This window comes from Magnolia sinica, chromosome 7, assembly GCF_029962835.1.
Source record: "Magnolia sinica isolate HGM2019 chromosome 7, MsV1, whole genome shotgun sequence".
In the NCBI taxonomy this organism is placed as follows: domain Eukaryota; kingdom Viridiplantae; phylum Streptophyta; class Magnoliopsida; order Magnoliales; family Magnoliaceae; genus Magnolia; species Magnolia sinica.
The window spans coordinates 12,694,430-12,766,518 of NC_080579.1; the positions used below are offsets into that span (position 1 = coordinate 12,694,430).

General features: G+C 41.6%; 1 protein-coding gene across 1 annotated transcript; it reads left to right on the forward strand.

The window, feature by feature from the left end:
* The first annotated feature begins 12,733 nt into the window (after window positions 1–12,733).
* Window positions 12,734–53,384, forward strand: LOC131250556 (metacaspase-9-like). Its single transcript, XM_058250844.1, has 3 exons — window positions 12,734–12,848; window positions 49,751–50,131; window positions 52,405–53,384. Exons 1-3 carry the CDS (start codon window positions 12,734–12,736, stop codon window positions 53,004–53,006), a joined length of 1,098 nt encoding a protein of 365 aa, XP_058106827.1. The 3' UTR covers window positions 53,007–53,384.
* The last annotated feature ends 18,705 nt before the right edge of the window (window positions 53,385–72,089 follow it).

A 72,089-nucleotide genomic window follows, 5' to 3' on the forward strand; every position in this document is an offset into this window, starting at 1 on the left:
TGCAGCTTAGCCCAAGTAGCCCAACCCTAAAGAGCTAGGGTTTATGTCCTAAACTTGGCCCATTTGGGCAGATCCAAGCTTGGGCCAATGATCAATGGTCTAGGATGGCCCATTCACCTAGTCCAAGCATAAAGTGGGCCACCATTATTTTTAAAAAATGTAATGCCCCAAAAATTGGCACCCGAGTACAGAGACCCAGATCCCGAGTTCTTGGGTGTTAACCCAATGAGAATGCACGTGTAACCTCATTTAGATTCACATTCATTCCACACACGGATAATCAGAGTAACACAATTTACTTAGCAGATCCAAAGAAAGGTAGAGATAATGAAAGCTTTAAAAATATAAGGCTAATAGTCAAAAATACAATTCCAATAGTGGTGATTGCCTAAGATGGGGATTATACAAGTCATAATAAACATACAACAAAGTTTACAAAAAAAGCATGCCTGATCGTAGACTTTAACATATGCATGCGCAAAAGTAAAATGGAAGTAAGGTTTTTCAATTTCGCCCGATGCTCCCAAGGTATCACGGCAAAAGTGTAAGCCGATACAAGCCTACCCACCGGAGGCTTCGATAGAACCTGCATCAATAATGATGCCTGGTTGGTGTTTTAAAATACCGTCCTAGGTGGGAGTGAGTAGCTAACTCAGTGGTTTCATTAGTTCTAAGTTATACATGTTATTAACCCAATTAGAGCAAGTAATGATAAAATAAGAAAACAAACATTTTCTAAATAATCTTGTTAAATGCATGAATGAGATTATGTAATGATGCATGCATCTTTCAATCCAACACTCTCTCACACGCGACTTCAACGCATATTTCGCAAATGCCAATACTCTCTCATTATGTGACTCCAACGCCAAATTGCCATATCTTATCTAATACAATGCGATTGATGCGTATGTTAGCCGAGTAATTATTAAGTTTCATTTATCTCGCATATTATTGAAGCTAGGATACCGACATTATATCATGAGTCATTATCCAGATCACGTGGCTCGTTGCTGCACGTAGCGGCTCCTTACCAATGTCCCTTGATCCAACTTTATGTATCACCCGTTTATTTCACCAATCAACAATTTCAAAGGTACGACATAATACCCAAAGGTATGAGGATCAACCCGGTATGAGTCGTCACCCAATACCAGGTATGATCACTCAGTTCCGAGGTGTAGGCTTGTCACATAAAACTAAAACACATAAAGGAAAGGGCTCGTCACCCAATTCCATTCACGCCCGAGTCGTTCGAACATTAATCTGGCACGAAACCATCAACTAGGTATTTGACAAGGGCTGTTTGAACAACGATCACCTCCATTAGTGCTCACTGGTCACTACGGTGAGGTTCGTTACCCCAGCATAGGCTGACAGCTTGGACATGGTGTCCCATACCACCATACCCAACTCATGAGTCTTAGTGGGATTATATCGCACTAACGGTTATGAATGGACTCATCCATTAGGAATGAGGTATCCTAGATTCTATTTGGTCATGTCACATATTTTGAACATACATAAGCAGTTGGTTAGTGGACTAATTTGATGGATATAAGAGAACCCCGGTGCAACCAGCATTAGGTGTAAGCATCTTGTGTAGTCCAGCTACTATCAGTTGTCTGTGTTCAACCTAGGTCGATCGAACAAGCCTAGGGTGCCAACTTAACTCGGGCCACCCCTTGGTTTGGGCAATTTACTGACTGACTCAACACCATAAGTAATTATAATATCACTATGAACCTAACAACTCATCATACGATCATTGCAAGGTTTCATAAGAATTATAAATTCAATAACGCAAACACTCGGGTATTTCATCAAACATGTGAGCCTCAATAGAGTAATACATTCATTGGAGCATTTAATCAAATATGTGATCGTAAACAAATCAACACATTCAATCAAGCGTTCAATTAAACATATGAGCATTACTAGAATAACACATTTAGTCACTTAGGCATTTTATCAAACATGTGAGCATGCATAGACAAGTAATGACACATATTACAATCAAACACGAAATATGAACATGCTAGTTATTTACAAATCATCCACAATAAGAAATCATAAACTGAGACCCTCAAGGGTCGATAAATGGAAACCTAGGCATAATGGTCCCAACCTTTGCAATGATTCGCCTGACTCAAAGCGCTCCTAAGATTAGGGATCTTGGGAAAATCACAGATTCGTATACAAGCACCAATAACTATATGAGATTCATGCAATTCATCTTAGAAAAACCTAAGTTGAGAAGTAGGATTTGTTTCTTACCTCCCAATCACAAGTGGGGTGGATTCGACGGAGGAAAACGATCGATATTAGGGCTTCGATTGAAGAAAACCAATGAAGGGAGGCACCAAAACCTCTCCACTCCTACTCTCACTATTCTTCTCTTCTTCTTTTTCTTTCTCTTTCTCTCTTCCTCCATTTTTCTCTTGTTGAAATTCATATGGGATGAGGGGGTGCCCAAATAAAGGCTTTATATAGTGCCAGAAGCTGTGCAAATGGCCCTTTATTCATTATATTAACCCTAATAGAGGTTGTTTCCCATTAATGGGACCCGAGGGCAGGCATATGGGTCAACCTAAGCTATGGAATAGGTGTCCAACAACGCGATCTCTGTTTGGACACAATTATATGATGATCGGGCATACTGATCAATCGGGAAGGCCTTAACTTAGATCGACAGTCACCGATGATCAATTGGGGCCGTGGCTATATGGATATGTGTGAAGAAATATCTTTAGTCGATACCCCGAATTTGGCCATGAACTGACAGTCTGAAAGTTATAACTTCGCGAAAGAGCAATGGGCTAGTTTCACTTAAATTTCAAATTTTCACTTAAGGCATTCGCACATCTCATGCAATTGGCTTGTGGGTCTAAGTTAAGCAATTCGAAATACAACCTCGGCTTGATGTCTCGCGATAGACGTTAAGCCCACTAAGATAAATATCTTTCTATAGTCTCAGGTTTAATGGCCCACTAACGAGCAGTTTAGTGTTTGTTTAGATAATCAGGGTATTTCTGAAATGAATTTGGTATCTAAATTTCTTGTACACAATGATTATGGTTTGAATTGACTAAATTCATAATGTAGCCTATTTGCAACTAGCGGAAATGACGATTCGGTTATAATCATCATAAGCCATTGGTTCTTAAGCTAAAAGGATAAGTGGATCAATTTAGTTTGTTAATTAAGATCTGATCCCTACTTATCTTGGCTTTTGGTAGGTTTTTATTTAGATGCAGTTGTCTTGATTAATCAGTGATAGGTCGGGTAAATTTAGGTCAAATGTGACAAATCACAAGTCTTAAGCCCAATGTTTAAGTGAACGGGCGGATTCGTTGGCTCTTACAGTTGATTAATTGGATTTGTGTAGTTCTTTACTAGTACCACCCACGTATAGGCTCACCTCGAGCGTCAAAGGTCGGTAAGTGATAATGTAGGTTAGTTATATCGAAAAATTTGAAGAATTTTTAAAAATTCAAAATAGTGAAAAATTCAAAACGTTATAAAAAATTAATGGTTTAAAGACATTTATGAGTGTTTTTCATTTTCTACTTTCTACACACGTGTCATTTAAAGATAGTAATTGGATTTAAGTCATGTTTCAACTAATTTATTAAAAAAAAAAAAAGAAGTCTTAGATTATACTGTCTCAAACCTTTAATTATTAGAATCCTCTTCTCGTAGGGTTGGCATGTAAGCCGGGGTGTCAATGGGCTGAGCTTGGGCCTACGAAATTATAATTTTGAATAGTCTCGACCGGCCCAACAACCCAGCCCAAAACAGTTCAAAATCCAGGCCAATATCAACTCCAGGCCCAGCCTATTAACAGCCCTACATGTAGGGTTCCATCATCCATGAATCCCCAGCCTGCCACATGCATGTGTGTGCACCCTTACACGTGTGCATAAGCACATGTGTGTGAGACCTTGATGCTCTAGCACAATATAACCAATGATACTGAAGTGTTTAAAAGGGATATGAATCATATTTAATAAGGATTCACATGCGTCCTAATCGACAATGACATCTTGTTAATCCTAATTGGCAATGAAATCTTGTTAATGAAAAAGCATTGTACGCATGCATAGATGTGAGGCTCGGAATAAGTTATATTTTGAAGGGTAAATCTTTATTGGTCATCGTGAGCATATCTTAGACAAACATATATGTAATGCTTTTACATTGGCAACATGTCATTGTTATATGAGTTACGTGCTATCTCTTCCTATTTTATTCATTGAGAATCATATGACACATCCTATTTTATTCATTGAGAATCATATAACACATATCAATGCACATATATACTATGTGCATGAAAGATACTTATCCTGCATAGGATTTGAACCTTTCTAGGGTTTGTTTGAGAGCTTGTATTTTCTACCTTTGCTATTTGATATGTTCGATGTGAATTGGAATTGATGTGAATTGGAATTGATGTGAGTAGAAATTACTGGGTCTTGTATATTTTTAAAATAAGAGGATTTTGGCATATTCTTTGTGAATTGGATCCAATTCACTCCATTTGCCAAATGAAATAATTTTATTAATTCACAACAATCAGCATTGGATACATGCTCCCAAAATACCCTAAGCTCCCAAATTACCCTAAGTTCGTGCGGCCTGAAACATCGAAGTCTATGTGGCCCAACAAATGGGCGACCATGATCAAGTGTAACTCACTAGGATGAATCGAAGATATAAAAATTCATGCTGCTACAAAACTTAGTAATGACACTGTGAACCTAACAGTTTTGAGAGCAATTTTACATTTTTCTCATTGGTGTGGCCCATGTGAGTTGTTTATCGGACTCCTATTCTATATATATGGTCCAAAAATGGTTCCAATCTGGTGAATGGAGTGGATTTCACGTGGTGGACCCCACAGCGTGGGTGTTTTGTACGCTGCGTAAAACAGCTGTGTGAAGATGAATCCTGTCCTTTAGTTCTTAACTAATTTTACTGGATAAAACCCATTGTCAGACCCACCACCTAATACATAAATCTAATCGACCATCGCATTCCTCGCCCTTCAACCATCCGTATCATCAAGTGAATGGAAACCTTGATATGCACCTAGTTGCATTTGACCACGTGGATAATACATATCTTCAATCCGGACCATCCATTTGGCCCGAACCACTATTCATAGGCTTTGTTGTAAAAAAACATACTAATTGGACGGTTAAAACCATCCATTCAGTGGCCTTCAAAAATCGATGGAAAACATCAACCGTAGATAGGGCCAGTCATTGATGTTTAGGACGATCCAATTGCCCTAATTTTTTTAGTAGTGGAAGAAAAGTTGAGTAGACTTGATGGATGGTCCAGGTAAGTGCTTTAGATGGTGGTGGGTCCACATGCAACTGGGTGTTTGTGAAGGTTCCCATGCACTGGCCCACCAAATCGTTTATCTCCTCCATTGGTTTTTACCTACTTCTAATTTCCCACCTTCTTAAAGAGTATGGTTAGTCTTCAATGTGCTACACCACAGCAATTTCATGTGGGCCCCACTATAGTGGGTGTATGAATATGACATCCAAGACGTCCATCAGTGCCTGCACCCACGCCTCAAAATCAGTCCGATCCGATCATCATGTGACCCACCACATGAATCTGGAGGTTTGTGGATGGTTGTAATTGTTTTCTATGGTGAGGCTTACATAGCGTTGGACAGATCTGATTTTCCTGTCATCCAATAATCATGGACGGTATGATCTGTCATCTGGACCGTCTGCTAGGTTCGATGTGAAAATTAGAGAGATTGAATTATCTGATCCATCCATAAGTCGAACCCTTTTCTATCCATTACCAAGTGATGGATTGGAAGGGTGGGATTTTAGAATCATAAGAATCCATGATGGCCCCCGAGAAATAAACGTATCAAATTGTTGATTACGCCTAAGATTTTGCGAATGATCTTGACCGTAAAAAATTCATATGCATTGATGGGATGGTTAGAATGGTGTGATTGTTGTGATTTTTTAAATGAAAGCTTATGAAATGCGCTGTGAACCTGAGGTAAGAAATGTGCATGCATGCATGCATTCAAGAGAAAAGCCTACGTACTCTAGCATCAGGGACGTGGATTGCCTACTACAGGACGATACTCTGTGGTCCTCACCATGATGTATGTGTTTTATCCACGCTGTCCATCCATTTTTTCAAATCATTTCAGAGAATGAGCCCAAAAATAAGGTAAACCTAAATCTCATGTGAACCACACCACAGGAAACAGTGGTGATTGAATGCGGACCATTAAAAACTTATTATGGCCACAAAAGTTTTAGATAAAGATTATATTTGTTTTTTTTCCCTTCATCCTGGTCCTTTTGACTTAATCAACAGGTCGGATGGCAAATAAACATTACAGCAGACCCTAATATTTTTTTTAATAGTGGACATTAAATCACTAATGTTTTCTTGTGACGTGGTCTACTTGGTATTTTGATCTGCTTCATTTCGCTGATGCCATGTAAAGATATATGAACAGCGTGGACAAAACATATACGTTATGTCCAGTAGCCACCTTAATCCGTCTCCCTATCATAGTGGACGTGGATTGCGTCCTACCCCCGCCCGGACGGTAATCCGGGCAGGGGTAGGATATGTGGGGCCCACCGTGATGTAAGTGTTTTATCCATACCGTTAATTGCTTTTATAAGATTATTTTATAATACAAAACAAAAATTGAAGCACATTCACACCTCCTGTGGACCACATCAAAGGAAGATGTAGTGATGTGATACTCTCGGTTGAAACCTTTCTAAGGGCTACCGTGATGTTTTTTTACTATCCAACCTATTAATAACGTCACGAAGACGTGGATGAAGTGGAAACACAAATATCAGCTTGATCCAAAACTTCTCCAGCTCCCAAGAAGATTTTAATGGTGAACGGTAAATCCCCACTTTGTGGTCCACTTAAGATCTAGACCTGCATCATTTTTTGGATCATATATTAAAATGATCTGAGAAAACTGATGAACAGTGTGGATAAAACACTTAAATCACGGTGGGCCCCACAGATCCCTGCCCAGACCACAGATTACTGGCCGGGCGGGGTCGGACGCAATCCGTGTCCTAGCATCGTGGGATTAATGAGACTGAGATTGCCTACCGGCGCTGTCACCAGCGGGAAGCTATTGGACGGTGCTATGTACGCCCCGTCATGATGTATATGTCTTATCCATGATGTCCATCTATTTTTTTTTTTTTTTTTTTAATTTTTATTTAAAGGCATGAGTCAAAAAAGTGAGGCAGATCCTTATCTCCTGTGACTACCCCCACAAGAAATAATGGTGATTGGAGGCTCACAATTAAAATTTCCTGAGGTCATCAAATTTTTGAATGAAGCAGATATTTGTGACATCACTTTGTCTGCGTTCGTAATGCCTTGTAAAATTTTATATGATAAATTCTATTACGCATACCAGTAGAACCATTGGAGGGTCGTGCTAGCCTAGATAAATGTCATAATTACACTAAAATTAACAAATTTTTCTTCTAATCGCAAATAGTTAGCTTTCTGAACTTAGCTAATTCCAACACTAACTGTTACCCACGAAAAATCTCAAGGTTTGACTTAATCTAAAAATATTCCAATTAACTAAAATAGCTTTAAACTGTCCGTTTATGGTATGCTAGACTCGAAACTATAGGGAAACGTCCGTATTGTCAAGCTTATCATCCATCATAGATATTGAGCCAAGATAGCGTTTAGGATCGCTTAACTTAGGTTAGTAAGTCGAGTGCATGGAATATGCGAGTGCCTTAGGTGATAGCCTAAACTTAAGTGAAATGTTCATCATTCGCTCTTTATTAAAGTTGTGAATTTCAGACCATTAGATGGTGATCAAATTTAGGACACTAGTCTAGATTATTACCCTATACACATTTGTATAGTTGTAACCCCAATCGATGCTCGGTGACCATCAAACTGAATTAGAACAATCCCCATTGATTGGCACATCTGATCGTCGGATGGTTGAATCCAATCATAGACCTCCCAGTGGGACACATATCCCATAAATAAAATAAGCTCGTATACTTCTTTGTGGGTCCCAGTTGTTGGAAACGACCTCCCATAGGGTTATCATACTTACCATATGGCCTTTGGGGCCATTTGCAACACATCTAGTGCTATAAAAAGGCCCAAAATATTGGGCAGCCCTCTTTCCCATACAAAATTATGCCCTAATTTGTTAAGAGAGAGAGAGATAGAGGAGGGAGAGAATGTGGATTAATACTTGAGGGTTTGTGTTCCTTTAGCCCTCATTCCCTTTCAATCGAAGCCCTAGCCGCACCCGGATCCTTCGTCGGATCTTTTCCATTGGCAATTGGAGGTGAGGATTAAAGCACACTTCCTAATTTAGATAATTTAGGTTGAATTTTCCTAAATCTTAGGAAAGTTTGCATAATTGTTTAGGTTTCGGCGATCTTTCCCCAAAACATTATCCCTGGAATTGCTCTAAGTCAGATAAACTATCACAAGGTGCGGACCATTACTCATAGGTTTCCTTTTATTAATCATTAATGACCTCAGTTAATGAATCATTGGTGTGAGTAGGTTTTCGTAGGGTATAATTGCTAGGTTTCATTTAACATTGCCAATCTTATCATTATTTGCTTCTCTCTATTAAATGTTTGATGGAATGCCTTAATGAATGAAATTTCTGACGTAAGGGTTATGTGTAACTTTGACAAGATTGTTTAGTGATTACCTAGAACCTTTGTTGATTTGTAGAACTAGTTTATTGTGAGGTCAGCCTGCAAATGCACAAGTTAGGGGTGGACCGCATTGGGTCGGCCACTCTAGGTTTTTCAATTGAACGGGAATGAACACAGATGACCGACAATAACTGGACTACACGTGATGATTTACATCTAATGCCAGTTATGTCGGAGTTCTCCCATGTCAATCAGATTAGCCTAATACATGACTGATCATGTTGTACTCACGATGTTCAATAATGCTCGATTGAATCTAGGGTACCATTGCTCCCCTTGAATGAGTCTACTTGTTATAACCGTTAGTGCTACGATCCTACAAGACTCATGAGCCGAGCATGGTGGTATGTGATACCGTGTTCAAGTTGTCAGCCTACGTGAGAGTGACGAGTCTCCCGATAGTGACCGTTGAGCAATGATGAAGACAACCTGCCTAGCATGTGTGATTGAATGGGATGATGAACCTAAAAATGGATAAATGGACACGGGTGAGTAGTCACTACAGCTGTTATGAGCCTTGTAATCTAGATGAGACCCGTGATATAATAGTGGTGTCTTAACTTCCCTAATATGTTGAATGAATGAGACCTAATAACAACCTCGCTAATCATGCATATCATTCGCACTTATTGGTAATGCTAGTGACGAGCCACATTACGTTAGGATAGGTAGTTAGCGGATGAAGTTAGAGTTGCTTGATGATGGAGTGTGGGCATATCTGAAATAAACATTGAAGTTTCTCATTGAGGGAGTATTGGACTGTAAGGCTTATGCATCATTTCATTACAATATTCATGCACTTAACAAAATCAGATAGAAAGTGTTTGTTTACTTATTCTATCATTACCTGCGCTGATTAAATTGATAACATGTGTAACTTAGAATTAATGGAACAACTGAGTTGCCGATGACTCACTCCTACTTTGGGACAGTGCTTTAAAACACCAACCATACATTGTTGTACATGCATGGATTATTAAGGTGAACACATTGGACGGCGTATACATAAATCTAGAGGAGGAGTTCTCTTACGTCCAGTTATCTGCTGGATAGTTGTAGCCGGCTTGCCACTCGGCTGGATTGGGCGGATATTCTTTTTGTTGTATAGATTGTAGACTTGACATATTTCTATTTCCTTTGGAATTGTATATTGGGCCACAGCCGTGGATCTCATGTTCTGGATGATTATACATTGTATATTTTTATAATGCCCCGAAAATCGGCACCTGAGTACAAAGACTTCGGTCCCGAGTTTTCAGGAGTTAACTTAATAAAATGCACATGTGTCCTCATTCAAATTCAAGTTCATTTTACACATAAATAATCAGAGTTGCGCAATTCAACTTAGCAGAACCAAAGCAAGGTAGAGATAACATAATATTCAGAAATATAGGACTAATAGTAAAAAATATAATTTCAATAGTGACGATCGCCTAAAATGGAGATTATACAAGCCATCACGAACATGCGACAAAATTTACATGTAAAACACAAAACTAAAATAAAAGCAAGGTCTTCCAGCTTAACCCGATGCTCCCAAGGCATCACAGCGAAAGTGCAAGTCATCTAAAGTTTACCCGCCAGAGGCCTTGGTAGAACCCATATAAACAACAATGTCTGGTTAGTGTTTTAAAACACCGTCCCAGGTGAGAGTGAATAGCTAACTCAGTGGTACCAATATTAGTTCTAAATTACACATGTTATTAACTTAATCATCACAGTTAATGATAAACAAGACATAAAACAATTCCTAAATACTCTTATTAAATACGCATATGAAGATATGACATGATGCATGCTCTTTCCAAACAACACTCCCTCCCAAGCGACTTTAACGCCTATTTCGCAAATGTCAACACTCACTCATCACGTGACTCCAACGCCAAATCGTCACATCCTATCTAATGCAATGCGATTGATGTGTATGTTAGCCGAGTAATTATTAAGTTCCATTCATCCAGCATATTAGCGAAGCTAGGATACCGATGTTATATCATGATTCTTTATCTGGATCACGTGGCTCGTTGCTACATGTAGCAGTTCTTTACCAGTGTCCCTTGATCCAACTTTAGGTATCACCCGTTTATCTCACCAATCAAACTTTAGGTATCACCCGTTTATCTCACCAATCAACAATTTCAAAGATATGACATGATACCCAAAGGTATGAAGCTCAACTCGGTATGGGTCGTCACTCAAACACCGAGTATGATCACTCAGTTTTGAGGTGTGAGCTTGTCACATAAAATCAAACTACCACAAAGGAAAGGGCTCGTCACCCAATTTCATTCATGCCTGAGTCGTTTGAATGGTACTCTAGCACGCACCCATCAGCTGAGTAATTTGACGGGGGTCATTCGAATAATGGTCTATCACTTCTATTAGTGCTCATTGGTAACTATGGGGAGACTCGTCACCCCAGCATAGGTTGACAATTCAGACATAGTGTCTCACGCCACCATGCCCGGCTCATGAGTCTTAATGGATTGTATCGCACTAACGGTTATGAATAGACTATTCATTGAGAACGGGGTATCCTATATTCAATTTAGTCTTGTCATACGTTGTGAACTTACATGATCAGTTGGCTAATAGACTAATTTGATTGACTTGGGAGAACCCCGGTGCAACCAATGTTGGGTGCAAGCATCCCATGTAGTCCAGCTACTGTTGGTCGTCCATGTTCAATATAGGTCGATCGAACAAGCCTAGGGTGGCCACCCTAACTTAAGCCACCCCTTTAGTTCGGGCGGTTAGCCAACCAACCCAAAATCGTAGCAATCCTAAGTATCGCTATGTATTAAACAATTCGTCATGCCGTCAGCATAGATTCAACGACAAAACCACTTAAGCGTTTCATCAAACACATGATCATTAATAGATCAACACACCTACTTAGGCATTTTATAAAACATAAGATCATCCATAGAGCATCCATCTAATCACATAGGTATTTTATCAAGATGTGATCCTCTATAGAATAATACATTCACTAGAGCATTTAATCAAACATGCATGCATCAATGTTTGAGAAAATATCGTTAGTCGGTATCCCGACTTTGGCCATAAATCTATGGTCTAAAAGTTATATCTTCATAAAAGAACAAAGTAGTTAGTTTTACTTAAGTTACAGATTTTTATATAAAGTATTCGTACAACCCAAGCACTCACTTTGTGAGTTCAAGTTGAGCGATTCGAGGCATGATCTCGGTTTTGATATCCCACGATAGACGTCAAGCCCATTAAGATAAATGTCTTTCTATAATCTCGGATTTAGTGGCCCATTAACAAGTGGTCTAGAGATTGTTTGGATAATTAAGGCCTTTTCAGAATGAATTAGGTATCGAGATTTCTTATGAGAAATTGTTAGGATTTGGATTAGCTAATTTTATAGTGTAGACTTTTTGCAACTATGAGAATGATGATTCGATCATAATCACCCTAATCAAGAACCCTAATTCAACTATACTTGAAACTATCTGATTTAGTAAAATATATTAAAATATAAAATTTAAATTTAATCATATAAGATGATTCCTAGTATGATTAGAAGCAATTTCTAAGAAGACGCCAAATATAAAAATTCTAAGATGAAAAAGATATGCGCATCCCATTGACAATGTGTAGTTGTAGAAATTTTTTAGTTTCAATAACTCTATTTCATATAATGCTTTTGGCACTTTTAGTTAGTATATTATTTTAATTATTTTTTAATATTTTATCATCAAGTCTACTTTATCTTCACCAAATTTTATTCAATTTCGTATTCTAGAAAAATTCTAAAAATTCTGGAAGTACCAGCTGTCCGAAATTAATAATTTTTGGATAGTTATCACATCATCCTAGATTTATTATATTAAAAATTTTATTTTATTTTTTATTTATTTTTATATAAAACTAGACTTATCAAGCTTCAATCTGACTTCTGAATCACCTGAATTAGAGTTATATTAAGGGAGATATGACTTTTTGAAGTCGGCCTAAAAATGCTGAGAATTTCGGCGGTGGTCTGCCGAAATTTGGTGCACTGGCGGTGCGCCGCCGTCATGGCGGTTCTGCCACGCTCCTTTGGAGCTGGCGGCAGCGCCGCCATCCTCTGTGGTGTCTCGTGGTGGTTCTGCCACTTGATATTTGAAACTGATATATCTTACAAACTGGAATGAGTTATTCGACGTGCAATATATGATTTTGGGGTAGGAGAAGCTACTCTATCCAAATAACCCATTTATTTCCCAAGATCTCTTCAGGTTAATTGTCTAAAGTCCATTTTATTTGTATTTTTACTATTTATAGTAAAATTTAGTTTAATTATAGTTCTTCATCCATTGAGCTTTAGGATTTGTGTCTAATATGAAAGTACTTAGAAATATTTAAAAAATAAGGTGGTGAAAGGTGAGATTTTTGAAGGAGATGGGTTGAAAGGGGGATTTGAGACTTAGGGATTGAGTTTTGAAAGCTTGGAAAGAAAATGGGGTGATGACTTAAGAGTGAAAAGGGTAACTGACTAGAAATGGGGTATAAATGAAGTAAAAATGACCCTAGATGAAGCCCCTGGGGCTTCTATGTGATTCATGAGAGCAAAGAGGGGTCCCTTCTATAGCTGAACCCTATGCTAAGACTTCAGTGTTTAGATTAGCCGGATGGCTTGGTCCTAGGGTCCTTTAACGTCGCTAAGTTCAATCGCTCCCTCCTAAGTTAATAAGGCATTATGATAGACCCATTGCCTAAGGACATCCAACTCTAAGTTGGCAAAAAAAATACAAAACGTTACAATTAGTCAGTGATAGTTCAGTTAGATTTGGGCCTCATGTGAACAAATTATGTGGCTAAACTCGGTGTTTAAGTGGTTGGCTGGATTCATTGGCTTCCTACGGTCAATTAATCAGATTTGTGCAATTCTTTATTGGTACCGCTCATGTATAGGCTAACATAGAGTGTTAATGGTCAGTAAGTGATAATATAGTTAATTATAATGAAAATTTTTAAGGGTTTTTAGAAATTCAAAATAGCGAAAATCCGGGATGTTATAATTTTGGATTGTTACTTACTTATATATATATATTCATTTCAGCGTATATTTTACTATTTAGTTTAGTCTTATGATTGTTCAGATATCAAGTTAAAAGTATAATAATTCACGCTTTCGCAAAGCATAAGTGACACTTGGATAATCAGAGATCAAGTTCGTACTCGACTCTTGAAATTTGGCGCATTACAGCGTCTGTATGACCTAATCAACTGTTTAGATGGAAAATAAACATTACAGTATGCCCTATAAAGTTTTTAATGGTGGGTGTTCAATCACCACTATTTTCTTGTGTTGTGGTCCACTTGAGATTGAATCTATCTCAATTTTGGGCTCATACCCTTACATTAAAATGATCTAGAAAAATAGATGGATGGTTGACGCAGGGAAGGACTTGAGGTTGAGCACTGTCTTCCTCAAGAGGATAACTATTCCAAATCCACAGAACTTCTTTGGACTCCTCACAAAGACTTCTCGAATCCACGAGAAAAGAAAGCAGAAAATAGAAATAAATTATAATAAATTCGAAATTGATTAATAAATGAATAAAAATGAGTTTACAACCCTTTAAATAGGGGTACCAAGCAATGTGAAAGAAATTAGAATCAAGCTACAACTAAAACTCCTAGAATTCGCGACTTACATAAATAGTAAACTTACTATTTATAGACGGTCGTGATGTCTATTAGTGCGTAAGGTTTTTGGCCAAAAATAGTAAGTGTCCTATTTGGTTTTACCAAGCTGTTCTCCTAATTTTCCTAAGATATTTTCACGCCACTCCTAAAGCCCAACGGATGAAGAGTTATAATCAAACTAAAACTTACTATTTATAGTAAAAATGAAATTAAAATAGGGAAATGACTGTCAATCTAGCGGTATTTCGCAAATCCGGCTTGGGTAACCTAGCATAGCAGGGTTGGTTGGCTAAAGTAGCTCGTTCTACTCCAAAATCATATATTTTATGTCAGATAACTAATTTCGGATTGTGAGATACGCCCGATTTAAGGTCCGATGGTTTGGATCACTTCTGTCTTCAACTGGGCCTTTTCTAATCCATCTTGGCCATGTAACTGTCCGCGACCAGCTCTATATCAATGGCATGGATAAAACACATATCATGGTAGGGTCCAAGGAGCACAGATCCCGCTACTGATAGTGTCGTCATCCAATCCGCCTCCCGATGAATGACACTGAATAAATTAAAAATGGGTATTGATCATGTCTAATATGATGTAACATCCTGGATTTTCACTGTTTTGGATTTCCAAAAATTCTTAAATTTTTTTGTGTAATTAGCTTATAATGTCACTTACTGACCATTAACACTCAATGTTAGTTTAAACATGAGTGGAACTAGTAAAAGAACCAACAAGTCCGTTTAATCAACCGTAGGAAGCTAATGAATCCGCCCGATCATTTGAACATCAAATTTAGCCCCATGATTTACTCACGTAGGGCCCAAATCTAACCGACCCATCGCTAACTAATCAAGACGAGCATAACTAAATTAAAGATCTAATCGAAGCCGAGTCAGATAAGGCCCGAATCTTAACTAATAGACCAAATCAACCCCGTAACTCTTTTGGCTCAAAACCAATAGTTTAGAGTAATCATGACCAAATCTCCACTTTTACTAGTTATAAATATGCCACACTATGAACATAGTTAATTTAAACCCTAATCATTGCCCACGAGAAATCTCACCACCAAATTCATTTTAGAAATGCCCCGATTTTCCAAACAATCTCTAGACCGCTCGTTAATGGGCAACTAGTTCCAAAACTATAGAATAATGTCCGTCTTACTGGGCTTGACATCCATCGCGAGACATCCAATCGAGATCGTGACTCGGATCGCTCAACTTGGACTTACAAGATCGGTGCATGAGTTGTGCGAATATTCTTGGAACTAACCAAGAACTTAAGTCACTCATTTGCGTTCGGTCTTTGCCCAAGTTGTGGCTTTCAACCGTTAGATCATCACCAAATTTGGGGCAACAACCTAGAGTAATGTCCTATACAAATTCGTATAGTCGCGGGTCCGATCGATAGTCGGTGACCGTTGAACTGAATTCTAATCATATCCGTTGATTGACACATCCAAATGGCGGGCCGATCATATCCATACGTAGTTCATCATTAGGGCTAACTATCCTACGATGTATATCGACTTGTACATCCTATAGTGGGCCCTAGAGGCTAGAAAAACCCTCCCATAGGGCTAGTATAGTAAAAACCCAATACTTGGGGCCATTTGCACCGAATTTGGCATTATAAAATGGGCTTCTTTTAGGCACCCCTCTCCCCATACGAATTTGCCCTAGGAGGAAAGGGGAAAATGGGGAAGAGAAAGAGGAGAAAGAAGGAGAAAGAAGAAAGGAAGAAGAGAGGAAGGGAGAGTGAAGAAGAGGGAAGGTGGGCCATAGCTCTAGTGGGGCCCAAAGGAGACCAATTCTTGCAACTCCTCACCTCTTCCTCAACTAATCCTTCACCCATAATCGGAAGAACCCCTCTCCACCGATTGAGTAGGTAAATCCCTCATCCATTTCTTGAAACCCTTGTGTTGAGAAGGGATTGGCATGGAATTTTAACATGCAAGTGCTTGCATTAGGAATTCCAGCCGATCGACCCCAAATCCGCGCTCCTAGGTCTTTTTCCAAGTCTTCAACGATCCATAGGTGCAAACTATTTTTCTTATGTGGCCTAACACCAATTGTAATATGAATTTCATGATTTTGAATGTTTGGGTGAAGTATTTACATAACCTAGAGAGAAGCTAGACAAAACCTTACATAATAGATCCCCTAATGACATGAAATGATTATGCATTACTTGTTGTTCCTTAACGTGATTGGGCATGAATTTAATGAATGCATGTTCATTTAATGCTTGATTCTTGTGTGATGATTCCTTATAGCTTGCAGGTTATATTAATCCTTGTTGTATATGTGCGCTTGCATAAGTCCTCGATGTATGTTATGCTAACATTAATCCTTGATGCATGTTTGTGTTATGAATGAATTATAGCTCTTGATCTCACCGCTAACCACTCACAACACACATGCTCATTCATTCTGTATTATTGTTAGTACTTGCATTTATAGGAAAATCTGAATTCCTATATTGGTATAAGATTGCATGACAATATTTGAGTTTAGATGATAAACCATAAATTTTGAAGTGTTATCGAATACCATTAAATTCCTGGGTTGGTCAGGAAACTGAGGAGAGTGAAGGTGGCCCTATTGGTAGGACTATCCCAAGGCTAAACTCGAGAATTTGGGCGGGTGTGAATAGGCGACAGTAGTTGGACTACATGGGTCACTTGTACTCGATGTCGTCCGTCACGTACTCGCCTGGACTCGTATGGTTTAGTCCACTTACTGACCAACCATATTTGTTAATCATGTCTGCTCACACCTGAATGGAACCTGAAATACCCTTCACCCATTAAAACCTATTGATAACCTTTGAAAATTGATCCACCGTCTCGAGAGCCAGGCATGGTGGAATGAGACACTGTGTCCGAGCTGTCGGCCTACGCTGGGGTGACGAGCCTCCCCATAGTGACTGCGAGCGATCCCTTTCCCAGCACTCCCCATGTGCTTAAAATCGGGGATGTGGAACCCAATGGGATCAAGGATTGCGGGGTCTTAGCCTCGCGCGTTGAGGGGCCTTGACCTCGCAACTAGTTAAGGGCATTGATATCGTGGGGTGTACCAGTTTCTCCAATCTGCTGAATGAGCAGAATTAACTAAATACTCGGTTAACATTATTCATGCATTGCATTAGCTAGGTTTTAGTGACTCAGCAGTTGAGGTCGCAATGAGGGAATGCTGGTCATGTGCGATCGTTAGACGGAGTCGCTCGAGGGAATGTTGTGGCAAAGTCATGCGTCATATCATTTATCATGCATATGCATTAACAAGATTAGTTAAGGTTTTACGAAAGTTTGCCTTTCATTAAATTCATGATATAATTAATGCCTGTTGTAACTTAGGATTAATAGCACCTACTGAGTTGATCACTCACTCCCACTCTGGGACGGTGCTTTAAAACACCAACCAGACTCTTCAGTAGTTGTAGGTGACACAGGGTACGAAGAGCCTTGCGGCGCGAGCCTGGATGAGGAGGACGAGCTGTCTTATTTTCAGTTGATGGGCGATTCTCCATAGGTCTAGTAAACGGACTTTGGACCGTTGGGTGTTGGACTCGGCGCATCATTCTTTTGGACATAACCTTTGTTGTATTTTGTTGGGCAACGCCTTGCACGACCCACTGATATTATTTTGGACTTGTATATATTTAGCCACTTTCAATTCAGTAGACTTGTTGTGATTGTGATTTATGTTTTCAGTAATTCCATACTGCGCATTTAAACTTGATTAAACGCAAAACAGTGAAAAATTAGTTATAAGTGATGTCTGGGAACTTGGGAGTTGAGTATATGCACGACTCCCAATTTTCAGGGTGTTACATATGATTTATTACACATCTTGTCCAGTAATAATGTGTTGTCAATGAAAAAAGAAAGGAAAGGAAAAAACGTAACGTGCGTGTATTAGATATTGGGATTACATTGAGTTGTTATTTCATGCTGAAAAGCTTTACTTTTCACTTAGTACCCCACACTTCATACAATTATCTAGTAATTCTATGTTAGTGGCATGTCATCGAAGTATATACTATTTTTCATTGGAGGCAATCCACATCCCTTGAAAATTACACATCTTACATGCAAGTAAATAAATTCACACGCCACTGTCTATCTCTGCCATAAACAATTATTACACTTATTTAATTATTTAAGTATTAGTGGACATTTATCAGACGGTTAAAAATGAAAATATTTATCGGCCAGATTTTAATAAACAAGTGTCTACGAATCAAAGGATAGGATTATTCAAACAATAGATTTAATTGCCTTAGTGTATGCCACATGTATAATTTATGAGTGAAGCGTATCAAGTGTTGTACATTGCCAGAGCATCATATAACTCGAGGTATATTCTGTTGGGGACAAAAAATACAAGTCCGCAGACTCGGACTTAATGCCTCGGGTCACCAAAGGATGTGTCAAATCCGAAGCATGATTCGCTAAACCGAGACAAAGGTTGAGTCGGTTCGGACGACTCATCAGCATTCCGGGCATGCGTCGGGCGGACCACCTTACCAGATCGACCATCGCAAGATCAAGCCTCATTCCGGATATCTTGGGATAAGATCTCCGACCCCGAAGCTCACGGGATCGGATGAAGGCTCGAGATGGGCACGATCCTATCTCCGTGATACCAGGAGAAGATCCCGCGCACAATATCAGGAAGAGAATCCTCGTGCGATTAAATGCCCCAGCAGCTATAAAAGAGGGACCCCTGTCACCTTGAGAGGTACGAAAAGAATTCTCTCTAAAAACTCCTCAATATACTTAGACCCAGAATCCAGGCCTGACTTTGGCATCGGAGGGTCCCCTGCTCAAGCCAGGGTCTCCTTTGTCCTCTCTCTGTGCAGGTATACGAAGGTCTAAGAGGACGAACCGGATATTTTCATCAACAGCTTGGCGCCGTCTGTGGGAACCGTACAAAAAAGCCATCTCATATCTCTATATTGATTTCAATGGTAATGACTAGAAGGACAGTCGCAGAGAAAGATTTGAATGAGATTGAAGGGCCGGTGGGTCCAGTCGCGGTCCCCGCAGCCCAGAACCCACCTAACAACCGCCAACGAGGAGCGACCAGGACAAGCAACAATCAGCGGGGTCGCGACGATGGACGGTTGGATAAGGAGGTTCAAGAAATCCGGTCTGATATGAATATGATGAAGCAGATGCTGGAACGAATGTATCAGCAACAAATGCAGCCGCTCCCGCATCCTCAAGGGGAGACAGCGCACGTACCAACTACGGCGGTTGATCCTCAACCTTCCGCGCCGCGGTCTCTCCGGCCGAGCCAACCCCAAGGCGGATCAGAACCATCTCCAGCGCAGTCAGCCAACGCTTCCCTACCCCCGACTGATCTTCGGCACGAGATAGAGCGAAGAAGGCGCAATCGCCCATCCATGGAAGGCACGGCAGAGAGCAGTGAACCTTGGAAAGCCGATATTCAAAATTTTAAAAGAGAAGTGCGGGAAGAGATGGCGAAAGAGATGGCGGACATGAAGCACGGCCGGAATGTATATTCAACCGGGTCCGAAGCGAAGGCGTCCCCCTTTGTGGACTCGGTACTGAAGGCCCGGTTGCCCGAGAGGTTTCGATTACCTCAAATCACCCCTTTCACCGGCAAGACCGACCCGACCGAGCATATTGAATGCTTCAGAACCTATATGGAGCTCCACGATGCCTCGGATGCAGTAATGTGTCGGGCCTTTTCTCTTACATTGACCGATGTAGCTCGACTGTGGTTCAAACAGTTGAAACCAAAGTCCATCAGTTCATTCGCTGAGCTGAGCGACGCCTTCCTCACCAACTTCATCGGCGGAAAGAAGAAATTGAAGCTCCCTGCACATCTGAACAACGTAGTTCAAAAGCAGGGAGAGCTACTGAAAGATTATATCAAGCGTTTTAATTTCGAATCCCTTCAGGTTCGAAAACATTCAGAAGAAACGGCTCTCAATGCGCTCATGTAAGGAGTAAGAGATAAGCCATTCCTGACATCTCTAGACAAAACTCCGCCCGATACTCTGGCAGAATTTATGGCACGGTCGGATAAGTATGCGAATGCCGAGGAAGCGCGAATCCTGCGTGAAACTAAAACTTTGGCCAAAGAGTCGACCAAAAGGAAGCCGACTCGGCCGGAGGAAGGAAACGCAAGGATGATCAAGCGCGTGATGAGCGAAGGTCAGGCAAACGGCCGGATCGAAGATTTTCCACATATACTCCCCTGAACAAGACTCAGGAAGAGGTATTGATGGAAATAAAAAACGAAGGCTTTGTTAACTGGCCCAGTAAGCTCAGGAGTAATCCTAATCGGCGGGACAAGGATAAATATTGCCATTATCACCGTGATCACGGGCATAACACAAGTGATTGCCGTCACCTAAAAGAAGAGATCGAACGACTCATAAAAGACGGCCGACTCAGAGAACATATGGTTAAAGCTGGGGCAGCTGAGGCACGCCCGACCGAGAGTCAGCCTATGGAAGAAATCCGGACGATTATCGGCGGTCCACAAGGTGGGGGCGACTCAAACATTGCTCGAAAGAATCACGCGAGGAAGCTCAGTCAGCCTAAGTCCGAGCTTATGATCATAGATCGGCCACCAAAGGAGAAGAAAAGGGAAAGATATTGCATCTCGTTCACAGAGGAAGATGCCCGAGGTATCCATCACCCCCACGATGACGCATTGATTGTCACCCTGACTATCGCTAACCGAAAAGTGTTCCGGATACTCGTCGATACGGGGTTATCTGCAGACGTGTTATTTACTCAGGCGTTCGACAAAATGGGGATCGAACGGTCCATGCTACGCCCAGTTCGGACCCCGTTGATCAGTTTTTTCGGAGGACAGGTGCTGCCCGAAGGGATTATCTCATTACCACTCACTGCTGGTAGTGCCCCACATCAGACGACGATGATGGTTGACTTCCTGGTCGTCGATCAACCCTCAGTATACAACGCAATACTCGGCCGACCTTCATTGAGTCTCCTCCAGGCCGTGGTATCCACATACCATCTTTCAATGAAATTCCCGACCGAGTCGGGAGTCGGAATTGTCAAAGGAGACCAGCAAGATGCGAGGCGATGTTACATGATAGCTGTAAAAGGAGCCGCCGACAAAAGTCCGACCAACATATTAACGATCGAATCATTGGACCCTCGGGGCGAGAATTATGAACGAGGACAGCCGGTCGAAGATCTTGTCTCGGTCCCCTTAGTCGAGACGGATGAATCCAAGACGGTACAAATTGGCTCGTCTCTGCAGTCCCCTTTGAAAGAAAAGCTGATAGCCTTACTCCGTAGGTACGCCGACGTATTTGCCTGGAGTTATGAAGATATGCCCGGGATCGACCCCTCTGTGGTGACTCACCGACTCAACGTCGATCCGTCGTATCGACCGATCCGACAGAAGCGACGACCGCTCGGCCCTGAACGATACGCCATCATTGAAAAAGAAGTCAACAAACTCCTCCAGGCTAATTTCATAGAAGAAATACACTATCCAGAGTGGGTCGCGAATGTCGTGCTTGTAAAGAAATCCAACGGGAAGTGGCGAGTCTGTATTGACTATACCGACTTAAATAAAGCCTGCCCCAAGGATAGCTTTCCGCTTCCGAGGATAGACCAGCTAGTAGACAGTACCGCCGGACATGAGCTCCTTAGCTTCATGGATGCATATTCAGGGTATAATCAAATTGTAATGCATCAAACAGATAAATCAAAAACTACCTTTGTCACCGACAAAGGCCTTTATTGTTACCGAGTGATGCCATTTGGTTTGAAGAATGCCGGCGCAACTTATCAAAGGTTAGTTAACAAAATCTTTGCTCGGCTTATAGGCCAAACCATGGAAGTATACATCGACGACATGCTCGTCAAAAGCATACACGCGGCAGATCATGTGAATGATTTGGAAGAAATGTTTCTAATCCTACGGAAGTTCCGGATGAAGCTAAATTCGAGTAAATGTGCTTTTGGAGTAGGCTCCGAAAAATTCCTCGGTTTCTTGGTCAACGAGGAATAGAGGCAAACCCTGAGAAGATAAAGGCTATGATTGATATGGAATCCCCCAAAACCATTAAGCACATCCAAAGGTTGACCGGACGAGTCTCAACACTAAATCGGTTCCTGTCCAGAGCCACGGATAAATGTCTCCCTTTCTTCAAACAATTGAAAGGAAGGCAAACGATGGGTTGGACGGAAGAATGTGAAGCGGCGTTCCAACAGTTAAAATCATATTTCGGTTCTCCACCTCTCTTAACAAAACCCGAGTCAGGGGAGTCCCTACTCCTTTACCTAGCAGTATCCGAGGCAGCGGTCAGCTCGGCTTTGATACGAGAATTCGGAGGAAAGCAACTGCCGGTGTATTACGTCAGCAAAGCGTTACTGCCAGCAGAAACGAGATACCCAAGCTTGGAAAAAGTAGCCTTGGCTTTAATAACTTCCTCTCGCCGACTCAGGCCGTATTTCCATGCCCATACCATCATCGTGATGACCGATCTTCCGCTTCGCCAGGTATTGCAGAAACCAGAGGCTTCCGGCCGACTCACTAAATGGGCTATCGAGCTGAGTGAGTTTGATATTCAATACAGACCAAAGGCAGCAATCAAAGGGCAAGCCGTAGCTGATTTTATCGCCGAGGGGACGCCTCCGACCGAACTCTCAGTAAACGATACGCCGAAGGACGGTGCAGTTCCGACATCAACCGTTCCCCCTTGCCCTATTCCATGGAAACTGTATGTCGACGGTTCTTCCAACTTGAAGGCCAGTGGGGCTGGGGTTGTGCTGGAAACTCCCGATAATACCTATATACAGTATGCCTTACGACTTGGATTCCAAGCGTCGAACAATACGGCAGAATACGAAGCATTGTTACTCGGCCTCCGACTCGCCGCTAGTATGGGGGTTACGCACCTAAGCGTTTTCAGCGACTCTCAGTTGGTTGTTAATCAAGTTACCGGTGTATACCAAACACGGAAAGACCAATTAAGAGCATATATGGAGAAAGCGAAAGAACTTGTCAATGGATTTCAGCTCTGTCATGTCACTCGGATCCCTCGTACAGAAAACAGCAAAGCCGATTTATTAGCAAAGCTCGCCTCCGCCGATGAAGATGATATACCCAGGTCCGTCCCTATCGAATTCGTCGACAAGCCGAGTGTAAATGAACCAATTGGCGAGGTCGTCAACACAATCGACTCGGGACCATCCTGGATCGATCCAATCCGCCACTACCTTGACAAGGGAGAGCTGCCTAAAGACCGTGTCGAGGCTCGACAGTTAAGATCCGAGCCTCTCGTTACACCATACTCAACGGAACCCTTTATAAGAAAGGCTACTACGCTCCGTTGCTGCGGTGCCTCAAACCCGGTGAGGCGAACTATGTATTACGTGAAATCCACGAAGGAATCTGCGGAAACCACTCTGGAGGGCGATCTCTCGCCTACAAGGTCCTACGACAGGGATACTACTGGCCCACTATCCAACATGACGCTCGCAAGCTCGTTCAAAAATGCGACAAATGTCAACGGTTCGCGGCAATTCCGAGGCAAGCACCCGAGGCACTGACACCGATGACTGGTCCCTGGCCTTTCGCACAGTGGGGCGTCGACATCATAGGACCGCTCCCTATGGGAAAAGGTCAGACCAAGTTTGCTGTGGTAGCAGTAGACTATTTCACGAAGTGGGCCGAGGCAGAACCATTAGCTAAAATAACCGAGCAGAAGATCACCGAGTTTGTATGGAAAAACATTATCTGCCGATTCGGAGTACCCCGTACCATTGTTACAGACAATGGAAGGCAATTTGATAATAGGAGCTTTCGCGAGATGTGCGACAACCTCGGAATCAGAAACGTTTATTCTTCACCTCATCATCCTCAAACCAACGGACAAGTTGAGGCGGTTAACAAGATTATCAAGCAACATCTTCGGACCAAGCTTGGCCGGGCCAAAGGAGCATGGGCCGAAGAGCTCCCAAAAATTCTTTGGGCTTACCGAACTACAGCTCGAACAGCCACATGAGAGACTCCGTTTTCACTAGCTTATGGCTCGGAAGCCGTCACTCCCGTTGAAATCGGATTACCTTCGGCTCGAATCACCTCATTCAATGCAGAAGAGAATGAAGAACTCCTTGCACTCGGACTCGACCTTCTGGACGAACAAAGGGAAGTGGCGCGGCTGCGCACGGAGGAGCGACAACGACAAGTGGCTCGGTTCTACAATACCCGAGTTAAGATTAGAAGGTTTCGAATGGGAGATATGGTTCTCCGGAAAGTATTTTTCAACACCAAGGAATTTGGGTCGGGTACGCTGGGACCCAATTGGGAAGGACCCTATATCGTCTCGGGCACCATCCGACCAGGAACGTATCGGCTAGAAGACCTAAACGGACAACCATTGCCTCACCCTCGGTACTCAATGTTTAAAGACTCTGAACTTAGAAAGATTAAAGACAAGTCAAATGAATAAAGCTAAGCATTTTTTTTTTCATTCATCAAAACACATGCTAATACAACGTGTGAATACATCAAAGCAAATAGAAAGAAAAAAAAAATCGAAGGGCCCTGGTAACTGTCCTCATGCACCGGCCTCGTCCCCAGCAGCAGTGTTTTCAGCAGCGGCGTCCGGGTTCTCGGATTCCGAGGCTGCTCCACCTTCGATTTCTGAAAGGTCAAGGTCAGGAAAAGATTTCTTTATATCCTTGACGCATTCCAGATATCCACTTTGGAACAAGCGGTCCCTCTCGTCCTCGAACTCCGCCGACTCAAGGAAGGCTTGGACGGCTTGGTCCCTAGCCTTCTCAGCCTCCCGAATCTTCTCGTCGGCCAGCTGAATATGCTCCGCCGCCTCAAGCTTAGCCCGAGCTAAGTTATCTGCGCACGAAGCATGAACTGCGAGAACTCGCCGGTTCTCTTCTTCAGCTTCGGAGAGAAGAGCCAGTACCCGAGCAACCTCTGCTTTCGCTTCATCCAAGGCTCTTCTGGAGGAAGCCGCCTCTGCTCCCGCATCTTCGGCAGCCTTCCGGGCAAGGGACGCCTCGCCTGTCAGGACGCCGACCTGGATTTCGGCCTCCTCGCGTCGCCCTTCGGCTTCCGACAGAAGAGTCTGCAGCCGATGAGTCGAGGATAGCTCCTTGCTGGCCTTAATCAAGCAGGGAGCGAGTTCAAAAAGCACCCTTGCTGCATGGCCGACGGTTTGCGATGACGGAGCGTTGTAGAGCCTCACGAACTCTCTTTCGCCCCCGTGGGCTAAGGCCCAGGGAACCATCCCCGATACCACCTGCTGCAGGACAGACGGCCCTTCCTGGTTCGTCTCCTCCCCTCTGGAGGATGCGGTCCTCGTCTCACCTTCCCCTCTGGAAGACGCGGCCCTGGTCTCTTCCTCCTGTCTCGGAACATCCGTCTCAACGTGTACCGAGTCGGGTGCCGCCTGAGGTTCCGAGGCAGCGACCGCCGTCTCTTCCGCCCTTTCTTCCGGGTCGGGAATTACGACGACGGAAGGGGCAGAAGAACTCGCTGGCTCTTTCTCCTTCCGCACCACCCTTTGCCTCTTCGGCGGCCGAGGCTCCGACAGAAGAACTGACCGCGGCGGAGCCTTCAACTTCGTGACTGCCCTAAGGGGAGGACGAGCTCCAGTCATCTCTGAGGGAGCCGGTTCGTGAACAATCCTGAGATTGGGACGGGCTTCGGGCAGATCTATAAAAAAAAAAACGAAGTAAGTCAGGGAAAATTCGAAAAATTCAGAAGATACATTTTCAATTACTTGTGACTTCCGAGTCTAGACCTGCAAGATGAAGGCGTTCTGGCTGTAAAAGCACCTTCCAAGACCTATCTGCCGGATCCAACGTCCTCAACTCTTTGATCCGATCCGTGGCACTGGAGCCGAGCTTCGGCCGCTTCTTCGGAATATCTGCCAGACACAAGCCCGTCAGACTCAGAATATTACAAAAAATGAAAAAGGGCGAGAGAGAGAAGACCCAAGTCACCTGCTCTCTAGAATGTCCGAGGAACACGAGCCTCGCAAGACCCGGACTTATCCGTCTCCCAGCGACCACATGCCCAAAACCAACGCTCTCTCCAATGTTTGTTGGAAGTGGGAGGGTCAGTTATCAGGGAACCGCCTCCGCCTCGCCAAGCAGCGAAGACGTAGAAGCCAGGGTAGTTCGGATTCACTCGCACTTGGTACAGGTGGAGAAATTCGTCGACTGTAAGCGGTGGCTGTTCCATCTCGGCCCACAACACCGCACACCCGAATAAGTTCCTCCACCCATTCGGGACTATCTGCCCCGGGGCAATCTGAATGCGAGACAAAACTCCCCGAACGATGGCCTGAAGGGGCAGACGCAAGCCGCATTGCATTGACACCTGGTAAATCGCGACCGCCCCAGCAGGAGGGTGATCCGGCAAGTCATTCGGACGGGGGAGATATGTGATGACCGACTCGGGGATGTGATACCCGATTCGGATTCTGTCTAAGTCCGCCTCAGTTAAAACTGAGGGAACCGGACCGCTTAAATCTTCCCCCGATCCTTCTCCTTCAGACTCGGCGTGCGCTGATTCATCGACAGGAACTGGATCAGAGGTTCCCTCGGCAATCAACATTTCATCTTCTTCTTCCTCATCTTCCTCCATGCCCCTTGGAAAGTTAGGCCTTCCCGGGCGGGTTAATAAAGACGACCCACCACGAGAAGGAACAACGGAAGCAGGGCGCTCCGCCGGAGCTTCAGTGACTCTCTCAGATAGAAAAGCAGCGTTGGCATCCACTGCTATCTCCGTCAGTAAGGAAGGCGATTCCGCAACATTCCAAAAACGTTGCGCTTCGCCTTCGTCTCCGGAAGCTCCCCCCTGGGGACTTCGAGAACCCCTATCCACCATTATTACCTAATAAAGAGGAAGGAGAAACTCACCGGAGGGAGAAAGGAAAACGGAAATGGCGGAAGGAAGCGCTGACGGTTAAGAGAGAGGAAAGGAAGAAGATGAAAGACTGAGAAGGCTCCAAAGGGAATGAAAAGTAGGAATGACAATAGAAGTTCAAAATGCGGGACCCCCACCAATTTATAAGATTGCCATACGGCGGAAGTAATTAATGGGGAAATGATTCGACGCCTGCATCGATTCCCCCACTCGACACGTGGCGCTCGTCGATCGACGACAATAATGCCCTTGCTACGTGTCCAACCCTCATTGGCGGGATGAGCGATTTGTGGTGACGGCGCATGCGATGTCGGAGAACCGAACCGCCTCCGTCAAAGGCGACACTAACGCATTAAATGACTATCTCATTGTCTCGGTGGGTTGTGAACCGACTCAAACTCGCTACTCCTAAGTGTCATATGAAACACACGGAGTAGGGGGCTTCTTGTTGGGGACAAAAATACAAGTCCGCAGACTCGGACTTAATGCCTCGGGTCACCAAAGGATGTGTCAAATCCGAGGCATGATTCGCTAAACCGAGACAAAGGTTGAGTCGGTTCGGACGACTCATCAGCATTCCGGGCATGCGTCGGGCGGACCACCTTACCAGATCGACCATCGCAAGATCAAGCCTCATTCCGGATATCTTGGGATAAGATCTCCGACCCCGAAGCTCACGGGATCGGATGAAGGCTCGAGATGGGCACGATCCTATCTCCGTGATACCAGGAGAAGATCCCGCGCACAATATCAGGAAGAGAATCCTCGTGCGATTAAATGCCCCAGCAGCTATAAAAGAGGGACCCCTGTCACCTTGAGAGGTACGAAAAGAATTCTCTCTAAAAACTCCTCAATATACTTAGACCCAGAATCCAGGCCTGACTTTGGCATCGGAGGGTCCCCTGCTCAAGCCAGGGTCTCCTTTGTCCTCTCTTTGTGCAGGTATACGAAGGTCTAAGAGGACGAACCGGATATTTTCATCAACATATTCTAATGCACATACTTGCGCTCACAAGTATGTTGTGAAAGAAATTTATTCCACGTAGGATTGGAATTATCTTAATGGGCCATTTTGAGAGTATGTATTTGATATATCCACCATTTGATATGTTCCATGCGAACAGTGATTGATGTAAATTGAAATCATATAAGTTCTGAATGTATTTTTAAAATAAAAGGCTTCTGATGTATTTGGTGTGAATTAGATTAGGGTGTGTAAAACATCCAAATTCATGTAACCCAATATATTATATATGTAAAATCCACTCCATGATTTATCAGGTTTGATCCTTTATGTTATGCTTGAAAGTTAAAAAATGAAAAAAAAAAAGTTAAATTTTTTTTTTTAAAAAAAATTCCAAATTCCCAGCTCTGATTGTTCAGATCAAATGGAACAATGGGAAATGGATGCCAACCGTTAGTTTGTTAGTGGGACACCGTGATGTGTATCTTTCATCAAATCCTTTAATCAGGTGTAACTTACTAGGATGAATAGAAGATATAAAAATCAACATAATATAAAACACAGTAGGGCTACATTGTGTTAACTTAGCCATTTCGGGAGCAAAGGCCCATATAAGTTGTTAATCGGGCTTTCGTTCTAAATGTACGGTCTAAAAAATGGTTCTGACCTGATGAACGGAGTGGATTTTACATTGTACACCCCAGAGTGCTTGGGTGTTTCATGCACTGCCTAAAACAGGTGTGTGTGGATGACTCCAGTCCCTGTAGTACTTATCTAATTTTAGTGGATAAAACCCACGTCAGGCCTACCGCCTTATACTTAAATCTAATCATCCATCGCCTTCTTCAACAACCATCATTTCACATTATAATATCTTATACTTCTTACTAAGAAAAATGAAAATAATAATAATAATAATAACAAACCTTTAATCCATATCATCAGGTGTGGGGAAACCTTCACATGTACCTTACTCTTACTCAGGTGGTAGACTCTCATGAGTTTCACATGTACGCATAGGTGGTGAAATTCTACTACGGTGAGTGGATTTGATGGATGGTCCAGATAAGTGCTTTATATGGTTGGGGGTCCACATGCAGCTGGGTGTGTGTGAAGGTTCCCTGCAAGTGGCCCACCAAATCCTTTCTCTTTTCCATTGGTTGTTACTTCTAATTTCCTGCCGTGTATGGTTACTCTTCAATGTCGTATACCACAGCATTATTCATGTGGGACCCACAGTAGTGGGTGTATGATTGTGACATCCCACACGTCCATCAGTGCCGCCCAAGCTACAAAATCAGTCCCATCCGATCATCATGCTACAAAATAAATCCGATCCATTCATCACGTGACCCACCACATGAATCTGGAGAGTTGTAGATGGTTGTGATTGTTTTCTATGGTGTGGCTTACCTGGCGATTGGACAGACCTGATTTTCGTGTCTTCCAATCATCGTGGACAGTATGATCGGTCCCATCGGAACCGTCTACTAGGTTCATCGAACATTTAATAGGCTAGGATGTGAAAATCAGATTGATTGAATGATCTGAACCATCCAATACATCGAACTTTCTTTTCATATCCATCCGTTGGCAAGAGATGGATTGGATGGGCAGGATTTTCTGATGAGATTTCCGTTCTGTAGAAGCATAAGAGAACCATGATGGACTTCTAGAATAGATGTATCAAATTGTTGATGAAGACGAATTTTCCACGAATGATCTTGACCATCAAATTTATAGGCAATGATGGGATGGTTAGGATTGTCTGATTGCTGTGATTTGTAAATGGCAGTCCATGAAATGTGTTGTGGACCTAATGGACTGTCCAGATCTGTCGGTTGGACTCTTGAAATGCTCCAATGCAACTCTGACCACTATTACATAACTACTCCTTATGTTTATATTTTATAGACATCCTGATCCATGACTCAAGTGGTAGACCGAGTGAAAGATATATCGATTCCCTCGTGTCTAACAGCGATGTGTGAACTGACAGTGGGGTTACTAACAAGCTAACAAAAAAGAAAAATGTTTATATTTTATAGTGAGAGGAGACCCGGCTATGAATCTTATGATAAAAGGAAAGATTTTATTTGGACAGCCTTTTGAAATGGTTAAGATAGTCTGATCACTGTAATTTTTGGCATAGTGCCCATTTATGGGAGTTTATGATGAATGAACCGTTTGGATCATCATATACGAAACAGTAAGGTATAGAAAGTGAGGTGTCCCATCTCCTACATTTTGTAATTGAGATATGATCTAAGTACACCCAGCTCGAGTGGTAGGCTGAGCGAAGGTTATGGTATCGATTCCCTAGTAGGGTGGCTAACACTGAAGTGTGAACTGATAGTTGTAGAAATGAATCATATGATCTAGTGGGCTACGTGTATGGAAACCCTCCCATGCACATAGGTGCATTTGGGGCTGGTGGCATCAAGATTACCTATCTGGACTGTTCATTAATTCTAATTCACTCTTCTTCCACCTTTCGTTAAAAATCACACCGATCGGATGGCTCTAAACATTCAAAAATGGAGCTATCACATTTGAATGATCTTGTCCATCCATTTTTATTCCGCTGACTAGATGATTTTCACAATCAGATCAGTTTCATTTTAAAAAGGAAGGTTATGAGGAGTGGACCGGACGTAATGGACGGTAGGTGGTTTGAATGCAAATGAGTCCAAATCCAACTAGGTGCATGGGAAAACGATCTGCTGGCTTAAACCCAGATTATAGCAACAGGTCAGTTCTTCTGGCTTGTCAGCCACCGCACCACGACAAAGATGTACACGGATTGCGTCGCGCCCGACTACGGACTTGGTCCTGGCAGGGGCTCTGTGGAGCCCATAGTGATTTATGTGTGTTATCCAAGCCGTCCATTCATTTTTAGAGATTATTTTAGAGTGTGGAACAAAAAATGAGGCAGATAAAAGGCTCAAGTGGATCACACAGTGGTGATTGAACGCGTGCTATTAAAACTTCTTGAGAGCTACAGAAGTTTTGATCAAGCTAATATTTATATTTTCCCTTTCATCCAGGTCTATGTGACCTTATGAACAGATTGGATAGCAAATGAACATCATGGTGGGCCCTAACAAGGTTTCAACGGTGGACTTCACTATCATCACGATTTCCTGTGGTGTGGTCCACTTGAGCCTTTGATCTGTTTATTTCTCATAAATTCTAATAAAATGGTCTGTCAAAAATGAAAGGACGGTGTGGATTAAACATATACATTACGATGGCCCCACGTAGCCGTCCGGGCAGCGAACTGTGGGATCCACATTGATGCAGGGGTTTTATCCACGCCGTCCATAGATATTTACAGATCATTTTAGTATACGAACCAAAAAATTAGATGGAACCAATGTTTAAGTGGACCACAAAGTGAGGGTTGAACGCTCACCATTAAAAAAGTCTTGGGAGATGCAGAAGTTTCGGATTAAGCTGATATATATATTTTTTCACTTCATACATTTATACATAACCATATTAATAGGTTGTATGGTAAAAAAAAAAATCACCGTGGCCCTTGGAAAGGTTTCAACGGTGGATTCATTATCAATGCTGCTTCCTTTGGTGTGGTCCACTGGAAATGTGTACATGCTTCATTTTACGGATCATGCTGTAAAATGATCTGAAAAAAGGGATAAACGGCGTGGATAAAGTATTTACATCACTGTGGGCCCCACAGATCGCTGCCCGGAATGGCGGGGGCAGGAAGCAATCCGCTTCCATCACACATATGCCTACGTGGCACACGCATGCAAGATCCGGACCATGTATCAGGTGGGGCGCACTGGCCGATCTGATGACTTTCACGATCTAACACGAGTGTGTCATGTTGGTACACGTGCCCTCAATTGCCTCTTCAAGCTCTCATTGCTGCAAGCCGTCCACCAAATTTATGCATGCTGATCTCAACCGTCAAAACTGTAGGCCTCATAAAGGGTAGGTGATGGCTTGAGACTCACACTGGTTTGAAGATCTTACGGTCTGATTTCTTGCTTTCATTTTGCAGCATTGAAAGTTTCGTTTATAGCTGTTCATTCAACCATTATATAATTGGATGGCTACGATCATCTTATAGGAGTGAGTTTTAGGCTGTGTTACATCCAGAATTAGGGTCATGGTTTTGACCGTCCTGATTGGCCCATATGGTTGGTGGGCCCGGAGCACCCTACTCAAGTAGATGGCCGGTTTTGGACGTGGACTAATTTTCACTGCCGGTCAGACGCGCGGATTGGGTACTGCCCCAATCAGGACTTCTGGTGACGGACGGTCACTTCAGGGTCTGTGGGAGGCCACCATTATTTATATATTTCATCCCTGCCGTCCACCTATTTTGACAGATTATTTTGAAGGATTAGCTCAAGAATAAGCAAATTAAAGGCTCAGGTAGCTCAAGTGGACCACACCATCCTCCCTGTTCATGAGGTCACATGAACCTGTTTGAATGAAGAACATAATATCTTGATACAAAACTTCTTCCAAAAGGTTTTGGATGGTAAAATTTAAATCCCAGCTGCTTCATGTGTTGTGGTTCACTTGAGCCTTCCATCTGCCTCCCTTTTGAGCCCTAAAATGATCTATCAAAGTAGGTTGACAACATGGATAAAACATATAGATCACGCTGGCCCCACAGAGCATCCGACATGACCGTCCATCTGTAGCTAGGTCCTGGTCATTGTACCATATTCTCGACTATTCTTGGGAAACTCAATTGGAAGGATAGGCGGCATGGATTATTCCCATACATTAATGTGAGCCCATTTGGGTCATGGTTTGCATGGGTCGTAGTTGCCATGTTATATGGGTCGTGGTTGTTATGTTGCATGGGTCGTAGTTGTCATGTTATATAGGTCGTGGTTTTCATGTTGCATGATTCGTGGTTTGTAACGTGTTCACTTTCTTTTCTATTAAACCATCAGTACCATAGCTTAAGGCCCATAATGGGATGATCTGATCCATTCACCTTGTTGGCGAGCTCGTTGTGGGTTCAAAAAGTCTTAAATTGGGTAGTATCCACTTTTAACCAGCATCACAGTGAGCCTGAAAAATTTCTATAGTCACCATTATTTTCTATTTTGTGGCCCACACGAGCATTGGATCAAGCTGATATTTGAGCCCTACTCCTAAAATGACACAACAAAAAGGATAAGCGACATAGATTATACACATATATCAATGTGGGCCCATATGGGTCATTATTTGTATGGGTCGTAGTTGTCATGTTATACGGGTCGTAGTTGTCATCTTGCATGGATCGTAGTGGACCACAACACAGGAAAACAATAGTGATTGGATATCCACCATTAAAATCCTCTTGAGGCTCACTGTACTGTTTATTTGACATACAATTTTTTTATTAGGTCGTACAAACACAGATGAATGGAAAAAACAAAGATCAGCTTGATCCAAAACTTTTATGGCCCCCAAAAAGTTTTTAATGGTCTACGCTCATTCAACACTATTTCTTGTAATGTGGTTCACTTGAGATTGGGATATACCTCATTTTTGGTTTCATACCATAAAATGATCTATAAAAATATATGGACACATGGATGAAGCACATACATGGTGGTGGGGCCCACAGACCACCGAACACCAGCCATTGGCTGGTGGCAAGGGGAGTAGCCAATCCGTCACTTTCTCGGGCATTGAAACATAAAGTAACTTCTTATTCACTCCTAGATCGTACGACTTCTGAACCAAGGATATGAGCACTATCAAAAAAAGGGGCAAAGGCTACGGATAAAATCTGTAGCCATAGACCTATGGCTACGGACTAAAACCGTAGCTAGTCCGTAACACGACCGTTGTCGTAGGTGCCATAACAATAGGTCCGGAACTTACGGCTACGGATTTAATCCCTAGCTATAGGTTAAATAGCTACAGATATAATCCGTAGCAATTATGTCTGTAGCAAAAACTTCAAACAGCTATGGATATTATCTGTAGCTGAAAGTCCATAGCAATAGGCCAAAATTGAAAAGGCTACCCTGTCTGATTAGTGGCTACGGATTTAATCCGTAGCTATAGGTTAAATAGCTACAGATATAATCCGTAGTGATTATATCTGTAGCAAATACTTCAAACAGCTAAGGATCTTATTTGCAGTTGAAGGTCCGTAGCAATATGCCAAAATTGAAAAGGCTACACTTGTCTGATTAATGGCTACGGTCAATATCCGTAGCTATTTTGTACATTGAAAAATTAAATCATTTGTTTATTCAATTACCACCTGTACAATCATTCATTCATTCAATTACAATCATTCATTCATTCAATTACAATCCTTCATTCAATCAATTATATCATTCATTCATTCAATTATAATCCTTCATTCAATCAATTACAATTACAATCAATTACAGTTACAATTACAATAATGCTGAAAATACAAATCTTTGGCTTCATTAGAGAAATGTGCTCGACTTCACCCTGAAATTTCAACAGCTACTAAAATTACATCATCCTACAAACGGTCATGTCATTCATAAATTAGAATGCCCATTGGGGAAAAAAAAGACTGTGAAAGAAGTGCATCACGTATAACCAACTTTTTTCTTCTTAATGAATTAAAAAAAAAACTCAAAGAGGAATGAAATTGACACAAAAGAAATGGTCTCACCATATGATTATAAGTTTTGGTTTAGGTTTAGGTTATAGGTTTAGGTTAAGGTTAGGCTATAGGTTATAATTAAGTTTAGGTTATAGGTTTTCGTTTAGGTTTAGGTTATAGGTTTAGGTTTAGGTTATAGGTTATAGCTTTTGGGAACTTGATTATAGGTTAAGGTTTAGGTTTAGGAAATCGGGTTCGAGTTTGGGATCGGGTTTAGGTTTGGGTTTTCAAGTTTAGGTTTAGGTTAAGTAGTTGAGATTAGGATTAGGTGTAGGTTTGGGTTTAAGGATTTGAGAATACATTTAAGTTTTAAGTTTATGTTTAAGTTAAAGGTTTATGGAAATGTTATAAGTTTAGGTTAAGTTTATGTTTAGGTTTAGGTTATAGGTTATAGCTTTAGGGAATTGAGTCTGGGTTATGGTTTAGGTTTAGGAAATCGAGTTTAGGTTCGGGATTGGGTTTAAGTTTGGGTTTTCAAGTTTAGGTTTAGGTTTAGGTTAGGGAGTTGAAATTAGGATTAGGTGTAGGTTTAGGTTTAGGGAATTGAGTTTAGGTTATAGGTTTAGGGAGAGGTTAGGTTTAGGTTATAGGTTTTGGGATTTAGGAATTGTTTTAGGTTATAAGAATAGATTTAGGTTAGGTTATAGGTTAAGGTTTAGGGATTTGAGTTTAGGTTATAGGATTAGGTTACGGTTTAGGTTTAGGTTATAGGTTTTGGGATTTGAGAATGGGTTCGGGTTTACGTTATAGGTTTTGGTTTTGGTTTAGGTTATAGGTTTTGGTTTAGGTTATAGGTTTTTGGATTTGATAATGGGATCGGGTTTAGGTTATGGGTTTTGATTTAGGTTATAGGTTATAGGTTTATGTTAAGGTTTAGGTTTAGGTTAAAGGTTTTGGCATTTGAGAATGAGTTCAAGTTTAGGTTATAGGTTTTGGTTTTGGTTTAAGTTATATGTTTTGGTTTAGGTTATAGGTTTAGTTTTAGGTTATAGGTTTTGGGATTTGAGAATGGGTTTGGGCTTAAGTTATAGGTTTTGGTTTTGGTTTAAGTTATAGGTTTTGGTTTAGGTTATAGGTTATAGGTTTAGGTTAAGGTTTAAGTTTAGGTTATAGGTTTTGGGATTTGAGAATGAGTTCGGGTTTAGGTTATAGGTTTTGGTTTTGGTTTAGGTTATAGGTTTTGGGATTTGAGAATGGGTTCGGGTTTAGGTTATAAGTTTTGGTTTTGGTTTAGGTTTATGTTATAAGTTTTTGGATTTGAGAATGGGTTATGGTTTAGGTTTAGGAAATCGGGTTTAGGTTCGGGATTAGGTTTAAGTTTAGGTTTTCAAGTTTAGGTTTAGGTTTATGTTAGGGAGTTGAGATTAGGATTAGGTGTAGGTTTAGCTTTAGGGAATTGAGTTTAGGTTATAGGTTTAGGGAAATGTTAGGTTTAAGTCATAAGTTTTGGGATTTGGGAATAGTTTTAGGTTATAAGTATAGGTTTAGGTTAGGTTATATGTTAAGGTTTATGGATTTGAGTTTAGGCTATAGGTTTAGGTTTAGGTCTAGGTTTAGGTTGAGGGAATTGAGTTTAGGTTATAGGTTTAGGGAAAGGTTAGGTTTAGGTTATAGGTTTTAGGATTTGGGAATAGTTTTAGGTTATAAGTATAGGTTTAGGTTAGGTTATAAGTTAAGGTTTAGGGATTTGAGTTTAGGTTATAGGATTAGGTTTAGGTTTAAGTTTAGGGATTTGAGTTTAGGTTATAGGTTTAGGTTTAAGTTTTAGGTTTAGGTTTAAGTTTAGGTTTGGGTTTTGGGATTTGAGAATGGGTTCGGGTTTAGGTTATAGGTTTTGGTTTCGGTTTAGGTTATAGGTTTTGGGATTTGATAATGGGTTCGGGTTTAGGTTATAGGTTATAGGTTTTGGTTTTGGTTTTGGTTATAAGTATTGATTTAGGTTATAGGTTAACAGTTTAGGTTAAGGTTTAGGTTGAGGTTATAGGTTTTTTGGATTTGAGAATAGGTTCAGGTTTAGGCTATAGGTTTTGGTTTTGGTTTAGGTTATAGGTTTTGGTTTAGGTTATAGGTTTCAGGTTTAGGTTATAGGTTATAGGATTTGAGAATGTGTTCGGGTTTAAGATATAGGCTTTGGTTTTGGTTTTGATTTTGATTATATGTTTTGATTTAGGTTATAGGTTTTGGTTTTGGTTTTGATTTAGGTTATAGGTTATAGGTTTAGGTTAAGGTTTAGGGAAAGGTAATAGGTTTTGATTTAGGTTATAGGTTATAGGTTATAGGTTTAGGTTTTAGGTTTAGGTTTAGGTTTTGATTTATATTATAGGTTATAGGTTTAGGTTTAAGTTATAGGTTTTGGGATTTGAGAATGGGTTCGGGTTTAGGTTATAGGTTTTGGTTATAGGTTATAGGTTTAGGTTTAGGTTTAAGTTTAGGTTATAGGTTTTGGGATTTGAGAATGGGTTCGGGTTTAGGTTATAGGTTTTAGTTTTGGTTTAGGTTATAGGTTTTGGGATTTGAGAATGGGTTCGGGTTTAGGTTATAAGTTTTAGTTTTGGTTTATGTTTAGGTTATAGGTTTTTGGATTTGAGAATGGGTTATGGTTTAGGTTTAGAAAATCGGGTTCGGGTTCGAGATTGGGTTTAAGTTTGAGTTTTCAAGTTTATGTTTAGGTTTAGGTCAGGGAGTTGAGATTAGGATTAGGTGTAGGTTTAGCTTTAGGAAATTGAGTTTAGCTTATAGGTTTAGGGAAAGCTTAGGTTTAGGTTATAAGTTTTGGGATTTGAGAATAGTTTTAGGTTATAAGTATAGGTTTGGGTTAGGTTATAGGTTAAGGTTTAAGGATTTGAGTTTAGGCTATAGGTTTAAGTTTAGGTCTAGGTTTAGGTTTAGAGAATTGAGTTTAAGTTATAAGTTTAGGAAAAAGTTAGGTTTAGGTTATAGGTTTTGGGATTTGAGAATAGTTTTAAGTTATAAGTATAGGTTTAGATTAGGTTATAGGTTAAGGTTTAGGGATTTGAGTTTATGTTATAGGATTAGGTTACGGTTTAGGTTTAGGTTATAGGTTTTGGGATTTGAGAATGGGTTCAGGTTTAGGTTATAGGTTTTGGTTTTGGTTTTGGTTTAAGTTATAGGTTTTGGTTTAGGTTATAGATTTAGGTTATAGGTTTTTAGATTTGAGAATGGGTTCGGGTTTAGGTTATAGGTTTTGATTTTGGTTTAGGTTATAGGTTTTGGGATTTGAGAATGGGTTCGAGTTTAGGTTATAAGTTTTGGTTTTGGTTTAGGTTTATGTTATAGGTTTTTGGATTTGAGAATGAATTATGGTTTAGGTTTAAGAAATCGGGTTCAGGTTCGGGATTGGGTTTAAGTTTGGGTTTTCAAGTTTAGGTTTAGGTTTAGGTTAGGGAGTTGAGATTAGGATTAATTGTAGGTTTAGCTTTAGGGAATTGAGTTTAGGTTATAGGTTTAGGGAAATGTTAGGTTTAGGTTATAGGTTTTGGAATTTGGGAATAGTTTTAGGTTATAAGTATAGGTTTAAGTTAGGTAATAGGTTAAGGTTTAGGGATTTGAGTTTAGGCTATAGGTTTAGGTTTAGGTGTAGGTTTAGGTTTAGGGAATTGAGTTGAGGTCATAGGTTTAGGGAAAGGTTAGGTTTAGGGATTTGAGAATAGTTTTAGGTTATAAGTATAGGCTTAGTTTAGGTTATAGGTTAAGATTTAGGGATTTGAGTTTAGGCTATAGGCCGGTTTAGGTTTAGGTGTAGGTTTAGGTTTAGGGAATTGAGTTTAGGTTATAGGTTGAGGGAAAGGTTAGGTTTAGGTTATAGGTTTTGGGATTGGGGAATAGTTTTAGGTTAGGTTATAGGTTAAGGTTTAGGAATTTGAGTTTAGGCTATAGGTTTAGGTTTAAGTGTAGGTTTAGGTTTAGGGAATTGAGTTTAGGTTATAGGTTTAGGGAAAGGTTAGGTTTATGTTATAGGTTTTGGGATTTGGGAATAGTTTTAGGTTATAAGTATAGGTTTAGGTTAGGTTATAGGTTAAGGTTTAGGATTTTTTTTTTAGGTTATAGGATTAAGTTACGGTTTAAGTTTAGGTTATAGGTTTTGAGATTTGAGAATGAGTTCGGGTTTAGGTTATATGTTTTAGTTTTGGTTTAGGTTTAGGTTTAGGGATTTGAGTTTAGGTTATAGGTTTAGGTTTAGGTTATAGGTTTAGGTTTAGGTTTAGGTTTGAGTTTTGAGATTTCAGAATGGGTTTGGGTTTAGGTCATAGGTTTTGATTTTGGTTTAGGTTATAGGTTTTGGGATTTGGAAATAGTTTTAGGTTATAAGTATAGGTTTAGGTTAGTTTATAAGTTAAGGTTTAAGGATTTGAGTTTAGGTTATAGGATTAGGTTTAGGTTTAGGTTTAAGGAATTGAGTTTAGGTTATTAGTTTAGGTTTAGGTTTTAGGTTTAGGTTTAGGTTTAGGTTTGGTTTAGGTTATAGGTTTTGATTTAGATTATAGGTTAACGGTTTAGGTTATAGGTTTTTGGATTTGAGAATGGGGTCGGGTTTAGGCTATAGGTTTTGGCTTTGATTTAGGTTATTGGTTTTGGTTTAGGTTATAGGTTTTAGGTTTAGGTTTAGGTTTAGGTTTAGATGATAGGTTATAGGATTTGAGAATGCGTTCGGGTTTAGGATATAGGTTTTGGTTTTGGTTTTGGTTATATGTTTTGATTTAGGTTTAGGTTATATGTTTAGGTTTTAGGTTAAGGTTATAGGTTTAGGTTAAGGTTACGGTTTAGGTTAAGGTTGAGGTTTAGGTTATAAGTTAAGGTTTTAGGTCATAGGTTTTGGTTTAGGTTAAGGTTTAGGTTTAGGTTATAAGATATAGGTTTAGGAAATTGAGAATAGGTTAAGGTTTAGGTTTAGGAAATCGGGTTCGGGTTCGGGATCGGGTTTATGTTTGGGTTTTCAAGTTTAGGTATAGGTTTAGGTTAGGGAGTTGAGATTAGGATTATGTGTAGGTTTAGGTTTAGGGATTTGAGAATACATTTAGGTTCTAGGTTTAGGTTTAGGTTTTAGGTTTTAGGTTAAGGTTATATGTTTAGGTTAAGGTTTAGGTTTAAGTTAAGGTTGAGGTTTAGGTTATAGGTTAAGGTTTTAGGTCATAGGTTTTGGTTTAGGTTAAGGTTATAGGTATAGGTTAAGGTTTAGGTTTAGGTTATAAGATATAGGTTTAGGGAATTGAGAATAGGTTAAGGTTTAGGTTTAGGAAATCAGGTTCGGGTTCGGGATCAGGTTTATGTTTGGGTTTTCAAGTTTAGGTATAGGTTTAGGTTAGGGAGTTAAGATTAGGATTAGGTGTAGGTTTAGGTTTAGGTTTAGGGATTTGAGAATACATTTAGGCTTTAGGTTTAGGTTTAGGTTTTAGGTTTTAGGTTAAGGTTTAGGTTTAGGTTAAGGTTGAGGTTTAGGTTATACGTTAAGGTTTTAGGTCATAGGTTTTTGTTTAGGTTAAGGGTATGGTCCCTGCAAATACAGATATAAACACGGCCATTCGACGCAAATGGCCAGGCCCTTCCAATGCTGTCCATAAAAAATGGATAGCTTCATTATGGTCATAATAGCGGTTCCCTCTTTCTAGGGAACCCCGCTCTTCCGAATAGCTCCGACGCACATCCGGGTCTGCTCCATTAATTTCGATCAAATACATAAACACGGCCTGTCCAAATGGCCAGGCCCCTCCAATGCTGTCCATAGGAAATGGACAGCTTAATCATGGTCATAACAGCGGTTCCCACCTTCCAAGGACCCCCACTCATCCGGATAGCTCCGACGCACATCCGGGTCTGCTCCATTAATTTCAAACAAATTGAATGGAGCAAATAAATAACCACTTGGCCCCAAATACTTACTTTATAAAAGAAAATTTTTTCTGTTTTCTCAAATTTTTCATTTCGATCTTTTTTGGCCCAAATCCATGTCAATGCATGAGAATCATGCATAAACATGGATTTTAAGCAAAATACATGAGGAAAATTACAACATAGATATCATGCACACGATATCACATAATGTATTATTTGATGAACTACACATGTGCATTCTTGACAAGAGACGTACCAGATGCTTGAATCTGAAATATGCAGCTCCAACCCTCTCACATGCAACATTCACCTGAGGTAGAATAGATGATCATCTGTCATACAAGCATTTGCCAAATTCTGAATCTAAATAAGCAACATTTCCAATAGTTCTTTGCTCCAAACTGATAGAAGTGGGGAAATAAATCTTCCGCCATTGCTTTTTTAGATATCCTTCAATCCCACAATGGTTACATGGGACATCCAACAGGCCCTAAACCTGTCAAATGAGCTAGAAAGTATAGTTGCAACCAAAGTTTTTATTTTGTACCCACAGTTAATTTGATTCAACCATATACAGGGACTGTAAACTTGAGAGCCAAAATTCTGTATTTATTTACAGTTTGTGAGGCCTAAGTATGTTGGAATACAAACATTTCTACAAACACTTAGACTACATAGTTCAATATACATGACGTATGTTGGAAGACACGCATTTGGACAATTCCTTTTGCCAAGGAGTTGACACACATACAACTAGCACAAGTACACGACAAATAATCATGGCAAATATATGTTCATATTTTATACATATACGATACTTCCTACATATACATAGAATACACAAATCTCAATATAACACATACATATCAGGAACGCAAAATAAACATAGCATTTAGCATGTGAAATTGCATCCATAACAATAATAAACCATTATCTGACATTGAAAGCCTTGAAAACCATAACCTATACGAATATAGTCCGCACCTTAAACCAGAAAAAGCACACCGAACTGATTCAGACGATATGTCTTCGTCAACGGCGACTAAATAACCTAAGGCAAGAATAGAAATGAGCTACATCAACACATAGACAAGTCTAAGCTCTAAATAGATTAGGGTTAGATTAACTTATCCAAGGATGAACTTAGAATCGCCGGAACAACGATTCAGAATTGATAGTTTAAGGATGCAGGGAAACAAGAAAGAATCTCCAATGATTCACCAACTTCTCTCTTACTTTCTCTCTCTTTTCCTCTCTCTCTCTTAGCTAGGGTTAGGAAATTCGTATGGGAAAGAGAGTGAGGGTTTTAAGGTCTTTATATAGGCCTAAAATAGATGAAAATAGCCCCACGGCCAAGGTATACTTAGGTTATAACCAAATCAGGCCTCTCTCGATCCAACGGAGTGCTTCCGGTGGTCCTTTCTTCACGTGCAGTCGGACTTAAGCTCACTGACCATGGATCTAGGTTAGGCTGAGTTTTCATACCGATCGAATTTACAGATCAGCCGTGGTGGACCACTCTCAATTCAACGGTCACCGAAACTCAATCAGGTCCACAAGCACTATGACATGCCAGGGCCATCTTCCTTGATCTGAGGGTGAAATTGGGTCAGAATCCAACGGTCAGATTGCTTAAAATCGTCGTGCAAGCGACACGACTCAGATTTCATAAAATCATATTTAATTTCTCACCGTTCTCACACTCTTCACTCCGGACTCAATCAAATCGACCCAGGACATCATCTGGACTTGATTTTTGAGGTGATGGTCAAGTCCAACATGGTGACCATAACTGTGTAAGATCATCGCTATCGGACTTTCGACGCGCGGTCCAGGTCCGATCCAAAGCTTCTAAAAATTTTCCAGAGCAACTGGATTTAGCGTTGAATCCCAGATTTCAGAGTAACATAGCGCTAATGATTCTACATGTTTTGAGTCCTGAAGATCAAATTTAAAGTGATTGATGCTAATTTCACAAGCAATTGAGTTTAGCACTAATTAACCCACAAATAACTTCTAAGGAAAATAGGGAAAATACTCGAGTCTTAGCACAAAATTTTCTGGGTCATTACACATGGCATGTGCCTTTGAACTTTTCTTTCTTCTTTTAGGTGTTTTTCTTTAATTTTCCTTTATTGGGTTTCAGGGAATCGTCCTTCTTGGGATTCTTGTTATTAGTATTTTTTACTACACGTACGTTAAACGAGGAATTCCCGTTATCATTCTTTTTATCGCGGTTGCGGGATTCTTCCTCAATTCTGAGATGTTTCTGAATTTGTTCAAGAGTGTAGTCCTCAGTCGTATACAGTAATTTCTTTCTATAGTCTTTCTACATCGGTGACAATGTAGTGATAATAGCCCCGACTTGGAATGATTCTGGAAGATAAATCTTAATGGCTTTGATTTTGTTTACTATTAGCTGCAGTTCTTAGATTTGGGCTAGCAGCAATTTGTTATCTAACATGTTATAGTCAAACCTGACAATCAGAAACTTGTTGGTACCTTCTTCTTCAACCTTGTATTTGAGTTCCAGAGTAGTCCAAATTTCTTTTACTGATGATGTTTGTGTGTATAGATCATACATACGGTCGAAGAGTGCATTTAGAATGTGTCCACAACACAGAAGTTCGTTTTAGCTCGTTTGGTGCGGGCAGCAACTTGTTCAGGTGTGTCATTCATAAATGTTTTAGGCAACGGGTATAAATTTGGATCTAAGACATAGAAGATCTTTAGTGCCATCAAAAGAAATTTGAGTTTGTCTTGCCATCTAGTAAAATTTGTTCCATCGAACCGATGAAGTTGAATCAAGTCCTAATTCATCAACTTGATAGATGAGACACTATGATTACATGATAATATTACAATATAATTACATAAAGGTTATACTTTATTTTAGTTGTCATATGCTAGACTCTTTGTACCACAGATACAATAAGTTTGTTTGACTTTACCACTAGTTGGTTGTGGGCTAATGAAGTTGGTTGAATGAAAAAAGTATATTCAAGGCTAAGAAAGTTGTTTATATTTAGAACTGGTGATACGAAACTATCATAATAAAAGTGATGCTCAATATTTGTTACATGATAGCATCATAGTTGTTGACTCTATGAAATTAGAAAAGAGATTGGTATACGTTGACTTGAGATATGAATAGTCCAAGAGGATGCAACTGACTGCTGAAGACTTGACTAAGGAGAAAAATGAAGAATCTGCCTAACCAAAGGCTCATTTCTGTGTAGCTAGTTGATGAACCAATAGCTTATCAAGGCGATAATCCGTAGTTAGTCCGAAAGAATGATCAGCCGCATTGGGAGTAAGACATGGCCTAACTCCTATGGAAGGTAATAATGGTTAATTTTCCGTAATAGGCAAAAGCCTGATGGATCAATGAAAGGTAGAGGTAAAAGGCCTACGGGTCATAAATTCTCTGACCAAATGACTATATAAAATATTAGTCAATGATACATCAAAGGGAATGAGACTAATCCTAATATATGAGCTACCAGTGTTGGCAACCCAACCTATACAAGTAGAGATCTTATACAATAGGTTTAATGGGTAAACAATAAAACACAGGTAGACGATTGTACTGATATAAATAAGCCCCTTCTATGGTGTAGCAGTGCAAATAGCAATGAAGAATGATGGGTTTTTGAACTCTTAATGAATCCATAGTTATATATTTTGTGGTATATCCAATTGCTGCATATACTTGATGAAATTCATCTATATGGGTGTGGAGGTGAAGGCCGCTTCCTATGAGAATCTAGGCTAATTCTTTAGACCACTCATGAAATCCAGGTAATAATGCATGACCAAAATACACCAAACTACAAAATCACTTGTAGTGAAAAAGTTGTGTGAGTGGCATGTACTTGCGATTTACATCAAAAGGAATCAAGTTTAAGACTATCGTGTTACCTGATTCCTATAGACTTGTCTTTCTTACTCTAATGTCGGTTCAATTCTATGGCGACACCGACACCATTGCACAACTCTTCCATCTTAATCCAAAATGTCAAACATTTTGAAACATGTGAGGGATTATTGTATTTTAAATTATTTTAAAATAATTAGTGTTTCAAAATATCCATTGGGACGGGTTGTGGCCATAGGTGCGCACGTGCCCTACGGATGTGTCTTTTCACATCAGTCTGAAAGGTTACATGCTTTCATATTTTGTTTTGAAAAGTTATGTCTTTTTAATCCTAAGGGTCGCATCAATTGGGTTTAAACCCAATATCACAACCCTTTTTGAAAGGGTGTCTCTATACCCTTAAAGGGCGTCTTCACAAAGTCTATAAATAGACTTTTTCTCATCTATTTTAGTATGTAATAAAATGTTTGTTTTACGTTAAAAATATGGTGTAAGTATTTTCTAGTTCGGGTTAAGACTACAAGTGATTCGAGCTCGCGTACACTGAGTGCACCGCTGGGACTGGGTCATAATCATTGTATCTTGGCAGTCAATTGCTCTGGAAACCTATTCCACTTGGGACGTTGTCCAAGGGGAGCAGATTCGATTTCAAGCCGAGTGACTCAAGTCACGCCTCGACTTTTATAAACTGATAAAGTTTTCTACTTTCGCATTTTAATTTTAATTTTAATTTTAATTTATCTAAATAGTTTTCCAAACTCCATATCCCAACAGATATACAATGCATATATTAAGGTGGGCCTATGGTCAGGGTTTAATCATATCGCTAGTTTAGGTCGCTGCAAGTTTAGGGCATGAGCGCAAAAAATAAGTAGATCCAAAGGCCTAAGTCCTTACTCATGCCTCGATGGTAAACTCAAAGGAGGTTCAACATGAGCTCATGGGTACCCATTGCAGTGAAATCCCATTGTAGTGTAAGTGTGTGGTGTGTAAGAGTGTGCGGTAAAAAGGAAAAGAAAAGAAAATTCGAAAGATTAAATTGATCACACCACAGGAAATAACATGGATAATGACACTCACAGTTGAAACCTTCTTAAGGCTTACCATGATATTTATTTGCCATCAAACTTGTTAATTAAGCCATATAGACTTGGATGAAGGGGAAAGGGTGTGGGAAAGTGAAGCGGAACACTATCTCCTTTACATGATACGAACCTTGAATCTACAAGGTATAACAGCTCTCGAATCTACAAGAAAATAAAAATAAAAAATAAAAAAAAAACTTGAAATATTTTATTGAAAGTTATATCTAAATGAAATTATAATACTTTAAATAGTAAAGCGTAAATCCTGATCAATGGTCTTAATTCGTCTAGATTAAAAATTACTTGAAATTCAACAAAATTAGAATTTACTTAAAATAGTAAAATATACTAAAAATAAAAAAAATTATAATTTAATTACGCAGGATAATTCCTGGCATGATTAGAAACAATTCCTAAGAAGACACCATAGACTAAAACTTTGAAATGAAAGAAATGCGTCTAAGTGAAAACTTATAAAAATATATATATATATAAATATATATATATATATATATATATATATATATATATATATATATATATATTCTAAAATTGCAATTTTAAAGTAGAATGACTTGTTTTTTTGCGAAATGGACTGATGCAATCTTCTATGCTTGTTGGGTTCCGTGTGAATGACATGTTAAAGTAGGAATTCATATGTTGTGCATCCTGTAACGATATATAGATCAAAATTTATGGCCAATATACAATTTACACTTTGAACAGCAATTTCTTCTTGTTTGGAATGAATTTCATTGATCCAAACATGAATGCAACCTAGTTATGTCATGCCTTATGAAAGACTAGGCTCAGATCTGGGTAAATATGTTCGCTTCCATTCGAGCTTCTTCTCATCCAACTATGCCAGGAATTAGATGTCAAAATATAAGCTTGATCCAAAACTTCTCCTGCTCTCAAGAAATTTTAGGGTGCATGCCAAAATTCTATGGAAATAATTAATGTAATGTTCGGATAAAACACATGCATCACAATGGGCCCCACAAGCCGGGTCCCTAGTGACCGGGTCCCAAGCAATCCACTTCCAAATCATGACCACCATGGCCATTTTTTAAAATTGGTGGGAAAAAGTCAGGGATAATCCTGACCGGGCAGCTTGAAATACTCGGAATACTAACTCAGTCAAGATAGTTCAAGTCATAGGCCTTGAATAATATCAACATAACTATTTCAACCATCCATTTAATGGTCATTAATTGAATGATAAGGATCATTCAATAATTTTCGTTTTATACTTGGACGGACGGTAGTTTGGACAGCGTGGATACCATGGGAGGCGTCAATTGACTCAACGTGTGGTAGTTAGTCCAACCATTGATATTATTGTATGCAGACTTTTTATGGTGTCTTTTATTCTTTCATCTTGATGGCCACCAATTGAATGGTCAAGATCATCTATTCAATTTCGTAATATACTTGAGTTGTTACTGCCACCTCATATCTTGTTTGAACGGAACTCTTTCCACCTTGATATTGCGGGATTTGATTGTATCATCAGAGAAGTCCACTATCTTGATAGAGATCTGCCATCCAATCAAATTCTAATATATATATATATATATATATATATATATATATATATATATATATATATATATATATATATATATATATATATATATGTTCACACACAACTAGTTGGACCGTACATTTTGGTTCAACTAGATGCGCATTTAATGAAAAAAGAATTTCTCTAATGCTAATTAATGTTGAGAGAGAGACGGCGGCGTTTGCTTAAGGTTATTCTTTTAAGAGGTCTTTTGGAACCAATATCTGACTTGGGTGGGCCCCACTGTGGTGTTAATGTAAAATTCACCTTGACTATTATGTGTGTCACCCCATGTTAGATCTAAGAACCGAAAATCAACTCCATCCATGGTTCAAGTGGACCGCACTATTGGAAATAATGTTAAAAAAAAGCTCACATTTTAAAATAGTTCCTTTCATGAGGCACACTTAAATCAAGTATGAACCTGATTTTTGAGTTCTATACCTAGATTTTGATGTGGCATCTAATGGTTGGAATGAATTTCACTTACTCATGATCGCGAGTCCTGTAAAAATCAAAGGTAGATGTCTCTCCTTCTACTATTCTATCGGTATGTCCTACATAAAACATTAGCTTGAGTGGGACCATATGTGCTGTTAATGTAAAATCCACTCCAACCATCACGTGTGTCACATCATGTTAGACTTATGAACAGAAAATAAACCTCATTGGTAGTTCAGATGACACACACAATTGGAAACATTATGCTAAAAAAGCTCACCCTCCAAAATGATTGTTTGATGAGGCCCATTTGAATCATGTATGGATATTATTTTTAAGTCCCGCACCTAACCTTTAATTTTGTATCTAATGGTTGGAGTGGATGTCATGTGCTCATGATTGGGGTCATGTAAAAATCAAAGGTCGATGTCTCTCCCTCAAATATTCCATTGGTGTGGCTCACCTTAATTACAAATCTACCTTATATTTTCTCTCTAGACCTACAATAAGATTGCACTTCCAGTGGTCGGATTGGATATTGCGTACAAGATATAGTGGAACATATCAAAAATCGAGGTAAGCTTTCCCTCTTACCGTTAAACTTCTTCGTATTCCCCCGGAGAAACGGTGGCTGTTCCCAAAAAGTGGGAGTACATTGGGTGCAGCCTATCCTCATGTCGTACTGTGCATCCCCGATCAGGGCCTACCTTGATAAACGTACTGTGTATCCATTCTCTACATCTATATTTTTAGCTCCTGATAGGACAGGATTCGAAAAATGAAATAGATACATATTTAAGGTCGACCACACCACAAAAATAGTGGTGATTGGCCATTGAAAATTTTTTGTGACCCAAAAGTTTTGGATTAAGCTGAAATTTATTTTTATTTTCCTTCGTCAAGGTCTTTGTGACATTATCAATAAGTTGGGTGGCAAGCAAATCACGGTGAGCCTTAGGAAATTTTTAATGGTAAAAGTTCAATTTTCACTATTTTCTATTTGGTGTGGACCACTTGAGATTTATAATTACTTCGTTTTTGGATCAATGTTTTAAAATGAGCTGAAAAAATCAATGGACTGCATGGATATACAATACATACATGAAGGTGGGCGGCATGGTCAGGGACAAACTGTGTTGTATAAGCAATGGATTGCACTTAACCCACTCTTTATATTTTTCCTAACATGGCTCTCTTTTTCTTGTAAGAAGCCAGAGGAAGCTAAACAGTGGAAGAGGAATGTCTAACCTTATTTTTATTAGGCCCACCATGATGTCTTGATGTGCATGTGAGATCCACTGCAACCATCGGATGTGTAATTGTATTCTACGTGTAGAGACAAAATATCATGCTGACTTTTAATTTACGTCACCAAAATATCATGCTGACTTTTAATTTACGTCACCAATAGAACAATAGAGGAAGAGACATCTACTTTTGAATTTTATAGGACCCATGATCATGAGTAAGTGAAATCCATTCCAGCCATTAGATGCCACATCAAAAGCTAGTCATAGAACTCAAAAATCAGGTCCATACTTGATTTAAGTGTGCCTCATGAAAGGAATTATTTTAAAAGGTGAGATTTTTTTTTAACACTATTTCCAATTGTGCGGTCCACTTGAACCATGGATGAAGTTGATTTTCAGTTTTTAGATCTAACATGGGGTGACACACGTGATGGTCAAGGTGGATTTTACATTAACACCACAGTGGGGCCCACCCAAGTCAGAGATCATTTTCAGAATACCACTTCAAAGGCTAACGTGTAGCAAACGCCTCACTCTCTCTCAAAATTAATTAGCAATAGCATTAGAGAAATTTTCCAGTCCATATCTGACTTTTCCTTATTTTGTAGCCATCATTTTGAAAAGTCATTTGTGAATTGGTTAAGATGCCTTAACAAATGTCTCTTTGGTGGGTGTTAATAAATTCAAATCTATGAGAGGGTATTTAAGTAATTTACCATATTAGAATTGTCTATATAAGGTGCAGGTGTTAGAGATATAGAGGCAGAGAGAGCAAAAGAAGATCAGTGCAATTTATCAGAAATCATGGTGAAGAGATTGGCCACCTTGGTGGGGTGCAACTACACCAACACCCCAAACCAACTGAATGGGTGCATCAACGACGTGGAAGCCGTGCAGGCTGTGCTCATTGACCGCTTCGGCTTCCAGTCGACGGGCATTAAGCTCTTGACTGATGCACCTAATTCGTCGATCAAGCCGACGGGAGAGAACATAAAGAGAGAGCTTCGCAATATGATCAATGTGGCTAAGCAGGGGGACCTCTTGTTCTTCTACTTCAGTGGGCACGGGACGCTCATTTCATCGACTGATGACGCAATCGTCCCATGTGATTTTAATCTCATTACGGGTAGGATGAATGACAATTTAGAAATGTTCCGAGACTCAGGTGTATAGTCGGCCTTCCACCGTCCATTCCCAATGGATATCAAGATGGTGTTATATTGTCCACGACAGACACTGCATTTCATTGATATCCATTTGGGAATATACGGTTGGCGATCGAGTATACATAGAATGATAGAGTAGAGTTCTAGATCCACCCCATGTTGTATGTTTTCTTATCCATGCCGTACATTTGTTTTTTCAACTCATATAATCCATCCATGCCGTGCATTTGTTTTTTCAGCTCATATTAGGACATTAGATAAAAACCGGGGCAGATATAGATATCAGGTGGACCACATCACATGAAATAATGGTGATTGAAGGCTCACCATTAAAAACCTTTCGGGGGTCATAAAAGTTTGGGATCGAGCTGATATTTGTATTCATCAAGGTCTCTGTTATCTAACAACAGAAAGATGGCATGCAATCCACGTTTTTAATGATGGGCATTTTATCACCACCTTTTCCTTTGGTGTGGTCCAATTGAAATTTGAATCTACCCTATTTTTTATATCATGCCCTGAAATAATGATGCAAAATAGATGAACGGCATATATAAAATAAATACATCATTAACGGGCCCAAAGAGTACCGTCCAATAGCGACGTCACTACTGGCATGCAATCCACGTTACAATATTTTGTGCGGTGCGTTTGAGAACAGATCCCGTACAGCTGGCTGAATGATAACGTAGCATGCAACCCTTTCTTTTTCACACGTGTCACATATCTGGACCGTGAAGAAAGTCAGCCCCACCATGAAGATCATCTTTTGCCGATAACCATGCCAATGTACTCATCAGGTGGGCCAGAGCTGATTTTGAATCAGATCATTGGCTGTCCACTGATATTGACAATTTGACCCGCCTGATCAATGGACCGGATTACTCTTCATGCCATATGATATTCATGGCAGGCCCGGAAATTGCATGGCTCCGACCCAAGTGACACGTTAGTGGGAAAAAACGGGGCTGCATGCTGACCTAAGAAAACCAACGGCTGTAGGTAGTGAGGATAATTCATGTAAGCATCAGATCCTCTGCATCACCTATGGTATGCATATAAGAGTTCTGTGGTATGCATATAAGAGTTCTGTGGTGTCCATCATGTTATGCATGTGACATCTGTTCCGTTCATCATGTTTGCCTTCTTATACTCACAGTAAATGACAAAACGCAGTCCGATCCAAAACTCAAATGGGTCACACCACGGGAAAAAAACGATAAATACGCACAAAACCTCTAAGTCCGCGTGGTGTGCCCCGCCTGAGTTTTAGATCATCATGAATTTTATGGAATGTTTGTCAGTCCTCGTGATGCAGACCTGATGAACGGGTTGGATGGAATATACACACCATGTTGCGCTCCATACAAACCTATAGTTGGCGGCTTCTCCTTATTTTTCCCTGTGGTGTAGCCCACTTTAGTTTTGGATAGGGCGGATTTCTGACCCCAGGGTCTAACATAGATGCGAGAATCTCACTTGATGGACGGATTACATGCCACACGCACAACACACGCCGTTTCCCCACGGAGCTCTGGTGATTCGGTCCGTCCATACGTAACACCACGCGATGTGTTCGACTCACCCTTGTCTGAAGCTCTGTAGGACCGGAATCTAAAAATCAGTAATATCCAAAATTCAAGTAGGCCCACCAAACGAGACATTGGGAACGGAAACGTCCACCGTTGAAACTTTCTTGGAGCTGACCATAATGTTTATATGCCATCCAAACTTCTAACAGGGTTATTACCACTCAGAAACTGATGGATGGATTGGATTTGTTACGTGAATATCTGTGGGGCCACACTACTTCCAAAAACGGGGAGCCGGGGCAATCACTTCCATAAAAATACACGCGCGTATAGTAGGCTCGTGCACGCACAATCATAGACAGGAGATCCAATCCACTCATCAATGGTTAACATTATGTAGATGTTCAATTCCAAGAATCAGATCCTCCCACATTTTCAAATGGGCCACAGTTTATGATGAAATCACCCATTCAACTGTTTCCAACATCGTGGCCCACCTCCTTAATGGATAAATTTATTTTTTGGAATATAAAATACAAAAAGATCCGATGCATATGATGGACAGCCTGGATATTTGATTTATAAATCCCATACGATTGATAATGTGGTAGAATGCAGAAGGTATTCCATGTACACGTGTGTGAGCTCCGCAAATCTCCCACTAACTTAAATATGTAACGTGATCTGAAATTTCCTTCCAGACGTTGACTTTCGTGTGCTAGTCAACCGCTTGCCGGAGGGAGCAATCTTCACTATCTTTTCCGACTCGTGCCACAGCGGCGGCCTCATTGACAAGGAGAAAGAGCAGATCGGACCCCATAGCTCTGATCGCGAGCTACGTCCTGAGAACGTGCCCAACGCCCGCCAGAAACTCATCCCCATTAGTTCTATCATCAATAGCCTGCGCTCCATCTCCGGCCGTTCGTCCGACGAACCTGTCAGCGCGCACTTAACAGCGGCCTTCGGGAACGAGGCGAGTGCCAAATACCTGCCACAGAGCTTCCAATCCCACGAATTGAAGCCGTTGGGGCCCGACAATGGGATCCTGTTAAGCGGCTGCCAGAAGGACGAGGTGTCGTTGGACATTCCGAGGTGCGATGGGTCGAAAGCGTACGGCGCGTTCACCTACGATGTTCTGCAGGTTTTGAAAGTGCATCGAGGGCCGATCAGCAATAGGGATTTGGTCATACGTGTGAGGGAAAAGTTACGTGAGAAAAGGCACAAGCAGCATCCCTGCCTCTACTGCAGTGACAAAAATGCAAAATTGCCTTTACTGTTAGAAACCGCACGCTCGAGCGAATAGCAGATGGTCTGCATGTAAGTTTATCTACATTCTCCGAGCGTGCAGCGACTGGTCTGCACTTACGTACGTATGTAACTGTTGTGTGGAATAAGGAGAATCGTATTTGAAGGTTTGCATATTAGTCGTCTACTAATTTCTCCCAGCTGCAACGGATGCTCTGCATGTGTGTAGCTATTGTGTGGAATAAGGAGAAAAAGTATTTGAAGGTTTGCTTATTAGTCTTCTACTTAGTTTCTTTAACCCTGCAGCGGGATGTCTGCACTTGTGTACCTGTTGTATGGAATAAGGAGAATAATATCTGAAGGTTTGCATACTAGTCGTCTACCTAGCTTTTATGAGCATGCAACTGGTGTTCTGCATGTGCTTAGCTGGTGTATATGCTGCTTATTAACACTAAAAACCCATAAAAGTAAAGATCCAAAGGGTTTTATTTATTTATTTATTTTTTTTTTAATTTTTTTATTTAAAGAGGCCAAATTAACTAAACCAAACGCCAGAGACAAAGGACAGAAATTTATGCGGCTTGAGAATATGCATATCATATGAGTAGCATATGAAGGTTTATTCTTCACTAAAAACAAAAGAAACCAAATTTATAATACTTACCTTTCATTCCTGCTATATAAGAAATCTCTCATCAACAAAATTAGATACATCAACAAGAAGATTCACTCTCTCTACTTGTGGTCATGCATATATAGGCCACACACCAAATGAGAGAGTGCTACAGGAAACCGAGTGAAACTAGACTTCATGTACTAATATGCACATGCGTACACATGAAGAGAGAGAGAGAGAGAGTACTACAAGAAACCTAGCGAAGCTAGACTTCACGTACTCATATGTACATGCATACACATGGAGAGAGAGAGAGTACTACAAGAAACCTAGTGAAACTAGACTTTCCGTACTCATATGTACATGCATACACATGAAGAGAGAGAGAGAGTACTACAAGAAACCTAGTGAGACAGGACTTCTCGTACTCGTATGTACACGCAAACATGCGTACGTGTGACGAAGATAGAGAGAGTGACGGAGAGAGTCCTGTGTCTCTACTAAGAGACTCATCCCCATGCCAACATTCTCCTACATGAAGAATAATTTATCTAATAGTACAAAAAATAAAAGCACTTAAAATAATAGCTGCTTTGACATCACCTATTGCTAGGTAACACCAAGCCCAAAATAAGTCTTGCACCAAGCATTCTCTCTTCTAATAGGCATCTTCAGCATATACGTTATGTTGATGTTGGTGTGAATATTTTATAATAACATTGCACCTTTAGAGATAACCTCTTGATTATAATGATATCAAATATCTCTGTGTTTGGACCTTCTGTGGTAGACTTGATTCTTTAGCCAAATTCAACATATTTTGGCCATCGCAATAGATACAAGTCTTTTCTTATTTTAAATTAAGTTTACTAACTAGGCATTTTAATTATAAAACTTCTTTTATATATAGCTTTTGTACCAAATATATATTCTGCGTCAGTGGTAGATAAAGCAACCATTGATTGTAACATTGGTTTTCGATTAATCAAACCACTTGCAAGAGTGAAAATATAACATTTAGTAGATATTCTCTTATCAAAATCACCTGCAAAATCAACATCTACATGTCTAATGACATTGTCTTTTTATCATTATTCTTGTCTGGCACTAACATAACACCTTGAATAGCGTAAAACATATTTCATAACCTTGTTAGTTTACCACTCACCACACTAACTCTATGTGCAATATCTGGTCGTGTGCATGCCATGGCATATATCGTGCTTACTACCTACGCTAGAATAGGAAACATGTGATATGTAGTCCATCTCATCATTGGTATTGAGTGATAGAGCCGCCGAAAGCTTGAAATGAAAATAAGAGGAATATCTATTGACTTAAAGTTTTCCATGTTGAACCTAGCCAAAATCCTTTTAATGTACTTACTCTATAAAAATACAATTTGCCTACCTTTTTATTTCTGTATCTTTTTGTCACGCCCTGAACTCGAAAACCGGTCTCACAAAATTTTCGATCGCCGAATCCAGCGCCGACAGCCTCCGTAATACTCCATTATCGGCTCCCGGCACCCATACGCCAGGTTTCGATCTTGGGATGCTATAAGAAGGATTTCTAATCATCAATTTGATTTGTAATGAGCATAACCGAGCATAACCCAAGAACAATAACCACAAGAACACTATCACAAAATCCACTATGATCAAAAACTTTTAAGTACAATGCGTGAAAAAGGAAAAAACAAGATGACGATAATAGCAGGAACTCCAAAAGCTCGACTGCACGCTCCAACTCTGACAAGGCTACGGCTGCATCTTGGCGTCACCTGCACGCATCAATTGTACATAAGCTTATAGAAAGCTTAGAGGGTGGTGTAAGTGTGTGCGCAATATAAGCATACTCAGAATGCAAGGTGAAAGTAATGTAGAATCATGGTGATGAGTACATGAATGCAATCAGCCGTATCAAGGTTATGCGGTGCAAGATATGAATGCGATCGGCCATAACACGGCCGTGCGATGTGAGATACAATTCAAGAATGCCAATCCTCATCATGTATTAGTACAGTTCTCATTCTGGATAATCACAGGGGTTTAATACACTCCAAGTGGCACTGCCGCTCTTCTAGCCGCACAGTCCAAGTGAGCACAAGAAACCTTACTATCCGCCGGGCCAATAGGCTACCAATACCTATCCGGCATAACGATAGCGGACCCATTCACGAGCTAGTTAAACTCAGCCTAGTACTGCCCCCTACCCTCGGGCGAGTAAGACCACACCCCTTTCCAACCAACCACGACATAGTGGGAGACGCGGCCTCCTGGTATTCGGCTCTCGTGCGCTCATATATTCACTCGGTCTCGATGTTGAAGTCATCCTCTGGTACCATCGGGTTTAGAGATTTTCACCCAGGGACATCTATGGCACCCCAATGCTTAGTAACAATATTTTCAGTATCCAATCCAGTCACCCACGATGTGTCTGTGGAGGCTATGACCCTGATGTCACTAGGGCATACAGTAATCACAATCACACTAATGCAAGTGCATGAATCATACTATCAGACATGCAACAATCCTGCGCGTACCGAGCGCTCATGTGGGGCAACTCCACTTGTCAGGGAGCCCATAAACGATCTGTCTGAAGGCATATGCTATGATCAGTCACTTCTTAAATCAGGCATACATATGATGCGTATGATCATGAATCATGGATCTATACTATACATGTTATGTGGTGATGGGCTCTGATAAAAACAAAGATGGGCTTAGACGGCCTATATGTTATAAGTATGAGCTTATTAATTGGCTCTAGGAAGAGAGAGACAATGCGGACATTTAACCAACATCATCCTTACAATATGGACATCAAACCATCATTGCTCTCAAGGCACGGCTTACTATGAATCACATATTGCAATGGCCTTATATAGATCTTGTTGGGCCTCGACCTAAGGGCCTAAATACATCAAATGGGTCTCAAACCAAGGACTCATATATCTTAAGTGGGCTTTAGTGGGCGGGCCACAAATACATCAAGCTGGGCCTAATCACATGAGCCTTGTATACGTCACAATGGGCCTCATAATATGGGCCTTATACAAATCAAGGTGGGCCTCAATAAAGACCACCAATACATCAAGATGGGCCTCAACAATGGGCCTTAAATTATCTCCAAAATGATTGGACAGTTTGGATGAAACACATGTATCATGATGGAGCCCACACTAATGGAGGGTGTGGATTATAATACATACATAAGTGGGTCCCATATGGGGCCTAGCATAATGTTTATTTTCCATCCAACCCATTGATAAGGTTACTCAGACCTGAGGCCCACAGTAATGTTTATTTTCCACCCAACCTAGGCCCACTGTAATGTTTATTTACATCCAATCTGTGCATAAGGTCACATGGACCAGGGCCCACCATAACGTTTATTTACATCTAATCTGTTCAGAAGGCCACGTGGACCAGGGGAGAAACTGGGCCCACTGTAATGTTCATTTGCCATACAACATGTTAATAGGGTCATGTGGACAGGGAGTCCACCCTGATGTGGTTCACAAATCCAACCCACCCATTATGTGTGTCCCACTTAGCTGAGGGTTCAAACCAAGTTTCAACCGCATCCAAATTTCAGGTAGGCCCCACCAAGTAATTTTATATGTTTTAGGCATGTCTTCACATGGTTTTAGATGGTGTGGTCCACCTGAGTTCCGTATACGACTGATTTTTGGGGTGGCCTCCTGGTCCGAGGGGACCCATCAAATGCATGGTGTTGATGTTCAAAACGCATCACGGTCCGCCAGCCGCAGGCAGCGCCTGCTGCGTCCTGACAGCAGCGGCGTCAGCTGCTGCTGCTTGTTTTTGTTTTTTTTTATTTTTCTACGGTATTTAGTAGATGGGGCCCACCTTAGACAAATTCGACCCAGCCATTGAATTTCATAGCTCGGGATAGACTCATCGAGTCTAATATGCATCGTGTTGTGGCGGATAAAAGCATCAAGGCAGGTTTTAACAGTTAACCCCACTATTCCCTATGGTATGGCTCGCTCGATTATCGGATTGACTCCATTTTATGGCTCAACGCTTAAAATAGGCTGAGCAACGAGATAGATGGCGTGGATTGTATACGTACATCGAGGTGGAGCCTGCATGAGTGGCCCACCATTCCCTTTATTTTGGCTAGCTCGTTAGTACACTCCCATGTCAGTTTACACTTCACTCTTAGCCAACCCCCACCATGTCCAGCGTCCAGAGACGCTAGACGGCACATAAAATGGACATCATGGTGGGTCCCATATGCACATGGCCCACCTGTTTGATCCACCTGATGTTTATGTTTTCCTTCCATCAGGGCCTGCTAATGGGCTGGATATCCAAAACATTCGTCCAATGGGTCCCACATGAAAAAAAATATGATTCATGGTGGGCCACACTCACCCTTTCATCATCATCACCATCTAGAGAGAGAGAGAGAGGAGGGACTCCGCCACTATGGGCCCTCCATTGATACATCACATACGTCGAAATGGGTCCCACCAACAAGTGGGCCCTCAAATCATGAAATCAACAGAGAAACTCAAAGATCACCCACCTCTAGGCCTCCTCCTCGCTCCCTTAGCCTTCTATGCTCCTTGCCTTCACTTTCGATGGTAGTTGATGGGATTTTGATGGTGTGGATGAAAGATGAGAGAGTGGGCCATACTTGATGTTTTTGGGATAACTTGAGAATGCTTGGATGTGTGAAGCTTTGAGTTGCTTGGGAGATTTGAGAAATGAGAGAGAGAGTGAGATAATGGGAGTGATATGGATGGGTGAGGTGTGATGGGTGATGGGTGGAGTGATGGGTTGTAAGAAAGGGATGGGTGGAGAGAGAGAGAGTTGACTTTGGGTAGCTTGTGTAAGAGTGAGGTAAGGATAGCGTATGGGTTGCTTGTACTTGACTTGATGTGAGATGTGTACTTGATTGATGGGATTGATTGATTGATTGATAAGACATGTTGTAGAGATTCTCTCGAAATTTGCACGAGCGGCGTTTTCCTCAAAATGAATGTGAGCCCACATCTTCCAGCTTAAGTATCGGTTCGGTGCGCGAGTCGCTGCGTTGGAACCGCGATGATGGCACGGTTGCTAAGATACAAGTTTCGGTTCGAGCTGACTTCGGTATGCAGGACTCGGCTTAGGATTGTGCGCAATCGTCGGATACGGTGCGAAGGTTGTCAGAATTTGACTGAAAGGACCGCGGAAGCCAACGGAATGGTACGGACTGGGATATGGGTCTTACAGCTCTCCCCTCCAAATGAAAATTTCATCCTCAAAATTTACACAATCATTGCAAGAAAACATAACTCATAAAGATGAGGAAACATAACATCATCATATAAAATCGGAGACATCATACAAGATACAATATGTGATTAATCATCAAAGAGATGGGGATAGTGCTCTCGAATCTCAGCCTCGCGCTCCCAAGATGCCTCATCAACAGAATGGTGGCCCCACTGAACCTTCACCAAGGGGATGACCTTGGTTCGGAGGACCTGCTCCTTCCGATCAAGGATACGAACTGACTGCTCAATGTAAGAAGCGTCCTCACAAACCTCCAACGGCTGCCAATCAATAATAGGAACTACGTCTGACCCATACTTCCTCAACATAGAGACGTGGAAAATGTTGTAGACGTCGGACAACTGAGATGGTAAGGCAAGCCGATAGGCCACAGTGCCAATGTGCTTAGTGATCTCGAAAGGTCCTATGAATCTCGGGGCGAGCTTGCCCTTCGCTCCAAATCAAACTACGCCCTTCATGGGCGAGACCTTGAGATACGCATGGTCCCCTATATCAAACTCCAAGAGACAACGTCGGCGATCAGTAAAACTCTTCTGCCGGCTCTGAGCTGTGTGCATCCTCTGCCCGATGATATCGATAACCTCTGATGTCTGCTGCACAAGCTCGGGACCTAGGAGACGCCACTCTCCAACCTCAGTCCAACTACTCAGAGATCTGCATGATCTACCATATAATGCCTCAAAAGGAGCCATGCCAGTGGTCGCCTGATAGCTGTTGTTGTATGCGAACTCAGCCAATCGTAGATGCTCATCTCAGCTACCCCCGAAGTCAATCACGCAGGCTCGAAGCATATCCTCAAGGATCTGATTGACCCTTTCGGTCTAGCCATCGGTTTGCGGATGATACGCGGTGCTGAGCTGTAAATCAGTGCCCATAGCTCTCTGAAAACTCCTCCAGAACTGAGACGTGAACCTCAGGTCTCGGTCAGAAACGATCAAGACTGGAACGCCATGCAGTCTCACAATCTCCTCAATGAATATTCTCGCAAGCCGGTCTAAAGGCCAAGTTGCACCAATCGCAAGAAAATGTGCCGACTTTATCAGACGATCAATGACGACCCAGATGGCGTCATGATCGCGCTGAGTCCTCGAAAAACTCATAATAAAATCTGTAGATATGTCCTCACACTTCCACGTCGGGATGCTCAACGGCTGCAATAGACCAAGGGGTCTCTAATGATCGGCCTTGACACGTTGGCATGTGTCACACTCGACCACAAAACTGGCAATCTGACGCTTCATCCCCGTCCAAAAATACTATCTCCTCATATCACGATACATCTTCGTTGAGCCAGGGTGGATAGAAAACCGCGATCGATGTGCCTATGTCATAAGATCTCTTTGCAACTCAGGAATATCCGGGACACACAATCGGCCTCTGAAGCGAAGTCCACCATCAACACCCATTTGTCAATATGTCTAACTCTCAGATGCTGCCTCTGCTCGGTAATCCTGTAACGACTCATCTATCTGCTGAGCCTCGATCACCCTTACGACAAGAGAAGGTTGAATCGACAGGCTCGACAGCTGAACGATAGAAGACTGCAGACCAAAATCGAAGTCGTACTCTACTAGATCCTCGAGCATCCTCCACTCCTGAATCATCATATGTGCCACTAGTCCTCGTGGCTGACGGATGAGGGCATCCACCACCACATTCGTCTTGCCTAGGTGGTACTGGATGTCAAAATCATAGTCCTTTAGAAGCTTCATCCAGTGTCTCTGCCTCATGTTCAGCTCGGACTGAGAGAATAAATACTTTAAGCTCTTGTGATCGAAAAGAACTCGAACCTGACCCCATAGAGATAGTGCCTCCACACCTTCAGTGTGAAGACAACTGCTGCCAGCTCTAAGTCATGCGTGGGGTAGTTCAGCTCATGGACCTTGAGCTGACGAGACGCGAAGGCTACAGGCCTGCCGTGCTGCATCAGGACAACACCTAAACCAATACGTGAGGCATCGGTAAATACAACAAATCCATCACTCCCAGAGGGAAGAGTGAGGACAGGATTGGACGTCAGACGGTCCTTCAGCTCCATAAATGCTCGCTCACAGGTGTCACTCCAAATAAACTCTGCGCCCTTCTGAGTCAACCTAGTCAACGGGGCTGCAATACGGGAAAAGCCCTCAATGAAACGCCGATAGTATCCCGCTAAATAAAGGAAACTATAGATCTCGGACACAGTCGTGGGCTGGCTCCATTGACGCACTGCCTCAACCTTCGAAGGGTCCACTGCGATACCCTCCCTCGTTACCACGTAACCGAGGAACGCGCCTCCTCCTGCCAGAACTCGCACTTCTCTAGATTCGCATATAGCTGGTGGGCACGGAGGGTCTGCAAAGCGATCTCCAAATGCTGCGTATGGTCCTCACGGGTCCTCGAATATATCAGAATGTCGTTGATGAAGACCACCACAAATTGATCGAGATATGGACGGAAGACCTCATTCATCAACTGCATGAAGACCGCGGGTGCATTAGTCAGTCCAAATGACATGACCTGAAACTCAAAATGACTGTAACGCGTCCTGAAGGCTATCTTCGGGATGTCCTCCTCTTGAACCCGAATTTGATGATAATCAGAACGCAGGTCAATCTTCGAAAAGAACAGTGCACCCTTCAACTGATCAAATAAATCATCTATCCTCGAGAGTGGGTACTTGTTCTTGATCGTGACCCGATTGAGCTCGCGGTAGTCTACGTAGAGCCTCAACGAGCCATCCTTCTTCCTAACGAAGAGTACTGGCGCTCCCCAAGGTGAATTGCTCGGACGAATGAATCCTAACTCACGTAACTCGTTTAACTACCGCTGCAGCTCACGCAACTCCATCGGTGCCATACGGTACGGGGCCTTCGAGATAGGCATGGTACCGGGCACAAGATTAATCTGGAACTAAATATGATAGCGTGGTGGTAATCTCGGAATCTCCTGGAATGCGTCGAGAAAATCACAGACTATCGGCAACTGATCGATACACAAGGTAACGGGCTCCTCAACTACGCAGGACATGAGGCAAGACAATGACTCTCCTCTGGGCTCGGTAATGAACTGGAACCGTGGCAAGCCGGGTATAGAGAATGTGACAATCCTCGCGGAACAATTCAACACGGCGTGGTACTTGACAAGCCAATCCATGCCCAGGATGACGTCGAAATCTGACATCAGCAGCACAAATAAATCGGCGGACAAAAAGATATCACCGACCAGAATCGGGCAAGATGAAAAGAAATGGTCCAATACTGTGGTCTTCCCCAAGGGCGTCGATACGATCAACCCCTCGCGAGCAGACTCTGTCGGAAATCCAGTCGAATGATAAAAATCCTCGGACATGAATGAATGTGATGCATCGAAATCAAACAATACACGTGCGATACATGCGGATACGGAAAGGATACCCTCAATGACTCCTCCAGATGACTGCGGATCCTACTGAGCCGCGTAAAACCTAGTTTAAGCTGGCTAGGGAGGTGTCTGTCCCCTCTGAGGTCCCTGGTGCTACTGCTGACTCTGCGGCGGCCTGTACTGCTGTCTCTGTTGTTGATGGGGCCTTGGCGGCTGAGGTGGGTGCGGTCACTGCTGATGGGGTCGCTGATGTTCTGGAGGCTGCTGCGGTGCTCTCGGCTACTACTGTGAAGGCTGCTGTGGTGCTCTTGGCGCCTGTTGTGAAGGCTGCTGTGGTGCTCTCAACGGCTGTAAATGAGGGCGACGGCACTCAGACAGGCGGTGCCCTGTCCCACCGCATCCAAAACAGGTCCCTACAAATGGCTGCTGGGGTGGTGCTGGAGGTACTGATGGTGCTCTAGCAGGTGGGTGGCTCCTATACCTCTGTGACCGTCGATGCTGTTGGGAGCTAATAGAGGGGGCCTGCCTCTTCCGATTCTGACCCCTCATGCAATCGTGATCGCTCTGCGAGCCGGCCCACTTAGTCTCGTAAATCTGAGTCCTCCGCACTACTACCTGGAAAGTCAGAAGCTCATGTCCAATAACACGGCCTCGAAGACCGTAACGTAAGTCATTTTTGAAACGGCGGGCCTTTCGCCCCTCATCATCAACCATATATGGCGCGAACCTCGATAGCGCCATAAAATGGGCCGCGTACTACTCCACGGTCATGTCTCCTTGTACAAGAGTCTCAAACTCCAGTGCTCTCTGATGTCGTATGTGGTCAGGAAAATACTACTCCTTGAATCAGTCGATAAATCCTCCCATGTCCAGACATAGTCAGGTCCTGCGACGCGGGTAATGGAGGTCCACCAATACTCAGCCTCACATTGGAAAAGAAACATTGCCAACCGGACTCGTTGCTCGATCGTATATGACATGGTATCAAAAATCTTCTTCACATCGGAGCACCATCTCTCAGTTACTGTTGGATCTGGCTCGCCCTAGAAACGCGGAGGATCGAGCTATCGGAACTCACGAAGAAGGGCGCTCACGCGCTCCTGCTCGGCCTGAGCGGGCGAAACAACTGGTCGCCTGCCCTGTCCCTGAAGTGCGGCTATCACAGCTTGTAACATCTGCTGTAGCTGAGAGGCACTCACAGCCTGCAACATCTGCTGTAACTGAGAGGCACTCATAGGTACGGTCGGATTGGCACCGGCCTCTAGTGGATGAACGAGAGGCGCAGGTGGTAAAGCTGGAGCCTCAGGTGGTGGAGCGAGGTGCACTCAGGTCACTCTCCTGGCGGCATGTCCTATAGGAAAGAACAGTGACGCCAATCAACCTTGAGAATCGCACGTTAGGGAACTCAAACGGTAGGTTTCGCACTTGGAACTTAATCGTCCTAAACTCATAGCAAACATGTGATGTTGTTCTCGGTTATTCCCAAGTTATGCTCTGATACCAACTTCTGTCATGCCCCGAACTCGGAAACCGGGCTCACAAAATTTTCGATCACTGAATCCAACGCCGACAGCCTTTGTAGTACTCCATTCTTGGCTCCTGGCACCCATACGCCAGGTTCCGATCCTGAGATACTACAAGGAGGATTTCTAATCATCAATTTGATTTGTAATGAGCATAACCGAGCATAACCCACGAACAATAACCACAAGAACACCATCACAAAATCCACTATGATAAAAAACTTTTGAGTACAATGCGTGAAAAAGAAAAATACAAGATGACGATAATAACAGAAACTCCAAAAGCTCGGCTGCATGCTCCAACTCTAACAAGGCTACGGCTGCGTCTTGACTTCACCTGCACGCATCAATCATGCATAAGCTTATAGAAAGCTTAGAGGGTGGTGTAAGTGTGTGCGCAATATAAGCATGCTCAGAATGCAAGGTTGGAGTAATGTAGAATCATGGTGATGAGTACATGAATGCAATCAGCCGTACCAAGGCTATGCGGTACAAGATATGAATGCTATCAGCCGTACGATGCGAGATGCAACTCAAGCATATCAATCCTCATCATGTATCAGTACAGTTCTCATTCTGGATAATCACCGGGGTTTAGTACACTCCAAGTGGCACTGTCGCTCTCCTAGCCGCACAGTCCAAGTGAGCGTAAGAAACCTCACTATCCGCCGGACCAATAGTCTGTCAATACCTATCCGGCATGACGATATCAGACCCATTCACAAGCTGGTCAAACTCAGCCTAGTACTGCCCCCTACTCTCGGGCGAGTAAGACTATACCCCTTTCCAATCGACGACGACACAGTGGGAGACGCGGCTTCCTAGTATTCAGCCCTCGTGCGCTCACATATCCACTCGGTCTCAACGTTGGAGTCATCCTCTGGTACCATCGAGTTTAAAAATTTTCACTTAGGGACATCTATGGCGCCCCGATGCTTAGTAACAATATTTTCAGTATCCAATCCAGCCACTCATGATGTGTCTGTGGAGGCTATGGCCTTGATGTCACTAGGGCATACAGTAATCACAATCACACTAATGCAAGTGCATGAATCATACTATCAGACATGCAACAATCCTGCGCGTACCGAGCGCTCATGTGGGGCAACTCCACCTGTCAGGGAGCCCATAAACGATCTGCCCGAAGGCATATGCTATGATCAGTCACTTCTCATATCAGGCATACATATGATGCGTATGATCATGAATCATGGATCTATATTATACATGTTATGTGGTGATGGGCTCTGATCAAAACGAAGATGGGCCTAGACGGCTTATATGCTATAAGTATGGGCCTATTAATTGGCACTAGGGAGAGAGAGACAATGCGGACATTTAACCAACATCATCCTTACAATGTGGACATCAAACCATCATTGCTCCCAAGGCACGACCTGCCATGAATCACATATTGCAATGGGCCTTATATAGATCTTGTTGGGCCTCGACCCAAGGGCCCAAATACATCAAATGGGTCTCAAACCATGGACTCATATATCTCAAGTGGGCCTTAGTGGGCGGGCCACAAATACATCAAGCTGGGCCTAATCACATGAGCCTTGCATACGTCACAATGGGCCTCATAATATGGGCCTTATACAAATCAAGGTGGGCCTCAACAAGGACCACCAATACATCAAGATGGGCCTCAACAATGGGCCTTAAATTATCTCCAAAATGGTTGGACGGTTTGGATGAAACACATGCATCATGATGGAGCCCACACTAATGGAGGGTGTGGATTACAATACATACATAAGTGGGTCCCATGTGGGGCCTACCATAATGTTTATTTTCCATCCAACCCATTGATAAGGTCACTCAGACCTGGGGCCCACAGTAATGTTTATTTTCCACCCAACCTGGGCCCACTGTAATGTTTATTTACATCCAATCTGTGCATAAGGTCACGTGGACCAGGGCCCACCATAATGTTTATTTACATCCAACCTGTACATAAGGTCACGTGGACCAGGGCCCACCATAACGTTTATTTACATCCAATCTGTTCACAAGGCCACGTGGACCAGGGGAGAAACTGGGCCCACTGTAATGTTCATTTGCCATACAACCTGTTGATAGGGTCACGTGGACAGGGAGTCCACCCTGATGTGGTTCACAAATCCAGCCCACCCATTATGTGTGTCCCACTTGGCTGAGGGTTCAGACCAAGTTTCAGCCGCATCCAAATTTCAGGTAGGCCCCACCAAGTGATTTTATATGTTTTAGGCATGTCTTCACATGGTTTTAGATGGTGTGGTCCACCTGAGTTCCGTATACGGCTGATTTTTGGGGTGGCCTCCTGGTCCGAGGGGACCCATCAAATGCATGGTGTTGATGTTCGAAACGCATCACGGTGGGGCCCACAGCTGGGCCATGAGCGTTAGCCCGTCCGTCCGTCCGCCAGCCGCAGGCAGCGCCTGCTGCGTCCTGACAGCAGCAGCGTCAGCTGGTGCTACTTGTTTTTATTTTTTTTTGTTTTTTTTGTTTTTCTACGGTATTTAGTAGATGGGACCAGCCTCGGACAAATCCGACCCAGTCATTGAATTCCATAACTCGGGACAGACTCATCAAGTCTAATATACAGCGTGTTGTGGCGGATAAAAGCATCAAGGCGGGTTTTAACGGTTAACCCCACTATTCTCTATGGTATGGCCCGCTCGATTATCAGATTGACTCCATTTTCTGGCTCAACGCTTAAAATAGGCTAAGCAACGGGATAGACGGCATGGATTGTATGCGTACATCGAGGTGGAGCCTGCGTGAGTGGCCCACTATTCCCTTTATTTTGGCTAGATCGTTAGTACACTCCCATGTCAATTTACACTTCACTGTTAGCCAACCCCCACCATGTCCAGCGTTCAGAGATGCTGGACGACACACATAAAATGGACATCATGGTGGGTCCCACATGCACGTGGCCCACCTGTTTGATCCACCTGATGTTTATGTTTTCCTTCCATCCGGGCCCGCTAATGGGCTGGATATCTAACACATTCGTCCGATGGGTCCCACATGAAAAAAATATGATTCATGGTGGGCCACACTCACCCTTTCATCATCATCACCATCTAGAGAGAGAGAGAGAGGAGGGACCCCGCCACTATAGACCCTCCATTGATACATCACATATATCGAAATGGGTCTCACCAACAAGTGGGCCCTCAAATCATGAAATGAACGGAGAAACTCAAAGATCACCCACCTCTAGGCCTCCTCCTTGCTCCCTTAGCCTTCTATGCTCCTTGCCTTCACTTTTGATGGTGGTTGATGGGATTTTGATGGTGTGGATGAGAGATGAGAGGGTGGGCCACACTTGATGTTTTTAGGAAAACTTGGGAATGCTTGGACGTGTGAAGCTTTGAGTTGCTTGAGAGATTTTAGAAATGAGAGAGAGAGAGAGTGAGATGATGGGAGTGATATGGATGGGTGAGGTGTGATGGGTGATGGGTGGAGTGATGAGTTGAAAAAAAGGGATGGGTGGAGAGAGAGAGAGAGTTGACTTTGGGTAGCTTGTGTAAGAGAGAGGTAAGGATAGGGTATGGGTTGCTTGTACTTAACTTGATGTGAGATGTGTACTTGATGGGATTGATTGATTGATTGATGAGACATGTTGTAGAGATTCTCTTAGAATTTGCACGCGCGGTGTTTTCCTCGAAATGAATATGGGCCCACATCTTCCAGCCTGAGTATCGGTTCGGTGCGCGAGTCGCGGCGTTAGAACCGCGGCGACGGCGCGGTTGCTAAGATACAAGTTTCGGTTCGAACTGACTTCGTTATGCAGGACTCGGCTTAGGATTGCGCGCAATCGTCGGATATGGTGTGAAGGTTGCCGAAATTTGACCTGAAGGACCGTAGAAGCCAACAGAACGGTACGAACTAAGACATGGGTCTTACAACTATGCCAAAGATTTTCTTTGCAGTGCTCAAATTCTTCATCTCAAACTCCATATTAAGTTGAAACTTCAATACATTATTTTTGGACATATATTTTACAACTATTAACACGTCATTTATATATATCTACGAAAGAATCATTATAAAGCCTTTTTATTATAATTAAAAAAAAAAAACTATTATACCTAGTGTAGCAGCCGTAAACGTGTTAAAACATTTATATTATTGTTTCAAACTGCATAAATTTTTTGTCAATTTGCCCACATGGTCCTCGCCTTTCACTTAAAAGGACCTTTTAACTTATGTATATATACATATTCTCTTCTAACTTAGTATGTAAGAATATTATTTTAATATATCAAGCTACTCTAACTTAAGGTCAAATAATATAACAATGGTTAATAAGATCCGAATAAAAGAGTGTTTTACAACTACTGAGAAGATTTCATTGAAGTCAATATCTTCCTTTCATGCATAACCATTTGCCACCAATCTTATCTTGCACACTACATCGCTAAAATCATGAATTTGCGACGGAAAAGATCCGTCGCAAAACCAAATAAACGACGGATTTCGTCTATCGCTTGGTTCGTGGTTGTTTGCTAGGTCACATTTTTTTTTTTTTTTGCGATGGATCTTATCCGTCGCTAAAATTCAAATAAGCCCACCCGAATTATGCATCATTAAAAATATTGGCGACGGATACTGTCTGTCACTAATATGAAGAGAGCGATGGACCTCAAATTCGACGTTCATTTTCAACTAGTTCAGAAATTAGCGACGGATTTGCTCCATCGCTAAAATATCTGGAAAAAAAAACATTAGATTTATTTGGATTTTTATTTTTTTTGAATCTTACACTTGATAGTCATTCAAAAAACAATTCACACGATTGTTTAATAAGAATCCCATTCACAAAATTCAAAAAATTTGGCTGCATATGAAACTGGACTAAATATCAATTTGTGTTTATATGCTCAGTAGGCCTTTATAAGAAACTGAACCAAATATATAGTAATAGTCAAAATTAGGTCAGCTACCAATGAAATAAGGTAATGTAAAGAATATCATTTGCCCTGAAAACTAAACAAATGATTAGCATAAGTATGTACATCACCTGATCAGTAGTCCCACTTCAAGCAATAAACACTCCATCATAGGACTCACCAGCAAACATTATCATCGAAGGTTGTGAAGCGAAAGTCCTCCAATCACACATTCTTGCATGTAGGATTCTAGTGTTCATAAAAAAGTATTCCAAAAGCAACTTGCGATCACATTCAATGCATATATGTGACCCACCAAATGACCGGACCTACGTATTTTTGGGCCATAAGACAAGCGCAGAGGGGTGCACCTTATGAAGAGTCCAGATCTCCCAAACATGCCACATTGACTTGTCATGGCAGGACTAAGAACTGGAAGCCTACTACAGCAGGTATTCTTGAAAGGCTTCAAGTAAAGCTACACCAATGGAGACCAAATAGAATGTATAAATCCATGTGAACAAGAAATAAAAAAATACAAGGAATTCAATAGCAATATGATCCTTTGTATAGTTGATGGAAGTGTTAAGTGGCAACAGAATGGAATGCGGGATCAAGTAAGTGTTTGTTCCAAACCATTACCAGGTATAAACAGTTACGGAGCCGGAGCATAAGTTTGATTCGAAGCACAATTTGAAATGGGAGTGAAAGCTTGTTAGAAGGATTATGCAACTACGCATTTTATGTCTGGAGAGAGTAGTTGGGCTTATAACACAAACATCAAGCAGCTTCCAAAAAATATCATTGTCGAGGACACGAAGGGGACCGTCCCTGCCAAATTTCAACCGCTGGATTGCACACGCATGCACGCAATATTAGCCGTAAAATCAGCCTAAAAACACACCTACCTCCAAAAATGGAAAGGAATCCGTTCCTTCACCTTTACACGCTGGCAATCCATGTGAAGCTTGCTCCTGGGATCTCAGCCATTCGATTGAGCGAATCCCAGCCCTTCAAAGAAGCTCCACTTTTGCTTGTGCTTAAATCCGCTGCCGCTATTGAAGCCAAACGAGTAAGAGATGTTAATGGTCATCCATTTTGTGGGCCCCACAAGTCCCTAGGGGCCAATCCAGTCTGTCTAGAAGGAAGGGATCGAAAGATGAACCTTCCGATCACATTCTGCCATGAGAACTCGGGTCACCTCCTCCGTGTGGAAAACCCACCCACTTGTAATGTGGCCCACTTTCCAATCTAAGATGACCGTTTGGTAGGTTTTAATGTTAGGATTGCATCCATAACTAAGGATTGCATCAATGCAACCAGATTCAAGACCAAATCAGGGTCGGACCAAGCTCTTGTTCGGTTAAAATCGCAAAACCGCGACTAATCCCAGGATTAGGAGCTGGTATTTTGGATTGTTAGGGCCTATAAGAAGCCACCCTTTTAAGGTAACCTTCCAAAAAAAGAAGAAGAAGAAGAAGAAAGAAACAAAAAAAAATGAGAGTGAGTGCTGAGAGACGCCGCTGCCACACCAACGAACTCGGCCAACTTGCTGTCTGAGTTGGGTCCGAGTTCGAGCTAGACTCCTCCTGTCCATTAGCAGAGTAAGAGAGTTGAGAGAAGAAGAAAGGGGAAAGAGAACAAGAGGGAGAGAGGACGCTGTCCTCTTCCATTTGATGGCTGACTGCTGCACGGAGTCTGGGACTCGGTCTATCCGAGTCTGAGTTTGTGCAGGTCGCTTTGAGCGTTCAGTCTCGCTGTTGTACCTTCAGCAACAAAAGAAGAAGAAGAAGTTAGAGACAGAGGTGAAAAGGTCGAGCTACGAGTCCTAGAGGGGGGGGGGGGGTGAATAGGACTATGCCAAGTTAAAAATAAAATGTGTAATTTAAAAATATGAATAAAGATAGCGCTTAAACAATCTCATAAAGCAGAAATAAAAAGCAACCTCAAATGTACAAGTATTGAGAGGTTGATACAGATGTTGTTCTAAGGACAACCTTACACCAAAAACCAATGGTTTATGGTAGGACAACCTAATTCCTAGAAAAGTCTGTATATTAAAATCTCAAACTAATACAGAAGAATAAATAAATAAATAAATAAATAGCAAAGAATTAAACTAAGCTATTACAACATTCCCACACTTGCATAAAACAAATTACAACATTCTTCCACAATTGCATAAAAGGAAATTACAGCATCCACACAATGCCACAATCAATCATTCACCACAAAATCAAAAATCATAGTGGTTTGCTTGTGTGTACACCAACTGTTTAGAAAAACAGCCACACAACTACTCCACTCCTAATATCCTCACATAGTGGATATTAGCATTCACTATGCAATAGGTTTTTCAAGGTTCACCTGAAACCTTCACAATTGTGTCTTTCAAGTGGGCTTACACAATTTAAAAAATCCCACCCTCTGAGTTTTCTGGATCACCTTAGACAAACCAAAACAAAGAGATTTTTCTCGGACAATCTCAAAGAAACCAAAAGAAAGAGATTTACAAAATTATAAAATACTTATCTAGATATTCTCCTTTGATGTAGCCCGATAGAACCGATTTGGAGTAGAAATTCAACGTTGATGTTCAATGTCCACACTCACTTATGAAAAGGTTTTAAGTTCTAAATGAGTTTTAGACTAAATCACTTTGGGCTAGCTTGATTTGATTTTGATTCCAAGAAAGGGTAAAACAAAAATCCATTCTTCAAATAAGATTGCCATGTAAAATACAAAATGAAATACAAAAAGCTAATTAAAGAGAATATTAAATGAGCACTAAATAGCTTAAGAATATCACTAACTTATCTCTCAGAGTGGTGTCTTGATTTTGCTTGAATTGAATGAATTACTATAAAAATCGTGTTCTATTTATAAGTGCAGAAATCGTATCTACAACTGGTCCTGAGGTCGGTTCGATTAGTCGAAGGACCAAAAAACTTTTAAAAATTTGGGCGCGATAAGATAATGTCGTTCCACGATTGGTCGAGTGGCTTGCTCGACCGGTCGTGTGGCCTGTACGACCGGTCGAGTGGCCTGCTCGACTGGTTGTGTGGGACCAAATTTGGTTGCTGGATTTTGAGTCTGGTCGAGCACTGTTCACTCGACTGGTCAAGTAATCTCCAGAACTGGTCAAAGATCCAACAAAAAATCTCGAAAATAAGTAAGAGGACTGGTCGAGGAATTTCTTAGACTAGTCGAGCCAGTACTAGGATTAGTCGAACATGGGCTAAGACTAGTCGAGAAAACAGTCTATACACCTATAAAGTGACCCAATTAATGTATGTAATCAATATGACCTAACTTATGGTCAATCTAGGGTCATTCATACCTTATAAGCAATATATGAACATTAAATCTTCTTTTGCTTCGATTGATAGTTGTTCTTGACGTACATGAAGCATGACATCTTGAAGTGTGTTGAAGCTTAAACTTGTAACTCTTTGAAGCTTG

What these genes read in the sequence shown, in the direction of transcription:
- LOC131250556 (XM_058250844.1), top strand. Translation starts at nt 12,734, where the DNA reads ATGCTGAGAATTTCGGCGGTGGTCTGCCGAAATTTGGTGCACTGGCGG. An exon ending in CAGCGCCGCCATCCTCTGTG is followed by an intron (nt 12,849 to 49,750) that starts GTGTCTCGTGGT and finishes TATAAGGTGCAG; the next exon opens with GTGTTAGAGATATAGAGGCA. An exon ending in TGATTTTAATCTCATTACGG is followed by an intron (nt 50,132 to 52,404) that starts GTAGGATGAATG and finishes ATTTCCTTCCAG; the next exon opens with ACGTTGACTTTCGTGTGCTA.